The sequence below is a fragment of the Mauremys mutica genome, chromosome 12, assembly GCF_020497125.1.
Source record: "Mauremys mutica isolate MM-2020 ecotype Southern chromosome 12, ASM2049712v1, whole genome shotgun sequence".
Taxonomy (NCBI): domain Eukaryota; kingdom Metazoa; phylum Chordata; order Testudines; family Geoemydidae; genus Mauremys; species Mauremys mutica.
The window spans coordinates 14047491-14101238 of record NC_059083.1 but is presented as its reverse complement, the minus strand read 5'-3'; the positions used below and the strand labels follow the sequence as shown (position 1 = coordinate 14101238).

At 52.1% G+C, this 53748-nt stretch overlaps 4 protein-coding genes and 1 long non-coding RNA gene across 6 annotated transcripts; all 5 read right to left on the bottom strand.

The window, feature by feature from the left end:
• Window positions 1-845: 845 nt before the first annotated feature.
• Window positions 846-19250, bottom strand: LOC123346577 (zinc finger protein 586-like). The gene is made up of 6 exons (XM_044984052.1): window positions 19123-19250; window positions 6498-6529; window positions 5024-5149; window positions 4285-4398; window positions 2716-3970; window positions 846-939 (listed from the first exon to the last, which is right to left on the bottom strand). The coding sequence occupies exons 1-6, from the start codon at window positions 19248-19250 to the stop codon at window positions 846-848; spliced, it is 1749 nt and encodes a 582-aa protein (XP_044839987.1).
• Window positions 19251-20669: 1419 nt separating this feature from the next.
• LOC123346576 (zinc finger protein 420-like) lies at window positions 20670-24370 on the bottom strand (the record flags this gene model as incomplete). The annotated part of the gene is made up of 1 exon (XM_044984051.1): window positions 20670-24370. A coding segment is annotated over one exon (1365 nt), but the record flags the coding sequence as incomplete, so codon positions are not given.
• Window positions 24364-26858, bottom strand: LOC123345500 (zinc finger protein 620-like). The gene is made up of 3 exons (XM_044982458.1): window positions 26604-26858; window positions 25864-25977; window positions 24364-24729 (listed from the first exon to the last, which is right to left on the bottom strand). The coding sequence occupies exons 1-3, from the start codon at window positions 26728-26730 to the stop codon at window positions 24374-24376; spliced, it is 597 nt and encodes a 198-aa protein (XP_044838393.1). The 5' UTR covers window positions 26731-26858; the 3' UTR covers window positions 24364-24373.
• Window positions 26859-31780: 4922 nt separating this feature from the next.
• Window positions 31781-34368, bottom strand: LOC123345495 (zinc finger protein 300-like). 2 transcript variants are annotated; one of them, XM_044982452.1, is made up of 3 exons: window positions 34314-34368; window positions 33582-33695; window positions 31781-33266 (listed from the first exon to the last, which is right to left on the bottom strand). In XM_044982452.1, exons 1-3 carry the CDS (start codon window positions 34345-34347, stop codon window positions 32155-32157), a joined length of 1260 nt encoding a protein of 419 aa, XP_044838387.1. In that variant the 5' UTR covers window positions 34348-34368; the 3' UTR covers window positions 31781-32154. The 2 variants fall into 2 exon arrangements, with proteins under 2 accessions (XP_044838387.1, XP_044838388.1); XM_044982453.1 differs by having other exon boundaries at window positions 31781-33263.
• Window positions 34369-41897: 7529 nt separating this feature from the next.
• On the bottom strand, window positions 41898-47767 carry LOC123345505. Its single transcript, XR_006572793.1, has 3 exons — window positions 47719-47767; window positions 46979-47092; window positions 41898-46666 (listed from the first exon to the last, which is right to left on the bottom strand). It is a non-coding gene; the product is annotated as an uncharacterized LOC123345505 (long non-coding RNA).
• Window positions 47768-53748: the final 5981 nt, after the last annotated feature.

Here is a 53748-nt window from a genome sequence, read left to right as displayed (position 1 = left end):
TAAATGTCTGTCTGGTGATGTTCTCCTCCTAATGCAAAATGGCATGAATGAAATAACCAAGCAATGAAATAACCAAATGAAATTAAATGAAATGAAATAACCAAACATTCATTGTCTGATACAGCTGTAAAACTCATCTGAAAAGTTTTCAAAATAAATCACTGTTTAAAAATGTATAGTGTGAACCTTCCAAAAATAAAACCTACATCTATCTTTGCATTGTGAAGAATATGTACTAAGGTTATAACAACCAACAAGAATACATTTTTATGTAGAAAACTATGATTAAATGGAGTCGTCCGGACTAGTGATTTAAATCAAATCCACCCTGCTGCTTCCCTTTGTGAACAACAAACCCCTCCACGCTCTGCTCACACACACCCACCAGCCTTCAAAGTCACTTCTGGCTGCACTGTACTGAGTGGGACTAGCCAGACACTCAGGAACGTACCAAACGACACAGCAACAACAGCCAGTTTTCACCTCCCAGCCTTGCGCCCCAGGAATGTGCATCTTGGACAGCTCAGTCTGATCACTGGGATGGACAATCTCAGTCATTAGTGGGTCAACCCCACAGAGGGGCCGGATTAGGCCACAGCCTTGTTCTCTCCAGTCAAATCCCCCAAACACTTCAATGAAAACACACAGGTCCAGACAAAACACTCAAACCACTTTACTAACTGGAGCAAGTGGGATTTCAGGAATTACAAGGGACAAAGATGTCAAAGGTCAGATCTGGTTAAACCTATAAAATTAAAACATGCATTTTAAATCCTACATTTTACCAATTTAAGGAAAATGTGAAGCAAGCAGGTTTTTGCACCCCACCCGCTGTTGCAGGCAGTTCACAGTTCTGAGTACCCAGGCTGGATTTCCTTCCAGCCTTGGTCCGTCCTTCCCACTCCACGGCCCCTGTTGTCTTTCAAGTCACATTCTTGCCTTCCGTAGAGAAGGGAGAGGAGAGTTAAAAATGGAGGTAATTCTCCCTTGTGCTTTTGTACCACTCTCCTCTTGGAGGTTCACCCCCCAGCCGGGGGGCAGGCAACAATCAGTCTGTGGCCTAAGTGAGCGTCCAGCCGTCCTTCCGGTGAATTGTAACTCTCTTGTTCCCGGCTCCACAGCTGGTGAAGGGCCGGCTCAGCAATTACTGGCCACTTAGCACCTAGCTGGTGTGCAGGTGCCGCTATCTCTGGGGAGCTCGTCTGTGGGCGTTTTCCAGCTTTACAGCATGTAACAAACATACAGCAAACTTTCCGAGCTCCATGGACTGTCAGGGGTGGCTCTAGCGATTTAGACGCCCCAAGCATGGCGGCATGCCGCGGGGGGCGCTTTGCCGGTCACCGATCCCGCGGCTCCGGTGGACCTCCTGCAGACACGCTTGCGGATGCTCCACCAGAGCCGCGGGACCAGCGGACGCTCCGCAGGTACGTCTGCAAGACATCCACCGGAGCTACCTGCCGCCCTCCTGGTGACCGGCAGAGCGCCCCCTGCGGCATGCTTGGCGTGCTGGGGTCTGGAGCCGCCCCTGTGGACAGTGCTGATAGACACATTTTAATTGGACAATAATATTCAGCAGGTGATGACTTTCCCTATGATACCTCACAGGACATACTTTGGAGAAGATTTATCATTTTGTAAACGTGGTGCTGGCGATGGGCCCAGCTCTAAAGCTCTCCAATAGCAGCACAGAATTCAGGGTGGCCACGTGAAAAGTGATATTCCTCAATATCGCTGTTCACAGCAGACTTATCACCCCATTGACACCTACTTCTGTGCTGCTGCTCCACCTGGGTTTGAGAGCCTGAGCATTTATCCCCACCTCCCAGATGGGCCTGTTCCTTCTTCATGAGCCCCAACCACCTGGGGCAGACAGCCAGTGCTCTTTAAAAAACAAACAACCCACACTGATCACGCCCCTCCCTTGACACATTCCTGTCCCTCCATTGGGAGGCTCTGGCCACAGATTGAGAATTGCTAGTGTAGAGAGTCACCGTGGGGATTGGTAGCCAAGATGGTAACAGCTGCTCCTTTCCACCTCCGGGATCCCCACAGAAAATGTCCACGCAGGAGAGCGGAACAGATCCAGTTAACGCTACCCTTGCAAAACACTTTTTGGTGATTTCAGCTATAAACATTCTCTCCATCTTTCAGCCCCTATCCCCACTGAATCCATTACATGCAACTTGCTTAATCCTTTCTTGCCATGTGTCACAGCAGTTTAGATCCTGTGTGGATTCTTCCATGTTTAATGAGGTCAGACTTCCATATGAAACTTTTCCCGCAGTCCAAGAACCTCTGGAATCTCTCCTGTGTGGACTGCCTGATGTTGAATAAGGTGTGACCTTTGTATGTAACCTTTCCCACAGTCCAAACACTTGTAGGGTCTCTCTCCTGTGTGGATTGACTGATGATAAACGAGCTGTGACCTTCTTATGAAACTTTTCCCACAGTCCATGCACTTGTGGGGTCTCTCTCCTGTGTGGATTGACTGATGTTTAACAAGGTTAGATCTCACTGAGAAACATTTCCCACAGTCCAAGCACTTGTGGGGTCTCTTTCCTGTGTGGATTGACTGATGTTTAACAAGGTCTGACCTTTGTATGTAACCTTTCCCACAGTCCAAGCACTTGTGGGGTCTCTCTCCTGCGTGGATTGCCTGATGTTTAACAAGGCTTGATCTCTTTGTGAAACATTTCCCACAGTCCAAGCACTTGTGGGGGTCTCTCTCCTGTGTGGATTGCCTGATGTTTAACAAGGTCTGACCTTTGTATGTAACCTTTCCCACAGTCCAAGCATTTGTGAGGTCTCTCTCCTGTGTGGATTGCCTGATGTTCAACAAGGTTTGACTTTCTTATGAAATTTTTCCCACAGTCCAAGCATTTGTGGGGTTTCTCTCCTGTGTGGACTGCCTGATGTTCAACAAGGCTTGACTTTCTTATGAAACTTTTCCCACAGTCCAAGCACTTGTGATGTCTCTCTCCTGTGTGTAATGCCTGATGACGAACTAGGTGTGACCTCTGTGTGAAATTTTTCCCACAGTCCAAGCACTTGTGGGGTTTCTCTTCTGTGTGGATTGCCTGATGTTCAACAAGGTTTGACTTTCTTATGAAACTTTTCCCACAGTCCAAGCACTTATGGGGTCTCTCTCCTGTGTGTAATGCCTGATGAGGAACTAGCTGTGACCTCTGTATGAAACTTTTCCCACATTCTAAGCACTTGTGGGGTCTCTCCCCTGTGTGTAATGCCTGATGTTTAACAAGGTCTGACCTTTGTATGTAACCTTTCCCACATTCTAAGCACTTGTGGGGTCTCTCTCCTGTGTGGATTGCTTGATGATAAACAAGGTCTGACCTTCGTATGAAACTTTTCCCACACTCCAAGCATTTGTAGGGTCTCTCTCCTGTGTGGATTGCCTGATGTTCACAAAGGTTTGACTTTCTTATGAAACTTTTCCCACATTCCAAGCACTTGTGGGGTCTATCCCCTGAGTGGCTTAACTGATGTCTAATTATTTGTGTCTTCGAAATGAAACATTTCCCGCACTCGAGGGATTGAGAGGGTTTTTCTCCACTGTGGCTTCTCCTGTGGTTATTAAGATCTGAGAGCTTATTGAAGCTTTCCCCAGGGTCCAAGCATTGAAGAGGTTTCTCTCCAGTAAGGATTGTCTGATGTGTCACAAGCTGTGATCTCACAATGAATCCTTTCCCACACTGAAGGTAGTGCCAGGGTGTCTCTTCCTTGGGATCATCCTCTCCTCCCCCATTGTTAATAGATTCATCCACTTTCTTCCCTGGGTGGTTTCCCAGAAGCCTCTCTGACCTGTGCCAATTTCCCCAGGCTTCTGCCTGCTCCAAGCACTGGGGAAAATTGCCTTCGGCTCTTCCCACAAAGGTCCCCTGCGGTTCCACTTCCCCGGGAACTTCCTCATGATGATTCCCCTCCTCATTCTCACTCCCTCGCTCAGCACCTGCTGGGAGAGACACAATCCAGACAGGAGTCATTGTGCTGGGGAGAAAGAGGAATAGCACAAAGGGAAAACCCAACACAAAGATTCAGCAATTGGACTCCTCCCTCCACATCCCACCCAAACACTCACAGGGCAGGAAAGCTGGGAAGCAAACTCCTGCAGGTAAGAGGCTGGGTGGAATGGCGTGAGCTATATCTGATGACTGCAGCCCTGTCCTGGCTGAGATGAGGAAGAACTGAGGGTGCTTACTCACACCATATTTGGGGATTCTCAATTTTTTCCTTCATTCCCTAGATGGTTTCTGTGTCAGTCCTCACATGTATGGGGGCATCTCGGAAGCCTTCTTTCCTTGCAGGTCTGGAGATCCGGCAACCAAGGCTCTTCCCCTCGTTCCAGCTGGACAATCAGCTCAGGTTTGGGATGAGGGAATCCTGCGCAGAGGGTGAAATCAGACCGGATCAGGGTGCATGGAGCATTGGTGGAGTATTTGTCAGAAAGGACATTCTGTGAGTGGAACCTGTCCCTGTGCTCTGCTGGAGGAACGTGAAATCGAAGAAGACGGGAAAACAGTCACTGAGCCCCCTTGCGCAGAGGAAGTTGTCTGGGGAGGTGAGTTGAATTATTACTACACCCTCACTAGGTGTTCCCAGGATCTGTGCGCTCTGGGGGCCTTGCCGACTGACACACGGCTCTGGACTTAAACCCCTGTCTCTTTCTAAACCTGCAGAGCCCAGAGCCCTCCCCAGGGCAGGATCTAGTCCCAAGGAGGTAGGTGAACAGGGCTTGTGTGTGCAGCTGAGAAACAATACAGACAGGACAATGCTGGATTTATGCCCCTTGGAAAGCTGAAGGGGTGGGGATGGTTTAGCTTGTCCATTGGGTATTGACACCCATGTCCCACTGGAGGGGGCACGGAGATGCAAGTCTCTCTCACATGGCAGCTGTGCATTATGGAACCCACTCACCTCTGATCTAACTGACACGGGAAGAACATGACCACATATAGACACACAGACCCCACGGCTTCTAGTATCTGAGAGGACGGGAATCCCTTACCAGCGAGGTCACTGTCTCGTAGTTCTCCTACATGACGTCCCTGTAGAGGGCTCTCTGAGCGGGGTCCAGCAGAGCCCCCTGTCCCTGGGTGAAATACACAGCCACCTCCTCGAAGGTCACCGGCATCTGAAACACCAAAAGGCCCCGGTCATTAGCTGCTGCTCCAGCCACAATCCCACTAGTCATGTGGGAGGAAGGATAAAGAAATGGAAATTCCCACCCCACCCCCCACCCGCCCCCTGCTCAGAGCAGCCAGGAGGCTTCAGGGGGTGGGAGAAGGTGAAAGCTCCTTGTCCTACCAGCACACAGAGCAGAGCAGGGTCTTCTCATTTCCCACACACCTGCCAGCCACAGGCTGATACGGAAGCAGAGCTCTGAGCCGGGGACAGGGACAGGAATCCCAACAGCTTCCCTGCGTATTTCACAGCAGCCTCAGGCTAGTGGGGTCTCACTCCAGCACTGGGAGCCTTGAAAATGTTCCCAGCCCTGTGCAAGGGGGTTGTATCCTGTTTGAGAAATGGGGGAATGTCCCGTCTCCCCTCCCCCATCACCAATGGGCCCACTCAGAAAATCAGTAGGTTTATCACACCCTGTCTCCTCCCTGCCCCTGCCCAGGAGCTCCCTGAAAATCCCCGACCCCAGCTGGCTCCATCACAGACATTTCCCTTCCCTGCGTCCTGGAAGACGGGCCCATCTGGACCGAAACATGGACGTGATTCCTCAGCCTGTCGGGGTGATGGGGGAGGTACCAGAAGGGGCTTCAGTCCATGTCACCCCCCGATTCCCCCCAGGCTCTTCAGACCCTCCCAGTAACAGCATCTCTGAGCCAAGTGCTAGAAAAAGAGCAGAACTAAAGGGGCCACTTTGGGGGATTTCCCCGCACTGCCCTGTAAACTCCTCTCCCTGAGGAACAGCCGGAGCCCTCTGGTGGCATCACCTGAAGAACGAGCTGCCCTGGACTCCCCCAGTAGCCCCCAGGGACAGGCAGGCAGAGGCTGAGCCCAGTGGCCCATCCACACTCCCTGCCTGCCCAAAGTAGCAGTGACTCCGGTGGGGCTGAGATGTGAATCCTGCCCAGAAATCAGACCAGGGCCCCGAGCAGACCCCAAAACTCATGAGAGACAGACCCCGCCAGCCTGGGGTGTCTGACAATAACACACACTGGGAGCAGAGTGGGGGGTGGGGTGGGGCTAAGTTTCTGTCCCCCTCCCGCCTCCCCACACACCCCTTCCCTCGCAGTGCTCCCCCCACATCTTCCCCCATTCCAGCCTCGCTCCCCTCAGCCCCACAATCCCCCCGCATCGCCCCATCTTCCCTTCAGTGCCCCCCACCATCCCCATCCCAGCCTGCCCCCCACAGCCCCCGCACCCGCTTCCTGCCCCCACCCCGCTCCCCCGCCTGCCCTCACCCCGGCACCTCTTTAGCCTCCGCCCCCTGCAGCCCGGGGGTGCCGGGTGGGGCGGGTCTCTCTCACCTTCCCTCCGAGCGGGGCCCCCCGGGGCAGGGGCCGGGCCGGGCCGGGGGCTCTGCCCTGGGAGAGGCTCCTGGGGGGGGGGGAGCAGCGGGAAGGGCCCTGCTGGAGATTCCCCTCTCCCGGCTGCAGCCAGGGCTCCGGGCTCCCAGCACCAGCCGCCCCCCGGGGCTCGGGGATCTCGCCAGGAGCCTGGGAGCCAGAGTCACCGCAGCGGCTGCGAGTCACTTCCTGCTGCCGGGCCTGAGCCCAGCGCTCGCTGCCCCGGAGCCGCCTCCCGGCTGCTCCTGGGTCCTAGCGCTCAAGCCGGCTCCATGCAGCATCTCTGGGCGCGTGTTACCAGCACTGGGTGAAAGGACAGCAAGTGTGAAAAATCAGGAGGGGATGGGGGGGTAATAGGCACCTATATCAGACAATTAATAGCAGGAGCGGCTCTAGACATTTCACCACCCCAAGCAGGGCAGCATGCCGCGGGGGGCGCTCTGTCAGTCGCCGGGAGGGCGGCAGGCGGCTCCAGCTCTGGTAAAGTCACGGGACCAGCGGACCCTCCGCAGGCACACCTGTGGGAGGTCCACCGGAGCCGCCTGCCACCCTCCCAGCGCCAGGCAGAGTGCGCCCCGCGGCATGCCACCCCAAGCATGTGCTTGGCGTGCTGGGGCCTGGAGCCGCCCCTGGTTAATAGGCACCTATGTAAGGCAAAATCCCAAATATCGGGACTGTCCCTATACAATTGGGACATCTGGTCACCCTACCAGCACTGGTGCAAAAGTTGGAGCTGGCTGGGCTGGCTGAGCCAAACTCATGGGAGAGAGAAGCAAAAGGAGAAAGAGAGGAAGTAAGGGGGAGGGGAAGGGTGGCAGCAGAAACCCACCCTCATATCCACCAGGGGGCAGGGCCGGCCTCAGGGCCTTTTTTCCTAGCCCCTGTGGGCTCCCCATCTTGCACCCCCTTTGCCACTAATCCTTGCCCCCTTCTGCACCCTAACTGCTACACTGTGCCCCTAACCCCTACATTTTGCCACCTTCACCCCAACCTCTCCACAGTGCAACCTTCACCTTAACCCCTGCACTTCCCTGCCACCTGCACCCCCAACCCCAGCCCTGCGCTGCCCGTGTGCCTGCCACACCACTGTCCTGCCCAGGTCCCCCCACCCCCTTATGCCCAGCAACTCCCATGCCCAGTGGCCTCCCACCGACACACTCCCCACACTGCCCAGCACCCCCTCACAGCCCCCACCCCACAACTGTCCAGCCTGCCACATTCCCGAGGGCTTTCAGAACCAAAACATTAAAAATTCTGTGCACAATATTTTAAAATTCTGTCCATATTATTTGTCAATACCAGGGCCATGCCTAGCTATTCTGGGCCCCTACACAACCCCCCTGGGGGAGGGGGGAAGCCCCAGGCCTCCACAGGGGGCTTGGCTTGGGAGACAGGGAGGAACCAATCCCTAGCACCCACCGGGGTCACGGCTGGGGCCAGATCTCTGTACTTCTTGCCACCGGTGAGTGTAGACCAGGCCCTGCTGCAGAGTCGTAAGGGGCGGGGCTGGGGTGGAGCACAGGCAGGAAGAGGGGTGGGGTAAAACCAGGGCAGGGGCTTTGGAGCCCCAAACTTCCTGGTGCCCTACATAGCTGTGCACTTTGTGGACGGCCCCCTGGGCCCTGGTCAGTACATACATGTGGAGGCTCCAGCATGGCAGTGGGAAGCATTGGCCCCTGGCTGCATGGAGGTGGGAGATCACCCTGCAGCCTTCCCCCTCCCCTCCCCTCCTAGGAGAGGGACTTGGCAGTGACATACCTCGGTGTGCAGGTCAAAAGGCCACAGGGAAGCGTTTCACATGGTGGCTGACATGTCAGCCAGGACCCAAAATAGCTGATACCAATGGCTGAGTCCAGCCCTCACCGGGCCCTTGCCTGCCAGGGCTCTGGGCCATCACCTCCCAAGTGGCCTTTCATCCTCCCTAGAATGGAACATTTCCCTCTAGGCCTGAACAGCCCAGCAATGCTTGGGGTGCGCAGTGTAGTAAGAACAGGAATTCTCTTCAGGCACCAGCCTCTTTTTTCTGCCCTGATTCACAAAGGACTTGTCTACACCACGCCGAGTTTTAGCTACGAGGCCGTGTCCATACAGCCTCGTCGCTAAAAGCCGGCATGTGTAAATTCTCTTTGTCGGCGAAATACTTCCAGACCCACTGTCAAGGTATGATTCCCCACTTTGAACTTTAGCGTCCAAAAGTGGGGACCTGCATGTACCCTTCTAAGCTTAAATCCTACCTTAGATCTGATAGCGCTGCCACCAACCAAAAAGATAGTGTTTTGGTACACTTTCCATTCCCCCCAAACCTTTCACTGGGGAACACAGATCCAAACTCCTTGGATCTTAACACAAGGAGAAATTAACCATCCCCCCTCCTTCCCCGCGCCCCCCCCCACCAATCCCTGGTGAGTCCAGACCCAATTTCCTGGATCTTAAAACAAAGAAAAATCAATTAGGTTCTTAAAAAGAAAGCTTTTAATTAAAGAAAAAGAAAAGGTAAAAATTATCTCTGTAAAATCAGGATGGAAATGCTTACAGGGTATTCAGCTTATATAGACTAGAGGGACTCCCTCCCCCCTAGCATAAGTACAAGTTACAGCAAACAGAGGTAACATATCCTTCCAGCAAAATACACATTTGCAATAAAGAAAACAAAGAAAAGGCTAATCCGCCTTCTAGCTAGTACTTACTATCTTACACATGAGAAACTGTTTCAGAAAGATTGGAGAAACCTGGTTGCACGTCTGGCCTCTCTTAGATCCAAGAGAGAACAACAACCAAACAAAGAACACAAAATAAAGACTTCCCTCCAACAAGATTTGAAAGTATCTTGTCCCTTCATTAGTCCTCTGGTCAGCTGTCAACAAGGTTTACTGAGCTTCTCAACCCTTTACAGGTAAAAGAAACATTAACCCTTAACTATCTGTTTATGACAGGCCCCTCCAAATCTCAGACAGTGTGGGACCACACTGGCGGTGATTTCTTCCTAGAACTTTACAATAAACAGATTAATAAAATACATGCACCGTTACATATACTACTAATTATGTAAAACTACAAGATTTTCCACATTTCTAGAACAATTTTTAACCAATTGATTCTGGGAAACTTTAATGGGAGAGTGCATCAGCTACTTTGTTAGAAGCTCCTGAAATGTGTTGAATTTCAAAATCAAAATCTTGGAGAGCTAAACTCCATCGAAGAAGTTTTTTGTTGTTTCCCATGGCAGTATGAAGCCACTTTAGCGCAGCATGGTCAGTTTGTAGCTGGAAATGCCGTCCCCAAAAGTATGGGCGTAGCTTTTCCAGGGCATACACAATGGCGTGGCATTCTTTTTCACCGATTGACCAGTGACTTTCCCTCTCAGACAGTTTCTTGCTGAGAAACACGACAGGATGGAAGTTGTGGTCTGGTCCTTCCTGCATTAGAACTGCTCCCACACCATGCTGAGATGCATCGGTGGTTACTAGGAAGGGTTTGTCAAAATCCGGGGCCCTTAGCACAGGGTCAGACATGAGCGTCGCCTTAAACTGAGTAAAGACTTTCTGACACTCATTAGTCCACTTAACTGCATTCGGCTGGGTCTTTTTGGTTAGGTCAGTTAGTGGGGCAGCGATTTGGCTGTAGTGTGGTACAAATCGCGTGTAATACCCGGCCAAGCCTAAGAAGGATTGGACCTGTTTCTTTGACCTTGGGACAGGCCACTTTTGGATAGCCTCCACCTTGGCCTGTAGGGGGTTTATTGTTCCTTGACTCACCTGGTGCACTAGGTAAGTCATTCTGTTTTGGCCTATTTGACACTTTTTAGCTTTAACAGTGAGTCCTGCCTGCCTGATACGCTCAAAGACTTTTTCCAGGTGTTCTAGGTGTTCAGGACATGAATCAGAAAAAATGGCCACATCATTAAGGTAGGCAACTGCATATTCTCCCAATCCTGCTAGTAGACCATCTACCAGCCTTTGAAAGGTGGCGGGGGCATTACGCAGCCCGAAGGGAAGCACATTAAATTCATACACCCTTGCATGGGTGATGAAGGCTGACTTTTCTTTGGCGGGTTCATCTAGCGGTACTTGCCAGTACCCCTTGGTTAAATCTATTGTAGAGATGAACTGAGCACGTCCCAATTTCTCCAATAGCTCATCGGTGCGTGGCATTGGATAGTTGTCGGGACGAGTTACAGCATTTAGCTTACGGTAGTCCACGCAAAAGCGTATTTCCTCATCTGGTTTAGGAACTAGAACCACTGGAGATGCCCATGCACTGGTAGAGGGGCGGATTATATCCATCTGTAGCATGTTTTGGATCTCCCGTTCTATAGCAACTTGGGCATGAGGAGACACCCGGTAGGGTGGGGTTCTAAGTGGGTGAGCATTACCTGTGTCAATGGAGTGGTATGCTCGTTCAGTCCGTCCTGGGGTGGCTGAGAACAAGGGGGCGAAGCGAGTGCACAGCTCCTTGATCTGTTCCCGCTGTAGACGTTCCAGGGTTGTGGAGAGGCTCACCTCTTCCACGCCACCATCACTTTTTCCTTCATAGTAGACACCTTCAGGCCACTCAGCGTCATCTCCTCCCTGGGCTGTAAACTGACAAACCTGTAATTCTCTGGAATAAGAGGGCTTGAGAGAGTTAACATGGTACACTTTAGGCTTTAGGGAGGAATTGGGAAATGCTATGAGGTAGTTAACAGCTCCCAGGCGCTCTTGGACCGTGAATGGCCCTTCCCATGACGCTTCCATCTTATGGGCCTGTTGCGCATTTAAGACCATAACCTGGTCTCCTACCTTGAAGGAACGCTCTCTGGTATGTCTATCATACCAGGCCTTTTGCTCTTTCTGAGCATCCTTTAGGTTTTCTTTAGCAAGGGTTAAAGAGTGTCGGAGGGTGCTTTGTAGGTTGCTTACAAAGCAAAGAATGTTAGTTCCTGGAGAAGGCGTAAACCCCTCCCATTGCTGCTTCACCAACTGTAATGGCCCCTTAACCTCGTGGCCATACACAAGCTCGAATGGTGAGAACCCTAAACTCGGATGTGGTACAGCCCGGTAGGCAAAAAGCAACTGCTGCAACACTAGATACCAATCATTGGAGTGTTCATTCACGAATTTACGTATCATGGCCCCCAAAGTTCTATTAAACCTTTCTACCAGGCCATTGGTTTGGTGGTGGTAAGGGGTGGCAACCAAGTGATTCACCCCATGAGCTTCCCACAGGTTTTTCATGGTCCCTGACAGGAAATTAGTTCCCGAATCTGTAAGAATGTCGGAGGGCCAACCTACCCTGGCAAAAATGTCTGTTAAGGCCTGGCACAAAGTGTTAGCCCTGGTGTTGCTTAGAGCTACTGCTTCCGGCCATCAGGTAGCGAAGTCCACGAAAGTCAGTATGTACTGCTTTCCTCTGGGGATCTTTTTTGGGAAAGGACCCAGAATATCCACAGCTACTCGCTGAAATGGGACCTCAATTATGGGGAGTGGCTGGAGAGGGGCTTTGACATGGGCTTTCCCACCCGTTTGCACACCTCACAAGACTGGACATTATTAGCAACATCCTTGCCCATTCCCTCCCAGTGGAAGGACTTCTCCAACCTGTCTTTGGTTCTGTTCACCCCAGAATTACCACTGGGATGATCATGGGCTAAGCTTAAGAGCTTTACCCGGTGCTTAGTTGGAACTACCAACTGCTTTTGAGGACACCAGTCTTCCTGGTGTCCACCAGAAAGAGTCTCCTTGTATAAAAGTCCTTGTTCTACAACAAACCGGGATCGGTTAGAAGAGCTGAAAGGCGGCTGGGTGCTCCATGCCACCGCTCAAACTTTTTGAAGGCTGTCATCTGCTTCCTGCTCAGTCTGGAACTGTTCCCTTGAGGCTGGAGACAGCAGTTCCTCCTTAGACTATGGACTTGGGCTTGGTCCCTGTGGAAGCGATGTAGGTGATGAGGTTGTGTCCGTTGACTGTGAACCGCTCTTCGCTGGTGCACTAGGTGATATTTCAGGCTCTGGCTGAGCCTCTTGGGTAGGGTTGTCTGCTGCTTCTGCCAGTTCAGGCCCGCTGGTGCCCTCTGGCGTTGGAGTGGTAGATGGGTTTGCAAGCGCTGGCATCAGTGCTGGTAACAGTTCTGGTGCTGGTTGCTTTTCCCGTTCCGGTTCTGGGACTGGATGTAGTATGGCTGTTGTAATCGTTGGCAGGGAATCCGGTTCCACCACCTCTGTCTGGGTCTCTGGTAACACAGACGGGGCCCTTGTGGATGGCTCAGGAACACGGATGGGTGTGGAAACTTGCTTGGCCTGGCTGCGGGTGACCATTCCTACCCTCTTGGCCAGCTTCACATGGTTGGCCAAGTCTTCCCCTAGTAGCATGGGGATGGGATAATTGTCATAGACGGGTAAAGTCCACCTTCCTAACCAGCCCTTGTACTGGACAGGCAACTCAGCTGTAGGCAAGGTTAAAGAATGGGTGAATTGTCACTTGGGCCTTTGGGTTGATGAATTTGGGGTCCACTAAGGATTGGTGGATAGCAGACACTTGTGCCCCAGTGTCTCTCCATGCAATAACATTCTTTCCGCCCACTCTCAAGGTTTCCCTTCGCTCTAAGGGTATTTGAGAGGTATCTGTGGCTGGGGATCTTTGGTGTGATGGTGGCGTAATGAACTGTAATCAGTTGGGGGTTTGGGGCAGTGGGCCTTTATATGTCCCAGTTCATTACATTTAAAACATCGCCCAGCTGATTGGTCACTGGGCCAAGGTGGGTTGCTGGAGACTGGTGAGGTGGGACAATAGGTAGTCTGGGGCTTTCCTTGGGTTGTAGGTGGGGTCTTGGGTGGCCCCCGGTGGTAGGGTTTGTATTCGGTTTGCCCCCTTTGATATTCACTCCCCTTGTTAGTAACTTTTTTCTTTTCTGCTACTTCCACCCATTTGGCTCCGATCTCCCCCGCCTCGGTTACAGTTTTGGGTTTCCCATCTAGGATGTACCTTTCTATTTCCTCAGGAACACCCTCTAAGAACTGTTCCATTTGCATCAGGAGGGACAGCTCTTCCAGAGATTTAGCACTTGCTCCTGATATCCAGGCATCCCAATTCTTTCCAATGTGGTAGGCGTGTCGGGTGAATGACATATCTGGTTTCAACCTTAGGGCTCTGAACCACCGATGGGCATGCTCAGGTGTCAGCCCCATTCTGATTCTGGCCTTGGTTTGAAAAAGTGTAGAATCATACATTTGTTCCTTAGGCATTTCAGCCACCACCTCTGCTAAGGGTCCACTGAGCTGTGGCCTCAGCTCTATCATGTACTGGTCTTTAGAGATGCTGTACCCAAGGCAGGCCCTTTCAAAATTTTCTAAGAAGGCCTCAGTATCATCACCTGCCTTGTAGGTGGGAAATTTCCTGGGATGGGAAACAGTACCTGGAGAAGGGTTGTTAGGGTTGGCTGGAACATCTGGCTTAGACTTTGCTAATTCCAGGGCCTGCTGGTGGGCCTCCCTCTGGAGCTCCAGCTCTTTTTCTTTCATTTCTAGCTGTTTTTGTTGCCTCTTCATCTCTCTCCTGTTGTCAGCCTCTCTCTCTTTTTCTTTCATCTCCATCTCCTTTTGTTTCATCTCCAGCTCTTTTTCTTTTATCTCTATTCTTTTTCTTTTAACTCCATTTCTTTTTGTTTTACCTCCAGCCTTGCCAGCTCCTGTTTAGATGCTTCCTTGGCACTCATTTTTCCTGCGTTCTGGTGCTGGCCACACCCCTCTGCAGTTGACTGAACTAGAATGCTTCAGCTCAGGGCTGCTTGTTACCGAGATTTTCTAACATTTTCTATGCCCGAAGGGTTAGAAAGAAAAAAAACACGTCACTTGCAAATGCCCTTTGCTGGTGTTTGCTGACTCACAGCTTTTAACTGGACTTCTCTGAATGAGAAGAGACCAGAAAAACTGGTTTGTGACTTGTCTTTTGCAAACTGTAATTACCCTCCAGCTAAGCCCAGCTGGAAATCCTTTCTAACAAAGCCTTGTTAGAAAAACTTAACACCTCTGCCCTCAGGCTGCTTCCAAGCCTTAGAAGGAGAGAACAAAAAAATCTCACTGGCTTTTGGTTCTTAAAAAATCCCAACCGCTGCCAACCATGTCAAGGTATGATTCCCCACTTTGAACTTTAGCGTCCAAAAGTGGGGACCTGCATGTACCCTTCTAAGCTTAAATCCTAGCTTAGATCTGATAGCGCTGCCACCAACCAAAAAGCGTAGACAATCCCATACCTCGTTGCCACACACGGCTCTGTGGGGCTGTACTGGGGATAACTCGGCACCCACTTTCAACAGTGCCGGCCAAGCCTCATCTGAAGAGTGGCTCTTGGTTAGGATGATTAAAGGCAGTTTTTAAAGGTCTTTCCCATAGGGGAGGAAGCATGTGCTGCATTCTTGAAGGGCCCTTTAAAGTCCCACTTGACTAGGGTGACCAGATGAGAGACATGAAATATCAGGAGCCAGGCACAGGGAGGGAGGGGGGGTGCTGGCAGAGCACAAAAAAACAAAAAAAACCAATAGCCAGTGGCAGAGGAAAAAACAAACAAAAAAGCAAAAGTGCCGCCGGAGCATAGCACCCACTGGCTGAGCACCCACCGGCAGCTCCACCCCCCACCAGCTCCCCTCCGCTGCGCCTCCACCTCCCCTGACCTGGCTACCGCGTCCTGTTTCTCTCCCTTCCCTCCAGTGCTTGCGGCACCAGACAGCTGATTAGCGCAAGCCTGGGAGGGAGGGGTGAGGAGGAATGCGGCGTCCTTGGGGAAGAGGCGGAGCCAGGGAGGGAATTTGGGGAGGGATCCAATGGGGGAGGGAAGGGGTGGTGTCGGGGCAGGGCCGGGAGGGCGCGAGGGCAAAATGTGGGGACAGTTTGTGTCCTGACCGATGTTCAGTTGGGACGCGGGACAAACAAGTAAAAATCGGGACAGTCCTGATAAAATAGGGACGTCTGGTCACCCTGCACTTGACTCTACACTGTTTAGAACTCTCCCTTGTTCAAACTGCTTCCAGCCAGAGAGACAGAGCTGCAGATACTTGGATCCTCAAGAAAAAAATAAATGTCCCTTTCCCCTAAATAAAAGTGTTCAGCTACTCCAGCCTTGTTAAGAGTGAATCCACCTTCTTCCTCAGGTAAGAGGTCGCTCCCTCCCTTCCATTCTGCAGCCCTGATTGCTGCTTTTCTGCTCCAGGTACATCCATAGGCGCTGACTTCGTGGGTGCTCTGGGGCTGGGGCACTCATGGGGAAAAATTGGTGGGTGCTCCACACCCACTGGCAGCTCCCCGGCCCACCCCCTGACCCCAGTTCACCTCCACCTCTGCTCCGCCTCTGCCTGCTCCCCTGACCGTCCTGCGGCTCCGCTTCTCCCCCCAGCTCCCAGCGCTTGCTGCCGCAAAACAGCTGTTTCACGGCGGCAAGCACTGGGAGGGAGGGGGAAGAGGGGAATGTGGTGCGCTTGGGGAAGAGGTGGGGAAGAGGGAAGGAGTCCAATGGGGCAGGGAGGGGGCAGTTGTTCGGCAGGGGCGGGTGGGGCAGTGGTGGAGTTGGTGTTGGGCCAGGGGCGTTGAGCACCCACTAGCACCAGGAAAAGTTGGTGTCTATGGGTACATTCCCCCACTTTTGTTTTAGTGTCCGTTTCCTGTTGACACAGACATATTGTTAATCACAGAATATCAGGGTTGGAAGGGACCTCAGGAGGTATCTAGTCCAACCCCCTGCTCAAAGCAGGACCAATCCCCAGACAAATTTTGGCCCCAAATCCCTAAATGACCCCTTCAAGGATTGAACTCACAACCTGGGGTTTAGCAGGCCAACGCTCTACTGAGCTATTCCTCCCCACCCGTAACCAGGAAAAGCAAATGCCCCCTTCTTTTATATTCCTTTAACTTTCCCTTTTCCCCAGCCAGGTTACGTGTGTACCTCTCCCTCCTCCCAGCCCACGTCTGCTGCTGATCCCTGCTGGGGAAGGGAGGGGAGGGAAAGTGCCAAAGGGGATCCTCGGCATCTGGGCTTAAACTTCAGAGCAGAGGGAGGCAGCGTGAAAAGGAGATTGCAGGGAGCTGCCCGCAGAGCACGGGGGACAGGCGGGAGAGGTGCAGATGCAGAATGGGGCAGCTCGGAACAGCTGCTCCCTCCGGGGGCACCAGCCTGCTCCCCAGGAAGCCCCAGCACATTCCCTGCTAGCATAGGTGCGGACTTCTGCTGGCGCCGGTGGGTGCTCGACCCCCCCTTACCCCGCCCCCATTCCAACCCCTTCTCCAAAGTCCCCACCCCAACTCCACCTCCTTCCTGCCCCATTCCAGTGGTCCCCAACCTTTTGGTGGCCAGTAGCACAATCATGTTTTCAGAAGAGTGTGGCAGCACCAACAATTTTTCAAGCCTTATTTTGTATTTGTACATTAAATAAAACAAAAAACGTCATAATATATATTATAGAATATATGAAATCCATAAGATAAAAAGGGGAATTTTACATGTAAAACGTATTAATTAAATTATTCGGCAATTATTCTTTCACCTTAAGAAAAATTAAGGAGTTTTTACAAAATAATTATCATACACAGTTTTCATCTTATTTATTTTTTAAAAAGTAAAACATTGTTGAACTGCTGGTCCAAATATATTTATTATTCTTACTTTAACATAGAATGAAGCCTGCAGCCCCGGAGTTCTCTGTCCTCCGCAAGCACAGTGACACGGTTTGTCTCCGGCTTAAGCCGCGGCCCTGTGCTTGCTGGAGAACACCAGCGCCCACAGCCTGCGGAACCGGAGAAGCCGGAGAGAAGCCGCACCCCTGTGCCTGCTGGGCACAGAGAACAGCGGCGCCCACAGACTGCAGGCGCAGAGTTCTCTGTCCCTGGCAGACACGAGGCTGCGGCTTCTCTCTCCTACTGGGCACTAGGCGGGCACACATAAATGCCTCAGCGGGCACCATGGCGCCCGCAGGCACCGTGTTGGGAACTACTGCCCTATTCCAACCCCTTCCTCAAATCCCTGTCCTGACCCCACCTCTTCCCTGCCTCCTCCCCTGAGCATGTCACATACCCACTCTCCCCTCCCTCTCAGAGCTTTTACACCACGAAACAGCTGTTTTGTGGCAGCAAGCGCTGAGAGGGGAAGCAGAGATGCTGCGCGCTCAGGGGAGGAGGCGGAGACGAGGTGAGCTGGGGCAGGGAGCTTGGCTGCTGGTGGGTGCAGAGCACCCTCCAATTTTTCCCCGTGGGTGCTCCAGCCCTAGAGCACCCATGGAGTCAACGCCTATGGCTGCTAGCTCACTGTGTCAGACAAAGACACTCCCCCCCTTGCTCTTTTCCCTTCCCAGCCCACCTCACCCCACCCCAGCCATCCCCAGCCAGGTTCCTCCTCCTCCCCTCCACAAAGTCCCATGCCCGGCTCTACCAAGCTCGGCTCCACCCCCCTCTTCCCAGCCTCCAGAGCCTGTTCCCAGCCTTGCTCAACCCCCCTGCCAGGCCTGACTCCCCCAGCCCTGCTCACTCACATGCTACAAACTTTTACTCCTCGCTCTGGCTGGTCTCTAGGGCCCCCACCACAGGCAGGGAGGGGCTCCACACAGCTCTGAGCTCCCGGGAGGAGGTGAGGGGGGCGCTGGGTACAGCCAGAGCCCTCAGCCAGCCAGCAGAGGGATAATTCAATTCCAGAGGATGGGAACAGGGTCACTGAGCCCCCTTGGCAGACACACGCAATGTTGGGATATGTACAAATATAACCCAGGGCCGCCCAGAGAATTCCAGGGGCCCAGGGTCTTCGGCGGCGGGGGGCCCTTCCGTTCCGGGACCCGCCGCCGAAGTGCAGCCCACTCTTCGGCGGTAATTGGGCGGCGGGAGGCCCCCCACCGCGGGTCTCCGGGACACTTCGGCGGCGGGTCCTGGAACGGAAGGGCCCCCCGCCGCCCAATTACCGCCGAAGACCGTGCTTCTCTTCGGCGGCGGGTCCCGCTCAGTCTTCGGCGGTAATTCGCCAACGGGGGGTCGTTCCGCGCCGGAGCGGAAGGACCCCCGCCGGCGAAGACCGGGAGCGAACAAGCTCCTGCGCCCGACCCCGCAAGAGTTTTCCGGGCCCCCCGGAGCGAGTGAGGGACCCCGCTCCAGGGGCCCCGAAAAACTCTCGTGGGGGCCCCTGTGGGGCTCGGGGCCAGGGGCAAATTACCCCTCTTGCCCCCCCTCTGGGCGGCCCTGATATAACCCATCTATCCATGTAACGTGTTATAGGTCTTGCGACCTAGTGTGGCTGGAGTGTGTTTCGACATCAGTGCATGATTTGCATTTTGGCAACCAAAGCGAGAACTGAAGGGTGAAGTGGTCAAAAAGAACTGTTTATAAAAAACCAGTTTTGTCATGTCCCTGGAAAAAAATGAAGAATTGGCAAAAAAGGAAATAACACCAGCAGGACAGCTTTAAAACTGTGTAAGAATTGGAGGAAATGGCACCCCCTGGATCGTGGCTTCCTGCCCATGACTCGCTCCTTGAAGTTGCTGATGAAGGCCCAGGACAACAGAGACTCCTCCTCCTCCATATAATAAAGGGTTCCACACTAAAGGGTTCCACAAGCTCATAGACCTTCCACAGAGAATGGGATACAGCTGGTAGTCAGTATCCAATCCATCATTGCTCCGGATGGCTGCCAACACCATCGGTAATTTATTGTCCCAACCTTTGCCAGCGATGTGCACCACTTTGCAAAGGGCTTGCTTGATAGTCTGATCCATCCTTTCTACTGTCCCTGACGATTGAGGATGGTGGGGGATAGGCAGTTGTTGCTTTACTCCTAAAGCTTTTAACATTTTTATAATTACTTTTCCTATAAAATGTGCTCCATCATCTGAATCAATTACTTTTGGAGTCCCATCTACTAAACAGAACTTTCCACAATTTATTGGCGGTGGTCTCTGCAGAAAGATTCCTGGTGGAAACTGCCTCTGCCCAGCCAGAAAAAGAATCTATTATCACTAATAAATACTGATTTCCTCTTTGGGTCTTAATATAATCAACCTGTATTCTACTCCATAGCCCTGCAAGTCTTTGATGCCACAAGGGTCCCACATTCGGTGGTCTATTCCCGTCTGCTGCCCATCTTATGCTGCTTTTAACCAAATTTTCTACGTCCTCTCGCACCTTAGGCCGTATTCCAATGTGTTTTTACCTTAAAAGAGAGTATTTTCTATTCCTCGGTGGGCCATAGACTGACACAGGTTAATGATCTCTTCTCTTTAAAGTTTCTCGGGTACCCACTTTTCCTCTCCCGTTTACTTCTTCACTGCAGAACCCCCTTTCATACTCCAGGTTCTCCATCTTTAGGTTTAGCCTCGTGTTTTATGGAGCCCTGGACCCTTTAAATCACCGCCCAAATCCTGGGGCTCCCAGCCGCTGCTGCTATCCCGGGGCTCTGGCAGCGATTTAAAGGGGAAGGGGCTCTGGCTGCCGCTACTGCAGCAGAGCCCTGGGCCGTTTACATCAATGCCGGAGCTCCGGGGCTCCCGGCTGCTGCCGCACCCCCTGCCATGATTGATAGAGCCTCGGGCTCCCAACCACTGCTACCGCAGCCAGAGTCCCGGGCCCTTTAAATCTCAATGTAAAGGGCCCAGGAATTTAAAGATCCCACCAATTCCGGTTGAGGCCCCTCCCTCTGCTCAGGACTCCGGCATATCGCTAAATCCTTTAAGTCACTTTCACCCCTGACCATTGGAAAGGAAACAGACGCATGGGGGGAAGGCTGGTGGCAGAACCTCAAGTCGCACATGCCAGGGGCAGTTCAGGATTTAGCCAAAGCCGAATCTGTTGAGGATGTTGGCTGGTTCCTCTTCTCTGCTTTGCCCTGCTCAGCTTCACTTTCAGGATCAGGAGATGAAAGCCCAAGTGTGCCATTTGGGTCCTCCTGGCTGCACTGTACTGAGTGGACTAGATGGACACTCGGGAACTTACCAGACGACACAGCAACATCAGCCAGTTTTCGACTCCCAGCCTTGCGCCCCAAGAATGTGCATCTTGGACAGCTCAGTGTGGTCACTGAGATGGACAAACTCAGTCATTAGTGGGTCACCCCCACAGAGGGGCCGGATTAGGCCACAGCCTTGTTCTCTCCAGTCACATCCCCCAAACACTTCAATGAAAACACACAGGTCCAGAGAAAACACTAAAACCACTTTACTAACTGGAGCAAGGGGGTTTTCAGGAATTACAAGGGAGAAGGATGTCAAAGGTCAGAACTGGTTAAAACTAGAAAATTGCAGTTCACAGTTCTAAAACTAGAACTGTTGCAGGCAGTTCACAGTTCTGAGTTCCCAGGCTGGATTCCTTCCAGCCTTGGTCCGTCCTCCCCACTCCACGGCCCCTGTTGCCTTTCAAGGCGGATTCTTGCCTTCTGTAAAGATGGGAGGAGAGGTAAAAATGGAGGCAATTCTCCCTAGAGCTTTTGTACCACTCTCCTCTTTGAGGTTTACCCCCCAGCCAGGGGGCAGGCGACAATCAGTCTGTGGACTAATTGAGCACCCAGCCGTCGTTCTGGTGAACTATAACGCTCTTGTTCCCAGCTCCACAGCTGGTGAAGGGCCGGCTGAGCAATTACTGGCCACTTAGCACCTAGCTGGTGTGCAGGTGCCACTGTCTCTGGGGAGCTCCTCTGTGGGCGTTTTCCAGCTTTACAGCATGTAACAAACATACAGCAAACTCTCCGAGCTCCATGGACAGTGCGGATAGACACATTTTAATGGAACAATAATATTCAGCAGGCGATATCTTTCCCTATGATACCTCACAAGACATAATTTGGAGAAGATTTATCACTTTGTAAATGTGGTGACCATAATAGTGTAGACCAGTGGTTCTCAAATGCGTTTCATCAGCCACCCACCGCCCCAGATTCTTTGTGTCTTTGGTCATTACGCCCGCACCCTCACAAGCACATATATCGCCACCCAGCTCTAATGGCAGAGCAATTGCTGGTGAAGGTCACAGCTCTGAAGTCCTCCAACAGCAGCACAGAAGTGAGGGAGGCCACGTGAAAAGTGATGTTCCTCAATATCGCTGTTCACAGCAGACTTATCACCCCATTGACACCTGCTTCTGTGCTGCTGCTCCACCTGGGTTTGAGAGCCTGAGCATTTATCCCCATCTCCCAGATGGGCCTGTTCCTTCTTCATGAGCCCCAACCACCTGGGGCCGACAGCCAGTGCTCTTTAAAAAACAAACAACCCACACTGATCACGTCCCCCTTGACACATTCCTGAGCCTGCATTGGGAGGCCCTTCCCAGAGTTTGAGAATTGCTAGTGTAGAGAGTCACCGTGGGGATTGGTAGCCAAGATGGTAACACCTGCTCCTTTCCGTCTCCGGGATCCCCGCAGAAAATGTCCGAGCAGGAGAACGGAACAGATCCGATTAACACTAACCTCGCAAAACACATTTTGGTGATTTCAGCTATAAACATTCCCTCCATCCTTCAGCCCCTACCCTGAGCGAATTCAATGACACTGAGCTTGAATTGGGAAGGTGGCATGGCTGACGGGTATAATCTCTCAATTATTGATCCCTGATTTAACAGAATACAGGAACTCTTTGGATAGCTAAACATAGACTACTACAGTTACCCCTCTTAGAATCATAGAATATCAGGGTTGGAAGGGACCTCAGGAGGTATCTACTCCAACCCCCTGCTCAAAGCAGGACCAACCCCAACTAATTCATCCCAGCCAGAGCTTTGTCAAGCCTGGCCTTAAAAACCTCTAAGGAATGAGATTCCATCACCTCCCTACGTAACCCATTTCGGTGCTTCACCACCCTCCTAGTGAAAAAGATTTTTCTAATACCCAGCCTAAACTTTCCTCACCCAATTTGAGATCATTACTCCTTGTTCTGTCATCTGGTACTAATGAGCACAGTCTAGATCCATCCTCTTTGGAACCCTTTCAGGTAGTTGAAAGCAGCTACCAAATCCCCAATCTTTCTTCACTTCTGTATGCTAAACAATCCCCGTTCTCTCAGCCTCTCCTCATGAGTCCATGTGCTCCAACCCGTAATCATTTTTCCTGCCCTCTGCTGGACTCTTTCCAATTTTTCCACATCCCTCTTGTAGTGTGGGGCCCAAAACTGGACATAATACTCCAGAGGAGGCCTCACCAATGTCGAATAGAGGGGAATGATCACGTCCCTCAATCTCCTGGCAATGCCCCTACTTATAGAGCTCAAAAGTCAAGGAATAACACATCCACTGCTTTTCCCTCATCCACAGAGCCAGTTATCTCCTCATAGAAGGCAATTAGGTTACTCAAACACGACTTGCCCTCTTCTTCCAAGTCTTTCAAAATACACATTTACATGTCAAAATCTAGCTTACTAAGGTGGACACACTTTTAAATTCTCTCTCTCAAAGTTGAATCTGAGTGAATTACATGCAAGTTGCTTAATCTTTTCTTTCCATGTGTCACAGAAGTTTAAATCCTGTGTGGATCTTTCCATGTTTAATGAGGTCAGACCCCTATATGAAACTTTTCCCGCAGTCCAAGCACCTCTGGAGTCTCTCCTGCGTGGATTGCCTGATGTTGAATAAGGCGTGACCTTTGTATGTAACCTTTCCCACAGTCCAAGCACTTGTGGGGTCTCTCTCCTGTGTGGATTGCCTGATGATAAACGAGCTGTGACCTTCTTATGAAACTTTTCCCACATTCCAAGCACTTGTGGGGTCTCTCTCCTGTGTGGATTCTCTGATGTTGAACAAGGTGTGACCTGCTTATGAAACTTTTCCCACAGTCCAAGCACTTGTGGGGTCTCTCTCCTGTGTGGATTGCCTGATGTTGAACAAGGTGTGACCTTCTTATGAAACATTTCCCACACTCCAAGCACTTGTGCTGTCTCGCTCCTGTGTGTAATGCCTGATGACGAACTAAGTGTGGTCTTCTTATGAAACTTTTCTCACACTCCAAGCACTTGTGGGGTCTCTCTCCTCTGTGGATTCTCTGATGATAAACAAAATCTGACCTTCGTATGAAACTTTTCCCACACTTCAAGCACTTGTGAGGTCTCTCTCCTGTGTGGATTGCCTGATGATAAACAAAATCTGACCTTTGTATGAAACTTTTCCCACACTCCATACACTTGTGGGGTCTCTCTCCTGTGTGGATTGCCTGATGATAAACAAAGTTTGACCTTTGTAAGAAACTTTTCCCACAGTCCAAGCACTTGTGGGGACTCTCTCCTGTGTGGATTGCCTGATGCTTAACAAGGTTGGACCTTTGTAAGAAACTTTTCCCACACTCCATACACTTGTGGTGTCTCGCTCCTGTGTGGATTGCCTGATGACGAACTAGGTGTGACCTTCTTATGAAACTTTTCCCACAGTCCAAGCACTTGTGGGGTCTCTCTCCTGTGTGGATTGCCTCATGACGAACTAGGTGTGACCTTGTTATGAAAGTTTTCCCACAGGCCAAGCACTTGTGGGGTCGTTCTCCTGTGTGGATTGCCTGATGTTGAACAAGGTTTGATCTTTGTATGAAACTTTTCCCTAAGTCCAAGCACTTCTGGGGCCTTGCTCCTGTGTGTAATGCCTGATGACGATCTAGGTGTGACCTTCGTATGAAACTTTTCCCACAGTCCAAGCACTTGTGGAGTCTCTCTCCTCTGTGTATTGCCTGATGTTGAACAAGGACTGACCTTCGTATGAATCTTTTCCCGCACTCCAAGCACTTGTGGGGTCTATCCCCTGTGTGGCTTAACTGATGTCTAATTATTTGTGTCTTCGCAATGAAACATTTCCCGCACTCGAGGGATTGAGAGGGTTTTTCTCCACTGTGGTTATTAAGATCTGAGAGCTTATTGAAGCTTTCCCCACGGTCCAAGCATTAAAGGGGTTTCTCTCCAGTATGGATTGCCTGAGGTTTCACAAGCTGTGATCGCACAATGAATCCTTTCCCACACTGAAGGTAGTGCCAGGATGTCTCTTCCTTGGGATTTGTCTGCTGCGCTCTGGGATCCTCCTCTTCTCTCTCACCATTAATAGATTCATCCAATTTCTTCCCTGGGTAGTTTCCCAGAAGCCTCTCTGACCTGAGCCAATTTTCCCAGGCTTCTGCCTCCTCCAAGCACTGGGGAAAATGGCCTTCAGCTCTTCCCACAAAGGTCCCCTGTGGTTCCACTTCCCCAGGAACTTCCTCATGATGATTTTCCTCTTCATTCTCACTCCCTCGCTCAGCTCCTGCTGGGAGAGACACAATCCAGACAGGAGTCATTGTGCTGGGGAGAAAGAGGAATAGCACAGAGGGAAAACCCAGCACAAAGACTGCTGGTATGGCTACACTTGAGAGTTGCAGCGCTGGGAGTTTACAGTGCTGGTCGTACAGCTGTGCAGGAACAGCGCTGGTGTGTGGCCACACTCACAGCTACCAGTGCTGCAGTGTGGCCACATTTGCAGCGCTTTTGGGAGTGATGCATTATGGGCAGCTATCCCAGCGTTCAAGTGGCAGCAACGTGCTTTTCAAAAGAGTGGGGTGGGGTGGGTCGTAGTGTGACAGGGAGCGGGGGGGAGAGAGAGAGAGTGGATTTTTGGAGCCAACACTGTGTGTTAGCTTCCTGCCTTGAAAAATCAGAATATGTTCCCGACTCCTTAGTCTTAACTCTTAATTGCAAACAGCCTGCATCCAACGGACTCCCTTTCTCTGTCAAGCAAACACTCACTCCCTGCCTGCCTCATTCACAGGGGGTTATCTCATTTGATTGTTCACAGCCAGGTACAGATTGATCACAGCAAACAGGAGCTCTGTTTGTTTTTTAGATAAGCAGCTCCAGTAGCAACGGAGCTCCCGGAGCTCCGAGTTCACAACAAAACAAAGAGAGGCTGCATAACAAAACAAAGGGAATAATTTAGTTAAAAGCATTCTGGGATATCTCCTAATACCCTGGAGGCCAATAACAGTGCTGGTGTGTGGCCACACTTTACGACCAGCGCTGCAGAACCAGTGCTGCAATCGTTATACAGACTCAGGTGTACGGCCAGCGCTGCAGCCAGGGAGTTGCAGCGCTGGATGTGCCCTGCAGGTGTGGACAGTTACTAATTGCAGTGCTGGAAAGCCTCCATCAGTGCTGCAACTCTCAAGTGTAATACCCTGAGCAGTTGGACTCTGCCTCCATATCCCACCCAAACACTCACAGGGCAGGAAAGCTGGGAAGCAAACTCCTGCACTTAAGAGGCTGGGTGGAATGACGTGAGCTATATTGATAACTGCAGCCCTGTCCTGACTGAGATGAGGAAGAACTGAGGGAGTTTACTCACACCACATTTGGAGATTCTCAACTTTTTCCTTCATTCCCTAGATGGTTTGTTGTCAGTCCTCACCTGTATGGATGCATATTGGAAACCTTCTGTCATTGTAGGTCCGGAGATCGGGCAACCAAGGCTCTTCCCCTCGTTCCAGCCGGACAATCAGTTCAGGTTTGGCAAGGGGGAATCCTGCACAGACGGTGAAATCAGACCAGATCAGGGTGCATGGAGCATTGGTGCAGTATTTGTCACTAAGGACATTCTGTGAGCGGAACCTGTCCCTGTGCTCTGCTGGAGGAACGTGGAATCCAAGAAGATGGGAAAATGGTCACTGAGCCCCCTTGCACAGAGAAAGTTGTCTGGAGAGGTGAATTGAATTATTACTACACCCTCACTAGGCGTTCCCAGGATCTGTGCACTCTGGGGGCCTTGTCGACTCACACACGGCTCTGGACTTAAACCCCTGCCTCTTTCTAAACCTGCAGAGCCCAGAGCCCTCCCCAGGGCTGAAGCTAGTCCCAACGAGGGAAGTGAACAGGGATTGTGCGTGCAGCCAAGAAACAACACAGACAGGACAATGCTGGACTAATGCCCCTTTGAAAGCTGGAGGGGTAGGGATGGTTTTAGCTTGTCCCTTGGGTGTTGACACCGATGTCCCACTGGAGGGGGCACGGAGATGCAAGTCTCTCTCACATGGCAGCTGTGCATTATGGAACTCACTCACCTCTGATCTAACTGACATGGGAAGAACATGACCAGATTCACACATGCAGACCCCAAGGCTTCTAGTATCTGAGGGGACGGGAATCCCTTACCCAGCGAGGTCACCGTCTCGTAGTTCTCCTGCATGACGTCCCTGTAGAGGGCTCTCTGAGCGGGGTCCAGCAGAGCCCCCTGCCCCTGGGTGAAATACACAGCCACCTCCTCGAAGGTCACTGGCATCTGAAACACCAAAAGGCCCCGGTCATTACCTGCTGCTCCAGCCACAATCCCACTAGTCACGTGGCAGGAAGGTTAAAGAAATGGAAGCTCTGGGAGGGCCAGAGTAGCAAAATCCCACCCCCACCCTGCTCAGAGCATCCAGGAGGCTTCAGGGGGTGGGAGAAGGTGAGAGCTCCTTGTCCCCCCAGCACATGGAACAGGGCAGGGTCTTCTCATTTCCCACACGCCTTCCAGACACAGGCTGATATGGAAGCAGAGCTCTGAGTCCGGGACAGGGACAGGAATCCCAACAGCTTCCCTGCGTATTTCACACCAGCCTCAGGGGACTCCAGCACTGGGAACCTGGAAAATGTTCCCAGCCCAATGCAAGGGGGTTGTATCCTGTTTGAGAAATGGGGGAATGTCCCGTCTCTCCCCCATCACCAATGGGCCCACTCAGAAAATCAGTAGGTTTATCACACCCTGTCTCCTTCCTGTCCCTACCCAGGAGCTCCCTGAAAATCCCCTACCCCAGCTGGCTCCATCACAGACATTTCCGTTCTCTGCATCCTGGAAGACGGGCCCATCTGGACCGAAACATGGACGTGATTCCTCAGCCTGTCGGGGTGATGGGGGAGGTACCAGAAGGGGCTTCAGTCCATGTCACCCCCCGATTTCCCCCAGGCGCTTCAGACCCTCCCAGTAACGGCGTCTCTAAGGTAAATGTTAGAAAAAAAGCAGAACTAAAGGGGCCACCTTGGGGATTTCCCCGCACTGCCCTGTAAACTCCTCTCCCTGAGGAACAGCCGGAGCCCTCTGGTGGCATCACCTGAAGAACGAGCTGCCCTGGACTCCCCCAGCAGCCCCCAGGGACAGGCAGGCAGAGGCTGAGCCCAGTGGCCCATCCACACTCCCTGCCTGCCCAAAGCAGCAGTGACTCCGGTGGGGCTGAGATGTGAATCCTGCCCAGAAATCAGACCAGGGCCCCGGGCAGACCCCAAAACTCATGAGACACAGACCCCGCCAGCACGGGGGTGTCTGACAATAACACACACTGGGAGCAGGGTGGGGGGCTGTGGGGCTGGGTTTTTGCCTCTGTCCCCCTCCCGCCTCCCCACACACCCACTTCCTCCCCAGTGCCCCCCGCCCATCTTCCCCCATTCCAGCCTCGCTCCCCTCGGCCCCACAATCCCCCCGATCCCCCGCATCGCCCCATCTTCCCTTCAGTGGCCCCCATCCCAGCCTGCCCCCCGCAGCCCCGCACCCGGCTCCTGCCTGCCCTCCCCCCGCTCCCCCCGCCTGCCCTCACCCCCTGCACCTCTTTAGTCTCCGCTCCCTGCAGCCCGGAGGTGCCGGGTGCCGAGCGGGGCCCCCCGGGGCAGGGGCCGGGCTGGGGGCTCTGCCCTGGGAGAGGCTCCTGGGGGGGGAGCAGCGGGAAGGGCCGTGCTGGAGATTCCCCTCTCCCGGCTGCAGCCAGGGCTCCGGGCTCCCAGCACCAGCCGCCCCCCGGGGCTCGGGGATCTCGCCAGGAGCCTGGGAGCCAGAGTCACCGCAGCGCCTGCGAGTCACTTCCTGCGGCCGGGCCTGAGCCCAGCGCTCGCTGCCCGGAGCCGCCTCCCGGCGGCTCCTGGGTCCTAGCGATCAACCCGGCTCCATGCAGCCCCTTGCCCCCCCTCTCCTGGGCTCAGGCAGCTTCTCCCAGCATTAAGGAGCATCCTGCATAGAAACGTCTCCTATCAGCTTTCAGTCTCGCTTGCAGCTTCCCTGCAGGACAAACCCGGGCTCCGGCCGCTGGCTGATCAGCCCGTCTGTGGCAAATTTCTCTCCGCATTGGGGTGGGTAAGGCCTTGCTCTAACCTGGCTCTCTGGTCACAGGCAGGGCCAGTGCTACCATTAAGGCAAATTAGGCGGTTGCCTAGGGCACCAAGATTTGGGGGTGCCAAAAAGCAGTGCCCTCAATTTTTTTTTTACAGTGTTCCTGGGCTGGGTTGCCAGCAGCTCGCTGGCACTTGCAGCTCAGAGTCCCTCTCCCAGCGCAGTGACTGCTCCATGCAATTATTGTCATTGCCAGGGGGGCAACATGCTCGGGGAGGGGGCGTAGCACAGGTGAGCTGGGGTGGGGAGCCCTGTGGCAGTTCCCCCCCCCCACCCTGAGGCACCCCCCGGCCCAGGGAGCCATGCGGCAGCTCCCCACCCCAGCTCCACTCTGCTATGCCCCCTCACTGCCCCCTCACTGCTCCCGCCTCCCAGGCTTACGGCGCCAATCAGCTGTTTGGCGCCACAAGCCTGTGAGAGGAGAAGAATTAGAGCGAGGGCAGAGTACTGGGGAGGAGGCTGAGCAGAGGTGAACTGCAGTGGGGAGTTGCCGCATGGCTCCCAGGGGAGGGGGGAACAGCCGGGGGGGGGGCGCCTCAGGTAAAGTGGGGAAGCTGCCACAGGGGGGGGTGCCTCAGAGCGGGGAGCTGCCTCGGGGCTGGGAATGGGCGGCACAAAGTGGAAGTTTAGCCTAGGGCACGAAACTTCCTTGCGCTGGCCCTGGTCACAGGCTACCGCCACTGGAGCAAAAGTCTGGTTGTCTCAGCTGGCTGGGCCAGATTTGTAGGGGAGAGAGTAGAAGGGGGAGGGAGGGTGGCACAGTAGTTTAGACCAGTGGGAAGGAAACAGACGCATGAGGGGAAGGCTGGCAGCAGAACCTCAAGTCTCACATCCCAGGGGGAGTTCAGGATTTAGCCGAAGCCGAAGCAGTTGAGGATGTCGGCTGGTTCCTCTTCTCTGCTTTGCCCTGCTCAGCTTCCCTTTCAGGATCAGGATGATGAAGGCCCAACAGTGCCATGTGGGTCCCAGGAGACAGCGGGTGTGAGACATACCCCAGGGTACAATCTGGACTGTTGTCCTGCTTAATTCTCCATCCCAGGGCATGTTTTACACTGCTTCCCTGTGTGAACAACAAACCCCTCCACGCTCTGCTCTCACACAGCCACCAGCGTGCAAAGTCACTCCTGGCTGCACTGTACTGAGTGTGACTTGCCAGACACTCAGGAACTTACCAAACGACACAGCAACATCAGCCAGTTTTTGACTCCCAGCCTTGCGCCCCGGGAATGTGCATCTTGGACAGCTCAGTCTGGTCACTGGGCTGGACAAACTCAGTCATTAGTGGGTCACCCCCACAGAGGGGCCGGATTAGGCCACAGCCTTGTTCTCTCCAGTCACATCCCCCAAACACTCCAATGAAAACACACAGGTCCAGACAAAACACTCAAACCACTTTACTAACTGGAGCAAGGGGGGGTTGGGGGGTTTTCAAGTGAGAAAGATGTAAACAGTTAGAACTAGTTACAAAAATAAAATTAAAACATGCATTTTAAATCTTAAATTTTACCAAGCTAAGGAAGATGCAAAGCAAACAGGATTTCCCACCCCACCGGATGTTGCAGGAAGTTCACAGTTCTTAGTACCCAGGCTGGATTATCTTCCAGCCTTGATCCACCCTCCCCAGTACAAAGCCCGTGTTGCCTTTAAAGCCACCTTGTTGCCATCTTTAAAGATGGGGGAAGATGTAAAAATGGAGACAATTCTTGCTTATGTTTTTATACCACTCTCCTCTTTGAGGCTCACGCCGCAGCTGAGGAGCAGGCGACAGTCAGTCTATGGCCTAAGTGAGCGTCCAGCCGTCCTTCAGGGCAGGTGTTCTCAACCTTTCTCTTGCTGAGGCCCCCTTCTGCATCCTATAAAAATGCTAGGGCCCAAGCAGGGGGGGAGGGGGCAGCAGAGTGTGAGGCTCTGGGAGAGGGGGACACCCTTGGGCGTAGGCATAGTTTTACTTCTATTTGGGGGGACAAGGGCTGGCTGGGCTCAAGCCAGTTCCACACAACAGGGTCCAGAGAGGGCGTTGACTCACCCCCTGACTCACTCAGGAAGCCCCCCACCTGTCTGGGTAGTGGGGGGATGCAACCAAAAATATAACTCAAAGGGGAAGACTCAGTTCAAAAAGTTTGAAAACTGCTTCGGGTGCGGGCAGGGGGGTAGCTAAGGACTGTATGCGGGCAGGGGGGAAGCTCAGGGTGCAGGCATGAGGAAGCTAGGGGCTGTGTAGTTGCAGGGAGGCTCCCAGTTCAACTCACAGCTTCAGGGGGCGTTGGGGCTTCCAGCTTCAGCCTCCCCACTGCTCCCGGCTTCGGGGATGTGGGGAAATGCCAGCTTCAGTTCCATGGCGCTCCCTGCCAGGGCGGGGGGGGGGGGGGGCCTCGGATTCAGCTCTGCAATGCTCCCGGACGGAGCAGGGGAGCGCAGGAATCTTGAGAGACATATTTTAACCAGACAATAATATTCAGCACATGACGACTTTTTCTATGACCTCTCACAAGACATACTTTGTACGTTTATCATTTTCTAAATGTGATGGCCATAATAGTGTAGACCAGTGGCTCTCACATGTGTTTCATCACACACCCCCTTCCATGTGTCTGTGATCATTTACGCCCCCACCCTCACAAGCACATATATGGCCACCCAGCTCTAATGGCAGAGTAGTTGCTGGTGATGTACCCAGCTCTGAAAGACTCCAATAGCAGCACAGAAGTTAGGGTGGCCACGTGAAAAGACTTATCACCCCACTGCCACCCTTACTTCTGTGCTGCTGCTCCACCTGGGCTTGAGAGCCTGAGCATTTATCCCCACCTCCCAGATAGGCCTGTTCCTTCTTCATGAGCCCCAACCACCCAGGGCCGACAGCCAGTGCTCTTTAAAAAAAACAACAACCCACAGAGGTCATGCCTCCCTTGACACATTCCTGAGCCTCCATTGGGAGGCTCTGCCCCACAGTTTGAGAATTGCTAGTGTAGAGAGTCACCGTGGGGATTGGTAGCCAAGATGGTAACACCTGCTCCTTTCTGACTCTGGGATGCCCAGAGAAAATGTCCGAGCAGGAGAGCGGAACAGATCCCATTGACATTAACCTTCCAAAACACATTTTGATGATTTCAGCTATAAACATTCCCTCCATCTTTCAGCCCCTACCCCCAGCAAATTCAATGAGACTGAGCTAGAATTGGGCAGGTGGCAGGGGTATAATCACTGAATTATTGATCTCTGAGTGAACAGAACACAGGAACCCTTGGGATAAATTGTTAACCTCTAACAAGATATAGCTAAACATAGACCACTACAGTTACCCCTCTTCTTCCAAGTCTTCAACAATACATGTTTACATTTCAATCTCTAGCTTATCTAAGGTGGACACACTTTTAAAATCTCTCTCTAAAGGTTCATAGGGGTAGCCGTGTTAGGCTGGATCTGTAAAAGCAGCAAAAAAATCCTGTGGCACCTTATAAACTAACAAATGTCTGTTAGTCTATAAGGTGCCACAGGATTCTTCGCTGCTTTCTCTAAAGGTTGAATCTGAGTCAATTACATGCAAGTTGCTTAACATTTTCTTGCCATGGGTCATAGAATTTTACATCTTGTGTGGATTCTTCCATGTTTAATGAGGTCTGACCTCCATATGAAACTTTTCCCACACTCCAAGCACTTATGAGGTCTCTCTCCTTTATGGATTGCCTGATGTTTACCAAGGATTGACCTCTGTATGAAACTTTTCCCACAGTCCAAGCACATATGGGGTCTCTCTCCTGTGTGGATTCCTTGATGAATAACAAGGTTTGACTTCCATGTGAAACTTTTCCCACAGTCCAAGCACTTATGAGGTCTCTCTCCTGAGTGGACTGCCTGATGTTTAACAAGGCCTGTTCTCCGTGTGAAACGTTTCCCACAGTCCAAGCACTTATGGGGTCTCTCTCCTGAGTGGACTGCCTGATGATTAACAAGGGATGATCTCCAAGTGAAACTTTTTCCACAGTCCAAGCACTTATGGGATCTCTCTCCTGTGTGGATGGCCTGATGAATAAGAAGGGATGCTCTCCGCTTGAAACTTTTCCCACAGTCCAAGCACTTGTGGGGTCTCTCTCCTGTGTGGACTGCCTGATGTTTAACAAGGTCTGACTTCCGCTTGAAACTTTTCCCACAGTCCAAGCACTTATGAGGTCTCTCTTCTGTGTGGCTTTTCTCATGTGAATTTAGTGCTGATTTTGACCTGAAACATTTCCCACACTCAAGGCACTGAATGGGCTTCTCTCCAGTGTGGCTTCTCCCATGGTTATTAAGATCTGAGAGCTTCTTGAAGGTTTCCCCACGGTCCAAGCATTGAAGGGGTTTCTTTCCGGTATGGATTGTCTGATGTGTCACAAGCTGTGATCTCACAATGAATCCTTTCCCACACTGCAGGCGGTGACAGGGTGTCTCTTCCTTGGAATTTGTTTGCTGCACTCTGGGATCTTCGTCTCCTCCCCCACCATTAATAGATTCATCCACTTTCTTCCTTGGGTGGTTTCCCAGAAGACTCTCTGACATGTGCCAATTTCCCCAGGCTTCTCCCTCTTCCCAGCACTGGGAAAAATTCCCTTCACCTCTTCCCACAAAGGTCGCCTGTGGTTGCACTTCTCCAGGAACTTCCTGATGTTGATTCCCCTCCTCGTTCTCACTCCCTCGCTCAGCACCTGCTAGGAGAGAGAGACAATCCAGACAGGAGTCATTGTGTTGGGGAGAAAGAGGAATAGCACCGAGGGAAAACCCAACACAAAGACTCAGCAATTTAATTCTGCCTCCACATCCCACCCAAACACTCACAGAGAAGGAGAGACGGGAAAGAAACTCCTGCACCTAAGAGGCAGGGTGGAATGGCGTGAGTGATATCTGTTGAGCACAGCCCTGCTCTGGGTGAGATGAGGAAGAACTGAGGGTGCTTATTCACACCATATTTAGGGATTCTAAACTTCTTACTTTATTTCCCAGATGGTTTCTGTGTCAGTCCTCACCTGTGCGGGTGCATCTCAGAAGCTGTCTTTCCTTGCAGGCCTGGAGATCCGGCACCCAAGGCTCTTCCCCTTGCTCCAGGCGGGCAATCAGCTCAGGTTTGGCAATGGGAAATCCTGTGCAGAGGGTGAAATCAGACCAGATCTAGATGCATGGAGCATTGGTGGAGTATTTGTCACAAAGGACATTCCGTGAGCGGAACCTGTCCCTGTGCTCTGCTGCAGAAACGTGGAATCCAAGAGGACGGGAACATGGTCACTGAGCCCCCTTGCACAGAAGAAGATGTCTGGGGAGGTGAGCTGAATTATTACTACACCCTCACTAGGCGTTCCCAGGATCTGTGCGCTCTGGGGGCCTTGCCGACTGACACACGGTTCTGGACTTAAACCCCTACCTCTTTCTAAACCTGCAGAGCCCAGAGCCCTCCCCAGGGCTGGAGCTAGTCCCAACGAGGGAGGTGAACAGGGATTGTGTCTGCAGCCGAGAAACAACACAGACAGGACAATGCTGGATTTATGCCCCTTTGAAAGCTGGAGCAGTGGGGATGGTTTAGCTTTTCCACTGGGTATTGACACCCATGTCCCACTGGAGGGGGCACGGAGATGCAAGTCTCTCTCACACGGCAGCTGTGCATTATGGAACCCACTCACCTCTGATCTAACTGACCAGGGAAGAACCTGACAGACACGCAGACCCCACGGCTTCTAGTATCCGAGGGGATGGGAATCCCTTACCCAGTGAGGTCACCGTCTCGTAGTTCTCCTGCATGACGTCCCTGTAGAGGGCTCTCTGAGCGGGGTTCAGCAGAGCCCCCTGCCCCTGGGTGAAATACACAGCCACCTCCTCGAAGGTCACCGGCATCTGAAACAAGAATACCCCACTCAGCACCTGCTGCCCCAGCCACAATCTCGCTAGTCATGGGAAAGGGAAAAAACCATGAAGCTCTGGGAGTGCCAGAGTAGCTGAATCCCACCACCCACCTGCTCAGAGCAGCCAGGAGGCTTCAGGGGTGGGAGAAGGTGAGAGCTCCTTGTCCCCCCAGCACACGGAGCAGGGCAGGGTCTTCTCATTTCCCACACACCTGCCAGCCACAGGCTGATACGGGAAGCAGAGCTCTGAGCCGGGGACAGGGACAGGAATCCCAACAGCTTCCCTGTGTATTTCACAGCAGCCTCTGGTAGGTGGGTTCAGAATCCAACACTGGGAGCCTGGAAAATGTTCCCAGTACTGCAGACGGCGTTATATCCTACTTGAGAAATGGGGGAATGTCCCCTCTCCCGCCACCAATGGGCCTACTCAGAAAAACAGCAGGCTTATCACACCCTGTCTCCTCCCTGCCTCTCCCTCCCCAAAAATCCCCTACCTGAGCTGGCTCCATCACAGCCATTTCCCTTCCCTGTCTCCTGGAAGATGGGACGATCTGGAGTGAAACCTGGACGTGATTCAGCCTGTCGGGGTGAGAGGGAAGGTTACAGAAGGGGCTGGAGTCCATGTCACCCTGACAGGAAAAAAGGGGCCACTTTGGGGGATTGCCCCCATTGCTGTGTAAACCCCTCCCCCTTAGCAATAGCCGGAGCCCTCTGATGGCAACACCTGAAGAATGAACAGCCCTGGATTCCCCCAGCAGCCCCCAGGGACAGGCAGGCAGAGGCTGAGCCCATTGGCCCATCTGCACTCACCCCCTGCCAGAGCCAGCAGTGACTCCGGTCTGACTCTGGTGTGGCTGAGATCTGAATCCTGCCTGGAAACGAGACCAGGGCCTCGGACAGCCCTCAACACTCAGGACACACAGATCCCATCAACACAAGTGTGTCTGACAATAACACACAGGGAGCAGGGTGTGAGGGGGGGGGGGGGGGGACTGGGTTTTTGCCTTGTAGCCTCTGCGCCCTGAGGGGTTAGTCCCCTGATCACCCTCAAAGCTGGTTTGATCAGTTCCAGGAGAAGAAAATCTTCTCTCCGTCCCTCCCTCCTCGTGTCCCGTGGGGCGGAGAAGCGGCCTGGGCATCTCCCCCCCCCCTTCCCCCGCCAGTCTCCCCACATCCCGCCTTTCCCTCGCAGTGCCCCCCCCTCACATCTTCCCCCATTCCAGCCTCGCTCCCCTCAGCCCCAGAATCCCCCCGGTCCCCCCGCATCGCCCCATCTTCCCTTCAGTGCCCTCCGCCCCCATCCCAGCCTGCCCCCCGCAGCCCCGCACCCGCCTCCTGCCCCCACCCCGCTCCCCCCGCCTGCCCTCACCCCCGGCACCTCTTTAGCCTCCGCCCCCTGCAGCCCGGGGATGCCAGGGGGGCGGGTCTCTCTCACCTTCCCTCCGAGCGGGGCCCCCCGGGGCAGGGGCCGGGCCGGGCTGGGGGCTCTGCCCTGGGAGAGGCTCCTGGGGGCGGAGCAGCGGGAAGGGCCCTGCTGGAGATTCTCCTCTCCCGGCTGCAGCCAGGGCTCCGGGCTCCCAGCACCAGCCGCCCCCGGGGCTCGGGGATCTCGCCAGGAGCCTGGGAGCCAGAGTCACCGCAGCGGCTGCGAGTCGCTTCCTGCTGCTGGGCCTGAGCCCGGAGCTCGCTGCCCGGAGCCGCCTCCCGGCAGCTCCTGGGTCCTAGCGCTGAAGGGATCGCGCTGCAGCATCTCTGGGTCCGGCTCCTGTTCCACTCCCAGGCGCTAAGGTCAGAAGGGCCCATCACGAGCATCTAGCCCAGGGGGTCTCATGACCAAATTTGGTGGCCTCAGAGTATGGCCAGGAACTCTCGCTGGTGTCCGCTCTGACACTTTCCCCATGAATCCTAACTAACTTTAGGAGAAGCCAATACATGTGCACACAGGTAAGAGGGGGGAACGTTCCTCCTAGTGTGGGGGAATTTTTCTGGCTTATACGGAGCCATGGTGGAATTGGCTAGAGAAAGAATCTGAGTCCTTTACCCAAAGGCCTGCATGACCTCAAGGATCCCTCCCCTTCCACTCTGGTCCCCATAACTCCCAGGCTGGGCTCAGGGCTCCTGAGCTGCTCAACCCCCAATCTTCTTGTGATCACCCAGGACAGGTATCCCCATCATGGGGTGTTCCCTTCACTCTGGACGCTTCCCTGATCATTGCACAGAGTTCAGAACAAATACAATTTATTAAACAACAATTAATACAAAAATGAGGAGAAAAGTGGGAAAGATTAAAGGAAAACATGTCACTCCACTCGGGGGGGAACGGGACCACAAACAGCATCTGCGGGATGCCAGGGCAGTTCACAGTCTGTTCCTCCCATGTCCCAGGCCTCCTGCCCAAGCCCTGGCTGTGCTGCAGGGATGCTACGGATCAGACACTTACTCTGGTGGTGGCCACATGCCCTCAGGCTCTAGGTGGCAGGACTCTTCTCCTAGATCAGCCTCTTCCTCTCAGGGTTATTTATAAATAAATAAATGGCAATATACCAATCTCCTAGAACTGGAAGGGACCTTGAAAGGTCATTGAGTCCAGCCCCCTGCCTTCACTAGCAGGACCAAGTACTGATTTGTCCCCAGATCCCCAAGTGGCCTCCCTCAAGGACTGAACTCACAACCCTGGGTTTAACAGCCCAATGCTCAAACCACACCCAGTCTGGCCTGCAAGGCCTCTTGGCTGAGGGCGTCTCCTTGCCCTGGGCCCCTTGCCCAAGATCCCCTTGGTTCACTGCTCCCAGCTCTGAACTGCTCCAGTTTCCCTCTGCCACAGCACTGCTGCTGCTCTGCGTCGAGCCCAACTCTCTCTTTCCTTGGCACCTCCTGCTCTGCACTGGCCCAGCCAGCTCCAGCTCACACAGAGGAGAGGAGAGGACCCCGGGCTGCTGACTCCCTCATTGGCTTGCCTGGCCTGTCAATCAGGCTGACCTAAAGCATTGACCCCTTTCCATTGTCAGTCTCAGGATCTTGATTTCTCATTGGCCCTTCCCCTTTCTTTTGGTATTAGGAGGTGGCCAAACGATTGAAATGGCCAACTAGTGGCCAACTCATTAAGTTTCAGTAAGAGGCCAACAATCCCCTTACACCTATAAACGTGAAAATCATAATTTATTTATTACTAGCTAGTAAGTCTGCTACTGGGAAAAAATGTTATTTCTACGCTTGCTAAAATTTTTAACAACTTCTCAGCTAGCGACTCAGGTTGCCAACTTGGTAATATTTAAAAATGGACACTCAAGCAGGATTGCTGAAACCTTCCCTGCCCCACCTCTTCCCCCTGAGGTCCCATCCCTGCCCCACTTCTTCCTTCCAAGGCCCTGCCCCAACTCCCCCTCTTCCTCCAAGGCTCTGCCCGCCCTCCACTTCTCTTCCTCCCCTCCCTGGCTAGGTCAGGAGGGACTTGCCTGTGGAGCCAGGCCTAGTAGCTGCAGCTGCCCAGAGCAGATAGGAGGCAGCCCCGGCTGAGTAGGGTCTGATGCGAGTGATGACCCAGTTCCTCCCCACCCGCAGTAACTCGACTTTGTGTGTCCGATCAGTAGATCTGACCAGATATTGTCAGGTCCCCTTTTCGACTGGATTTCATGGTTGAAAACCAGGCACCTGCCCACACTAACAGCACCCAATGTGCAATAAGTGCTGGGAATGCGTCAGGAACAACTTCTGCTTTCTGATGGTGGAAGAAGTAACCGGAGGACAGACGGGTTAGACTCAGTTCTGACCAGCAGGGAATGGGGCTTAGATGGGGGGGGGGACTTCACACAGAGCTTGTAGGGCAGCCACAGTCCTGGGAGAGAGCTGCTGCTGGACTGGAGAGTCCGGGCTCTCAGCTCCCCACACTGCCCCTCTTAGGTCGGTGGAAGTGCTCCTGGTGAGGACATGCCGCACCGACCCAAGAAGGATTGTGTGAACATCACCTACCACAGTCATTACTGGAGTGGTTATAAGTCAACCTCATACAGGTCAACTTAGGTTTGGAGTGTTGCCGTACCCTTACAAGCAAAGGGATTTCTCTCACCCCAAAGCTTTCAGCAGTCCATGTTCATTGGAAAGCCTTCCAGCTAGGACCACTCCCCCAGCTCAATGATGCTCCTATTGTCTTTCAAGTGATCTTGCTCCCATAAGTAGAGATGGAGCAGGGGAGGTGGCCAGAGCCCTTCTCCTCGCCCCTTCTTATACTCAGAACCTTTATACTGGAAAAGTCTTTAGTGGGTCATGGGGTCAAGGAACTCCATGGCACAGGTGAGCTCCACACTACGCTACAGATGAATTGTACGTTTCTTTGTTTACCCCTTTCTTTCTATTGGTGGACGGCCAAATAAGAGTTTTCTAACAGGGACAGTCAGTCCTTTGTTGTCTCTGAGGAGTTAGTCTGTGGACGTTCCCCAGAACTATGGCATATTTCAGTAACAAACTGGGTTACCCTATGGCTGGGTTTTCCCAGAGAGAGCCTCTTTTTTGAGCCTGCTCAGTGGAGACGCTCTCTACACCAATATTCCACATGAGGATGGGCTACAAGCTGTCAGGAACAGTATCCCTGATGAGGCCACAGCACACCTGGCAACTGAGCTTTGTCACTTTGTCCTCACTCACAACCATTTCAGATCTGGGGACAACTTATACCTTCAAGTCAGCGACACTGCTATGGGTATCCGCATGGCCCCACAGTATGCCAACATTTTTATGGCCGACTTAGAACAACGGTTTTTTGGCTCTCGTCCCCTAGCGCCCCTCCTCTACTTGTACTACATTGATGACATCTTCATCATATGGACCCATGGGAAGGAGGCCCTTGAAGAATTCCACCAGGATTTCAACAATTTCCACCCCACCATCGACCTCAGCCTGAACCAGGCCACACAAGAGATCCACTTCATGGAAACTACAGTGCAAATAACTGATGATCACATAAACACCACCCTATACTGGAAACCTACTGACCTCTATACTTACCTACATGCCTCCAGCATCCATCCAGGACACATCACACGATCCACTGTCTACAGCCATGCCTCAAGACACAACCGCATTTGCTCCAATCCCTCCGGCAGAGACAAACACCTATAAGAGCTTTATCAAGCATTCTTAAAACTACAATACCCGCCTGGGGAAGTGAGGAAACAGATTGACAGAGCAAGATGAGTACCCAGAAGTCACCTATTAGAGGACAGGCCCAACAAGGAAAATAACAGAACACCACTGGCCATCATGTACAGCCCCCAGCTAAAACCTCTCCACCGCATCATCAACCATCTACAACCTATCCTGGAGACAGTTTATTCTTAAGCAATTGCAAGAGGGGAACTACACACCCGGGCAGGGAATTTCCCTTACTTTAGGTAGGGCTCCAAATATAAACAATTGGGGCAAGGCCTTTCTACCTTTTTTTTTATTTAAATAGACAATAATGATTATAGCTGCAGTTTGTTTATACATTTTTGCCGGATTTTTTTAAATAGGCTTTGCTGCAGTTTACATTTTATTATTATTAAAGCCAGGTCAAAAAACAGCATTTCTGACCATTTCCTCAGCCACCTAGCACAAACCCTGCTTCCACAAATCTTGCGCTATTAGCAAGGTTAGCCTGTCTTTTACTCTCTCACTTGACAACACAAAATGGCTACTACACTTCCACACACAACTCTTTTGTGCTTCTAGCACAACAATCAATTTTAAACTTTTATTTTTATTAAACCTTGCATTTTTGATTTTAGATTAAATGGTTTAGCCTCATGGGCTTTGGTTGGCTGCAACAACAATGCATGGTTAGTACAGGAGCGGTGTGACGTTATGAGTGTAATATAATATCTCATTGAAGGTGACAGGACCAGAACGAATTAATTAACTCATAGACTGACCTGACCCATGGGTGAACCTTAAGACCTGGTTAGGAAGATATGTAACCGACTAGAGCTTTGAAATACAAGTCTGCATTGTTAGAGGTAGAAGGGGAGATGTTTGCTCAGGTCTTGTGATGTCAGCAAACAAGTCTTGTCTATTGCTATAGTTTTAATTCAAAGATCAAAAAAGGAATATTAGCATTTATGATGATACTTGAGGGAAATAGTATTATTGTCTATGTGTCTCTTTGAAGGTTGTGCTAACCTGTATCTGAACTGTTTAATGGATAAATTACTCTGTGCTAATTGCCAGGATGTTTGGAAGAAGGAGTTAAGCCTATTGTTTTCTCAGGCCAAAAGGCTGCTGGAAATGTATAAGAAGCCTGGGACATGATCCTGCTTCATCTCAGATCTGCTCTGGGTTTCAAGAGGGGGAAACCTTAAGCCATAAGGATTGAGATCCCCAGTCACTGACTGGAGACACCCTGAATATAAACATTGGACTATAACCTATGGACTATTTCTAAAAGGACTTTTGGCAACTACAAGCTGATCTCTGCTATGCATCTGAACCTCAAGAATTGAATTCAAGTCTGTCTGTAGATTTGCTTTAAGGGCACTTTAAGGGAACTGCGTGGTTTGGACTTCTAAGTGACCAGTGAGGTACTAGAAAAGCTGTTTTGTGCTGGTTTGGTAAATCTAAGTATTGGAATAACCACCAGCGTTTGGGGTTTGTATGCCCCGTTTGGTTTGCAGTTCACCCTAATTGAGTGACCTCAGCTGGCTCCCACGGGCAGCACCGTCACAAGCGGCGCCAGGGTTTCTGGCGCCCTAGGCAGAATTCACGGGGCGGCATTTTGTGCGCTCCCCACAGGGCGCGTGGGAGCTTCCGGTCCTGTCGTGCCGCCAAAGAAGGACCCTCTGCCGAAATGCCGCCGGCGACAGCGGCAGTCATTGAGCTGCTCAATTGCCTGCTGCTGTTTTCCGCGGCACATCGGCAGAAAGTCCTTCTTCGGCGGCACGACAGGAGTGGAACCGGAAGTTCCCGTGTGCCCCGTGGGGAGCGCACAAAATGCCACCCGCCGAATCCTGGCGCCCTAGGCGACTGCTTAGGGTCGCCTAATGGAAGGTTAGTATGAACATGTAAGGTATTATTATTATGTTCTTTACGACAACATAATTTTAAGCTAAACAAAAGCAATAAAACCATTAACATTCCCATTGTAATAATATGATGGGGCTGTTGCACAATACATCATAATTAGTAAAAAAAGCAGATACCCTATAGGCTGTATGAAAGACACACTTTTCAATTTGATATATATATTTTGGAGCATATGAATCTGACCTTGTAATTCAGAGATTTTCTGGACCTTTGGTAGCAGTGAAAGCAAATTTTGGAATTGGTCAGGTACTAAGGCAGTTCAATTAAAGGGTTATTTGGAATCTCAGGGCTGATTATAGAACTCTATTGCCTGCAGCAGTGGTGAGATTAAAATGTATGTCTTGCAAAGTGGTGGCTTTGACATTGGGGTGGAAAATTAACCACGCGTTGTGTTTGAATCAGATCAGCCTGAGGCTTCTTTATTTCAAGCATATGCTGGTAGCTCTCCGAGGAACCTTAAAGCTTAAAACCACAAACAGTTACACACCCACTTTTCCAAACCTTATTAGTAACTTAGAAGTTTATCAAAAACAAGCCTTATTAAGAATATAGCAAAAGAAGCTTTTCCTGTTATTCACAGGTTGTCCTCTTGCGGTTACTGGCTTTTCTAACACTCCTTCTTCTTTGGCAAGTTTCTTTCTTCTCCCCCTTCTCCAACCCTCCTACTCACTTATGCAGTTAGCTTACCTTGGATAAATAGAGGCCTGGGAGAAATATGAGGCCTATTGAAGTTTTCTCTTACAACATACATGCGGCTATTATTAGCTTGGAAAAGCAGGTGTTCTGTAGGGTCATTTTTTGTCCCATACCCTTCCAACAAACGTTGTCATGAACAGTGACAACTTCCCCAGGCTTCAGTTTTTGTACACGCTGAAGCTGTAGGGGTTCTAAAGGCCAAAGTGTCCATTGATTCCCTATTTTTATTTAAATGTCGGGGGTTATTCCAGGAGCACTGACTACAAATCGGTTAGGCATACCAGGTCGTTTAATTTCCCAAATGTTTTGGTGAATTATTTAATCCCACATGCATTTTTGCCACGGACCCAGCAGGATACGGTATGTGGGAACCCACATCCCTCCAATCGGTCTGTATGCTTGGAAGGAGCACTGCGAATGCCTGCACTTCCACCCAGAAAGTCTTTACGGCCATGGATCAGATGGTACTCCTGAAGTGTCTGTAAGAGCTGTAGGCAAAGCCTGATCCTCCAGATCACTCTGAATGGCCATGAGCTGGTCATTCAGGAAATCCTGAACTTCTGAACAAGCCAGATCTCACCACAGTGCCTTCCCAGCCTCAGTGATATTTAGCACCATCGTCATCAGAAGTATCTGGGTCATTGACCTCAGGGCAGAGATAACACGTAATTCAGCCTGTACCTGGGTTAGCTGTGCTCCAGAGAGAAGACCCGTGGCCTTTTCCAATTTATTTATGTTGTTGGCCTTTATAGATATTCCAAATTGCAGCTGTGCTACTGGCACCATTTTATAGGTGATTAGTGAAGTCCCCCCCTTCTTTTTTTCTTTTTAGAGGAAACCCAGGCCCTTTGCTGTGCTAACCTAATGGCAGTTCCTTTTCAGCAATTAGAATATATAGAGGTGACCTGAAAACTGGAGACGGGCAGTGTACATTTATAGTCCCGAGCATAATTTAGCTTTCTCTTTTTTTTTTTTAGGTGAAGTACCATACCACATTTATTGGCTAAACACTTTTAGATACTTTTGGGAGGCATTAGCATTAATAGCATGGGAAGGGATATATTGCAATATGGTGCAGGTTAAATTATTGGTTACTGGGATTATTTTAGTACAGGTAAAATTTCCGGTGGCAGAACAGACTTTTCGGGTATACGTTTGATTATTTACCCTAGTTGGGTGACTAAGTAAAAATAAGGGACTTTTTCATTTCACATGCTATACATTTCGGGAACGGCCATTATATTTACCTTGCAATAGAACACATTAATTTTAGATTTTGGGGGCTTATTTGTAGTGATAGTCTAGATTTCTATTTTTATTGACCCATTTGTTTTTTTACTTGTTTGCTTATATGACTGATTTTGAATTTTAAAGAATCAATTTTTTTGAGCAGAATTTTAGTAAATCACTAAGACGTGAAGGCTTTGGCCACTGTATTTCATTAGAATATATTTGTATTTGGGTATATTACAGGGGAAGTAGTGGTGGTGGGGGAGATGGTAGGAGTAGCATTTGTGGCAGCAAAATGCCTTTGGTATTCATCATCTGAAAGCCAACTGGGGAGTGCTATACATGCTGAAGGTACTTGTCCAAAAGCACAGCATGCATTACTTGGAATAAACCCCAAAGTCCAATGAATATCACATTTCCAAGACTCGTCCCCATAATTTCCTTCTTGCTAGTATACAATATTTTGTTATTTTTTCCCACCAGTGCCAGTTTTTAATGTTCTTTGTGGTCAGAAAACCCTGGGCTTTGGTGGTTTCAGTAGAGTAAGTATTCCTACTTCTTGGCACAGTGGTGGTTTAGCATTTTGCAGGGGAGAGGTTACTAGCACATCACCCTGTAATGCTTTAGGTTTTTTAGCACAAATCAAATGCATGGTAGTTCTGTCAGTAGACAAGGGAGAGGTTACTAGCACTTTATCTTATCCTTTTTTTCTGCTGCCCAAAAGAAACAGCAGCACCAGAAGGAGAAACAGGCTGATCATCAGTCGTAAAGTCCTCTTGAGGTGGAGAGGCCTTTTTGCAGTGAGAAGCACGGGTCCAGGCAGTCAGTTCTTGGCATTTTACAGCGGTGTTGGTAGTCAGCAGGTTTTTAGTTCTTCACTGGATCATTGTAACTCCTGTTCACCATTTAATTACACTTGCCATTTTGCCTACATTGTAAACTTCTGTGCAATATTGTAATTCAAAACCCATTTTAAAATGCTTACTGCATTTTGTGGAAGGCATGTGCTACAGCCTCCATTTTTGCAAGCCATACTGTAATTTTATTAGTCTAGTTGAGATGTGTGAATTAGGTATGTATAGGTGACAGAATCAACCTCCAGGACCAGCCCGTCCTGATGAAATAAAGTTCAAATGCCAACGGCTGAAGAACTAGACAACAGCCCTAACTCAAGCAAGAAGCATCCGCCCTAAAAAAAGAAAGAAACAACAGAAGGAAGATCAAAGCCAGGTCCCAGGCTGACAGTCACACCTGCAATTGACGGGTGATCAAGCACCAAACCCAGAGGCGGCGTGACACAGCGAGACCTAGAGACTTTGAATCCAAACTAAAAGCCTATAAAAAGGAAGGGTGAGATGAGAGACTTTGCTTAACATTCTGCTATCAACATCAAGGAGCATCGGTGCGCGCCCGACAGAGACCCGGCTCCTCCTCGTGCTCAGCTTTCCTGGCCAGTTAGCTGCCACGAGCTACGATCCCAAGCTGCAAACTCAATCAGGACTGGTAACTATCCAGCAGCTGCAGAACATTTTGGTGTGTGTGTGTGTGTGTGTGAGAGTGGATCTGTAGAAGTATTAAGGTATTTGCTAATAGTTATACATCAATAATAAATGTGGCATCTTTGTCTTGACCCCTAAAACGATCCTGTGTGGGTTTGTTTGAACAACACTATACATGCTGAAGGTACTTGTCCAAAAGCACAGCATGCATTACTTGGAATAAACCCCAAAGTCCAATGAATACTTCACTTCCAAGACTCGTCCCCATAATTTCCTTCTTGCTAGTATACAACATTTTGTTTTTTTTCCCACCAGTGCCAGTTTTTAATGTTCTTTGTGGTCAGAAGTCCCTGGGCTTTGGTGGTTTCAGTAGAGCAAGTGTTCCTACTTCTTTCTTGGCACAGTGGTGGTTTAGCATTTTGCAGGGGAGAGGTTACTAGCACATCACCCTGTAATGCTTTAGGTTTTTTAGCACAAGCCAAATGCATGGTAGTTCTGTCAGTGGACAAGGGAGAGGTTAGTAGCACTTTATCTTGTCCTTTTTTCCTGCTGCCCAAAAAAAACAGCGGCATCAGGAGGAGAAACAGGCTGATCATCAGTCGTAAAGTCCTCTTGAGGTGGAGAGGCCTTTTTGCAGTGAGAAGCACGGGTCCAGGCAGTCAGTTCTTGGCATTTTACAGTGGTGTTGGTAATCAGCAGGACTTGATAAGGTCCTTTCCAGCGTGGAGCCAGGGTGGTCTTTCGCTGATGGACCTTTATGTAGATCCAATTTTCTGGTTTCAGCAAGTGGCAAGGTTGTTCATGTATAATCATTATTGTCGATTAAAAAAAAAGGTAGAAAGTCTTGCTCCAACTGTTTATCTTTGGAGCCCTACCTGGAGTAAGAGAGATTCCCTGCCTGGGTGTGCAGTTCCTCTCTTGCAATTGCTTAAGAATAAACTGTCTCTGATTTGTTACAACCAACCTTAAAGTAAAAACTCTGTTTTCTTCCGCAATTATTGATGCCGTGACTCGGATGGTAACGCCAGGCTCAGCCCGCGGCAGCTACTGCGGACTGTTCCCCTTCGAACCCCAAGGCGCCAATCAAGAGGTAAGAGACCTTCTGAAATCTCTAATGGGGTATCGAAGGAGGACTGCCTGTGGAACCATCTGTCCCTCTGGGGCTCATGCCATCTGAACTTATTGATTTTGTAACAAAATCAAATGCAGAGAGGTACTGAGGAACTGTTGCCGCTCTCAATAAGATTACTTTGAAGAGTGCCGCCCCCAAGGCACGTGCTTCCTCGTCTGGTGCCTGGAGCCAGCCCTGGAAGTGGTACTGAGGATTTAGTTTTCCCTGATGTGTAACAAGGCCTGATTTCAGTCAATTACATGGAAGCTGCTTAACCCTTTTTGTCATGTGTCACAGAAGTTTAGATCTTGTGTGGATTCTCTCATGTTTAATGAGGTGTGATCTCTATATGAAACTTTTCACACAGTCCAAGCACTTGTGGGTTCTCTCTCCTGTGTGGATTGCCTGATGTTTATCAAGGTCTGACCTTTGTGTGAAACTTTTCCCACAATCAAAGCACTTGTGGGGTCTCTCTCCTGTGTGGCTTTTCTTAAGTGACTTTTGTGCTGACTTTGGACTGAAACATTTCCCTTCAGCTCCTCCCACAAAGGTCGCCTGGGGTTGCACTTCTCCAGGAACTTCCTGATGATGATTCTCCTCCTCATTCTCATTCCCTCGCTCAGCACCTGCTGGGAGAGAGATAATCCAGACAGGAGTCATTGTGCTTGGAAGAAAGAGGAATAGCACCGAGGGAAAACCCAACAGAAAGATTGAACAATTGGATTGTGCCTCCACAACCCACCCAAACACTGAAAGTGAAGGAGAAATGGGAAGGAAACTCCTGCAGCTAAGAAGATGGGTGGAAAGTCTTGAGCGATATTTGCTGACTACAGCCCTGTCCTAGCTGAACGAGGGAGAACAGGGGGTGCTTACTCACACCATATTTGGGGATTCTCAACTTTTTCCTTCCCTCCCTAGATGGTTTCTGTGTCAGTCCTCACCTGTATGGGGGCATCTTGGAAGCCTTCTTTCCTCGCAGGCCTGGAGATCGGGCACCCACGGCTCTTCCCCTTGCTCCAGGCGGGCGATAAGTTCAGGTTTGGCAAGGGGAAATCCTGCACAGAGGGTGAAATCAGACCAGATCAGGGTGCATGGAGCATTGGTGGAGTATTTGTTACTAAGGACATTCTGTGAGTGGAACCTGTCCCTGTGCTCTGTTGGAGGAACGTGGAATCCAAGAGAAAGGGAACGTGGTCACTGAGCCCCCTTGCACAGAGGAAGTTGTCTGGGGAGGTGAGTTTAATTATTACTACACCCTCACTAGGCGTTCCCAGGATCTGTGCACTCTGGGGGCCTTGTCGACTCACACACGGCTCTGGACTTAAACCCCTGCCTCTTTCTAAACCTGCAGAGCCCAGAGCCCTCCCCAGGGCTGGAGCTAGTCCCAACGAGGGAAGTGAACAGGGATTGTGCGTGCAGCCAAGAAACAACACAGACAGGACAATGCTGGACTAATGCCCCTTTGAAAGCTGGAGGGGTAGGGATGGTTTTAGCTTGTCCCTTGGGTGTTGACACCGATGTCCCACTGGAGGGGGCACGGAGATGCAAGTCTCTCTCACGTGGCAGCTGTGCATTATGGAACTCACTCACCTCTGATCTAACTGACATGGGAAGAACATGACCAGATTCACACATGCAGACCCCACAGGTTCTAGTATCTGAGGGGACGGGAATCCCTTACCCAGCAAGGTCACCGTCTCGTAGTTCTCCTGCATGACGTCCCAGTAGAGGGCTCTCTGAGCGGGGTCCAGCAGAGCTCCCTGCTCCTGGGTGAAATACACAGCCACCTCCTCGAAGGTCACTGGCATCTGAAACAACAAGAGTCCCTCCCTCAGCACCTGCTGCCCCAGATACAATCCCACGAGTCACGGGAAAGGGAAAAAAATGTGAAGCTCTGGGAGGACCAGACTGGCAGAATCCCACCACCACCCAGCTCAGAGGCTTCAGGGTGGGAAGAAGGTGAGCGCTCGCTGTCCCCCACATCAGACGGAGCAGGGCCGGGATTTCTTATTTCCCACATGCCTGCCAGCCACAGCCTGACATGGGAAGCAGAGCTCTGAGCCGGGGACAGGGACAGGGACCCCAACAGCTTCACTTCGTATTTCACAGCAGCCTGAGGCCAGTGGGTCCAGGCTCCAGCACTGGGAGTCTGGAAAATGTTCCCAGGCCTGCCTACGGGGTTGTATCCTGTTTGAGAAATGGGGGAATGTCCCCTCTCCCCTCCCCCACCTCCAATGGGCCCACTCAGAAAATCAGCAGGTTTCTCACACCCTGTCTCCTCTCTGCCTCTCCCTCACCCCGCCCAGCAGTTCCCTGAAAATCTCCTACCTGAACTGGCTCCATCACAGCCATTTCCCTTCCCAGTCTCCTGGAAGACGGGACCATCTGGAGCGAAATGTGGATGTGATTCCTCAGTCTGTCAGGGCGAGAGGAGCAATGGGGGAGGTTACAGAAGGGGCTTCAGTCCATGTCACCCGCAGATTCCCATGGAAGAAACAGAGTCTTCACTCTTGTGTTTGTTAGCAGCAAGTCAGAGGCAGTTTATTTCAAGCAATTGCAGGGGGAGCCTATGGAGAGGGGGGGGTTCCCTTTCTTAGGCAGGTCTCCAAAGTACAACAGTTTAAAGCACATATTTATAGGTTCCCCTCACATATATCAACGGATACAGCTGAATCTTGTTATACATTTTCCTTCCCATTCTTATCTGAAAGCAAGGTTAGAAAACTGCTTCCCATGTCTTTTCCCCATCCGCCTCGCACAATCGCCGGTTCTACAAATCTCGTGACATTAGGGTTAGGGTTAGCCTTGTTGTGGAAAAACAACCACGCGTTGTGTTTGGATCAGAACAGCCTGAGGCCTTTGACTGATTACCAGCGCACAGGGGCGGACCGCTATTGGAAACAGCTTCCTCGAAGCTGGTTACAGACAGGCTTATAAAGCTTAAAAGCACAAACTCGTTACACAAGGCTCATACATTGCCTTGTCATTTCCTTACTAGAAATGTTGCAAAATCAATATAAATTAGAGCAAACTTAAATTCTTCTCCCCAGCAGCTCTGGTGGACCTGGGTCGAGCCTGGGGAGGGGATTTTTTCCACTGACTCCTTCTGCCCCATGTACACAGAAACAAGCAGGATCTTAGTTCAAGGCCTGTAAGCAAGCTTGACCAAACTCAGGACCTTGACTAAAGCTTAAGGCCGGCTAAATTTTCCCTCACAGCCTGTCTTCTGCTCTGTCTCTTAAAAACACTAAAATGGCTGCTGCAAATCCCCTTTTCACACTTCCACATTCCCCCGAGGCTCTTCAGACACTTTCAGTAACAGCAACTCTGAGCCAAATGCTAGAAAAAGAGCAGAACTAAAGGGACCACTTTGGGGGATTTCCCCACACTGCCCTGTAAACTCCTCTCCCTGAGGAACAGCCAGAGCCCTCTGGTGGCATCACCTGAAGAACGAGCTGCCCTGGACTCCTGCAGCAGCCCCCAGGGACAGGCAGGCAGAGGCTGAGCCCAGTGGCCCATCCACACTCCCTGCCTGCCCAAAGCAGCAGTGACTCCGGTGGGGCTGAGATGTGAATCCTGCAGGAAAATCACACTAGGGCCCCGGGCAGACCCCAAAACTCATGAGACACAGACCCCGCCAGCACGGGTGTGTCTGACAATACATAGGGTGACCAGATGTTCCGATTTTATAGGGATGGTCCCGATTTTTGGGTCTTTTTCATATATAGGCTCCTATCATCCCCCACCTCCCAGAGCCGGCTTTAGGCCTATTCCACCAATTCCCCCGAATTGGGCCCCGCGCCTAAGAGGGCCCCACGCCCAATGAGAATCCGTTCCCTGGCTAGAGGCGCCTTTTAAATTTTTACTCGCCTGGCAGCACTCCGGGTCTTCAGCAGCAATTCGGCGGCGGGTCCTTTGCTTGCTCTGGGTCTTCGGCGGCGGATCCTTCAGTGCCGCCGAAGACCTGGAGCGAGCAAAGGACCCGCCGCCGAAGTGCCGCGGAAGACTCGGAGCACCGCCCAGTGAGTACAAGCCCCACGTGTTTTTTTACATGTGTTTTTTGTTTGTTTGTTTTTTTAAGTCATCCCTGCTGGGGCCCCCTTGAAACTGTTCGAATTGGGCCCCACACTTCCTAAAGCCGGCCCTGCCACCTCCTGTCCTGATTTTTCACACTTGCTGTCTGGTCACCCTAGATAATAACACACTGGGCGGGGGGGGGGGCTGGGTTTTTGCTTTGTAGCCTCTGCACCCTGAGGGGTTAGTCCCTGATCACTCCCAAAGCTGGTTTGATCAGTTCCAGGAGGAGAAAAGCTTCTCTCCGCCCTTCCCCCTTTGTGTCCCGTGGGGCGGAGAAGCTGCCTGGGCATCTCCTCCCCCCACACCTCCGCCAGTCTCTCCACATCCCCCCTTCCCTCGCAGTGCCCCCCCCATCTTCCCCCATTCCAGCTTCGCTCCCCTCAGCCCCACAATCCCCCCGATCCCCCCGCATCGCCCCATCTTCCCTTCAGTGCCCCCCGCCCCCATCCGAGCCTGCCCCCCGCAGCCCCCGCACCCGCCTCCTGCCCCCACCCCGCTCCCCCGCCTGCCCTCACCTCCTGCACCTCTTTAGCCTCCGCCCCCTGCAGCCCGGGGGTGCCGGGGGGGGCGGGTCTCTCTCACCTTCCCTCCGAGCGGGGCCCCCCGGGGCAGGGGCCGGGCCGGGCTGGGGGCTCTGCCCTGGGAGAGGCTCCTGGGGGGGGAGCAGCGGGAAGGGCCCTGCTGGAGATTCCCCTCTCCCGGCTGCAGCCAGGGCTCCGGGCTCCCAGCACCAGCCGCCCCCCGGGGCTCGGGGATCTCGCCAGGAGCCTGGGAGCCAGAGTCACCGCAGCGGCTGCGAGTCACTTCCTGCGGCCGGGCCGGAGCCCAGCGCTCGCTGCCCCGGAACCGCCTCCCGGCAGCTTCTGGGTCCTAGCGCTGAAGGGTTCGCGCTGCAGCATCTCTGGGTCAGGTGTAACGACAGAAACATGAACCGCTCCAGATTTGCTACTTTGGCTGCACTGAGCATGCGCGGCCGAACTGATCATGCTATGGCTATAATGTATAACTAAACTATTGTTGTATATAAAGTAAATAAGGTTTTTAAAATGCTTAAGAAGCTTCATTTAAAATTAAATTAAAATGCAGAACCCCCCAGACCCCTGCAATAGGTCAATTTGGCACATTAGCCAAGAGGAAGCAGAATGTGAGTGTTTTCGACCACAAACCCTGTCCCTCCTGATTCGCAACCCTATGGACCAGGCGGCAGCAAGTCCTGAGCAGGAGCCCAGATGGTCACGTTGTGCGGCAGAAACTGCAACTAGTAGCAAAACGCGAGGGTTTCGCAATGTGTCGTCACACCGGCCGCAGGAAGTGACTCGCAGCCGCTGCGGTGACTCTGGCTCCCAGGCTCCTGGCGAGATCCCCGAGCCCCGGGGGGCGGCTGGTGCTGGGAGCCTGGAGCCCTGGCTGCAGCTGGGAGAGGGAAATCTCCAGCAGGGCCCTTCCCGCTGCTCCCCCCCCCAGGAGCCTCTCCCAGGGCAGAGCCCCCAGCCCGGCCCGGCCCGGCCCCTGCCCTGGGGGGCCCCGCTCGGAGGGAAGGTGAGAGAGACCCACCTCCCCCGGCACCCCGGGGCTGCAGGGGGCGGAGGCTAAAGAGGTGCCGGGGGTGAGGGCAGGCGGGGCAGCGGGGTGGGGGCAGGAGGCGGGTGCGGGGCTGCGGGGGGCAGGCTGGGATGGGGGCGGGGGGCACTGAAGGGAAGATGGGGCGATGCAGGGGATCGGGGGGGATTGTGGGGCCGAGGGGAGCGAGGCTGGAATGGGGGAAGATGTGAGGGGGGCCCTGCGAGGGAAGGGGTGTGTGGGGAGGCGGGAGGGGGACAGAGACCCAGCCCCACAGCCCCCCACCCTGCTCCCAGTGTGTGTTGTTGTCAGACACCCCCGGGCTGGCGGGGTCTGTGTCTCATGAGTTTTGGGGTCTGCCCGGGGCCCTGGTCTGATTTCTGGGCAGGATTCACATCTCAGCCCCACCGGAGTCACTGCTGCTTTGGGCAGCCAGGGAGTGTAGAAGGGCCACTGGGCTCAGCCTCTGCCTGCCTGTCCCTGGGGGCTGCTGCAGGAGTCCAGGGCAGCTCGTTCTTCAGGTGATGCCACCAGAGGACTCCCGCTGTTCCTCAGGGAGAGGAGTTTACAGGGCAGTGCGGGGAAATCCCCCAAAGTGGCCCCTTTAGTTCTGCTCTTTTTCTAGCATTTGCCTCAGAGATGCTGTTACTGGGAGGGTCTGAAGAGCCTGGGGGAATCTGGGTGTGACATGGACTGAAGCCCCTTCTGGTACCTCCCCCATCACCCCGACAGGCTGAGGAATCACGTTAATCTTTCGATCCAGATGGGCCCGTCTTGCAGGATGCAGGGAAGGGAAATGTCTGTGACGGAGCCAGCTTGGGAAGGGGATTTTCAGGGAGCTCCTGGGGTGGGGGGGTAGGGGTAGGGGTGGGAGTGGGGGGAGGAAAGACACCGGGTGTGAGAAACCTGCTGATTTTCTGAGTGGGCCCATTGGTGATGGGGGAGGGGAGACGGGACATTCCCCCATTTATCAAACAGGATACAACCCCCTTGCACAGGGCTGGGAACATTTTCAAGGCTCCCAAGTGCTGGAGTGAGACCCCACTAGCCTGACGCTGCTGTGAAATACGCAGGGAAACTGTTGGGATTCCTGCCCCTGTCCCCGGCTCAGAGCTCTGCTTCCGTATCAGCCTGTGGCTGGCAGGTGTGTGGGAAATGAGAAGACCCTGCCCCACTCCGTGTGCTGGGGGGACAAGAAGGTCTCATCTTCTCTCACCCGCTGAAGCCTCCTGGCTGCTCTGAGCAGGGTGGGGGTGGGATTCTGTAACTGTGGCCCTCCCAGAGCTTCCATTTCTTTATCCTTCCTCCCACGTGACTAGTGGGATTGTGGCTGGGACAGCAGATAATGACCGGGGCCTTTTGGTGTTTCAGATGCCGGTGACCTTCGATGAGGTGGCTGTGTATTTCACCCAGGGGCAGGGGGCTCTACTGGACCCTGCTCAGAGAGCCCTCTACAGGGACGTCATGCAGGAGAACTACGAGATGGTGACCTCACTGGGTAAGGGATTCCCGTCCCCTCAGATACTAGAAGCCGTGGGTCTGTGTGTCTATATGTGGGCATGTTCTTCCCATGTCAGTTAGATCAGAGGTGAGTGGGTTCCATAATGCACAGCTGCCATGTGAGAGAGACTTGCATCTCAGTGCCCCCTCCAGTGGGACATCGGTGTCAGTACCCAATGGACAAGCTAAACCATCCCCACCCGTCCAGCTTTCAAAGGTGCATAAAACCAGCATTGTCCTGTCTGTTGTTTCTTGGCTGCACACACAGTCCCTCTTCACCTCCCTCCTTTGGACTAGCTTCAGCCCTGGGGAGGGATCTGGGCTCTGCAGGTTTAGAAAGAGGCAGGGGTTTAAGTCCAGAGCCGTGTGTGAGTCAGCAGGGCCCCCAGAGCGCACAGATCCTGGTAACGCCCAGTGAGGGTGTAGTAATAATTCAGCTCACCTCCCCAGACAACTTCCTCTGCGCAAGGGGGCTCAGTGACCATGTTCCCTTCCTCTTGGATTCCACATTCCTCCAACAGAGCACAGGGACAGGTTCCACTCATGGAATGTCCTTTGTGACAAATACCCCACC

What these genes read in the sequence shown, in the direction of transcription:
- LOC123346577 (XM_044984052.1), bottom strand. Translation starts at nt 19,250, where the DNA reads ATGGATCAGACTATCAAGCAAGCCCTTTGCAAAGTGGTGCACATCGCT. An exon ending in ACGAGACAGTGACCTCGCTG is followed by an intron (nt 4,399 to 5,023) that starts GTAAGGGATTCC and finishes CCCTCTGCGCAG; the next exon opens with GATTCCCTCATCCCAAACCT. An exon ending in TCCGAGATGCCCCCATACAT is followed by an intron (nt 3,971 to 4,284) that starts GTGAGGACTGAC and finishes TGTCTCTCCCAG; the next exon opens with CAGGTGCTGAGCGAGGGAGT.
- LOC123345500 (XM_044982458.1), bottom strand. Translation starts at nt 26,730, where the DNA reads ATGCCAGTGACCTTCGAGGAGGTGGCTGTGTATTTCACCCAGGGGCAG. An exon ending in CGAGACGGTGACCTCGCTGG is followed by an intron (nt 25,978 to 26,603) that starts GTAAGGGATTCC and finishes CCGTCTGTGCAG; the next exon opens with GATTCCCCCTTGCCAAACCT. An exon ending in TCCAATATGCATCCATACAG is followed by an intron (nt 24,730 to 25,863) that starts GTGAGGACTGAC and finishes TGTCTCTCCCAG; the next exon opens with CAGGAGCTGAGCGAGGGAGT.
- LOC123345495 (XM_044982452.1), bottom strand. Translation starts at nt 34,347, where the DNA reads ATGCAGGAGAACTACGAGACGGTGACCTCACTGG. An exon ending in CGAGACGGTGACCTCACTGG is followed by an intron (nt 33,696 to 34,313) that starts GTAAGGGATTCC and finishes CCCTCTGCACAG; the next exon opens with GATTTCCCATTGCCAAACCT. An exon ending in TCTGAGATGCACCCGCACAG is followed by an intron (nt 33,267 to 33,581) that starts GTGAGGACTGAC and finishes TCTCTCTCCTAG; the next exon opens with CAGGTGCTGAGCGAGGGAGT.